Raw genomic sequence first — 72,089 nt, 5'->3', positions numbered from 1 at the left:
TGCACAACTGTAAAAACCCTGCTGTCATTGATAGAACCCCTACTGTCAGGGATAAAAACCCTGCACGTGGTGATAGAAACCTTACTGTCAGTGATAGAAACACTACTGTCAGTAATATAAACCCTGCTGTCAGTAATAGAACCCCTACTCTCAGTCATAAAAACCCTACTGTTAGTGATATAAACCACGACGTTTATGGAAATCCTACTGTCAGTTATTGAAACCCTACTGTCAGTGATAAAAACCCTACTATCCATTATAGAAATCCTACTGTCAATTATAGAAACCCCTGCTGTCAGTGAAACCCTGTTGTCACTGATAGAAACCCTGGCATCCTTTATGGAAATCCTACTGTCAGTTATTGAAACCCTATTGTCAGTGATAAAAACCCTACTGTCAGTGATAGAAACACTATTGTCAGTGATAGAAACCCTACTGTCAGACTGTCAGTGGTACAAACCCTTCTGTAAGTGATATAAGCCCTGCAATCAGTGTTAGAAACCCTGCTGTCAGTGATATAAGCCCTGCAGTCAGTGTTAGAAACCCTACTGTCAATGATAAAAAACCCTACTGTCAGTGATAAAAAACCCTGTTGTCAGTGATAAAAAAAAACTCTGCTGTCAGTCACTAATAAAACATTTTTATCACTGACAGCAGTAGTAGTAGAAACCCTAGTGCCATAAACTATCTCCCTTGGTCCAATTATGCAGTCAAATGGTTTTTCACACTGCTACAGTGCTGATGATACCCAGCTCGATGCATAATGGCCCAACTGTGTGGTGGGAAGGACAGGTAGATTTTCACTGGATGTGTCCTCTGTCACTCAGTCATTTTGCTTCACACAACATAATATAAAAAGATGAGGTCCTATATGACTGAGGATGCTGCTCAGCTCCTACAAGCAGTGGTAATCTCTGACCTTGACTACTGTAACACCCTTCTGCCATGGCTGCCAGCATGCTCATTAAAGCCTCTGCAAATGGTACTAAATGCAACAGCACATCTGGTCTTTAACCTGCCAATGACTCATATCACTCAACTTTTCATTACTCTCCACTGGCTCCTTGTTGTTGCTCGCATTTCAGTAAGTTCAAATCACAGCACCCACCTACCTGAAATCATTCAGGTGTATCAGCCTTCATCATCTTGTTCACTACTATCTGCAAATGGACAACTATTCCAACCAAGGCAGGAAATCTCAGTCCAATTTCTTCTCTTCTCTCTTCGCTCTCTACTTCTTCAGAGAGTTCTCACCTAATATTCTGTCTGTCTGTCTGTCTCTCTCTTTTCTCTCACACTCTCTGTCTCTCTCTCTTTCCTTCTCCAACTGTGAATGTGTTAACTGTAATTGTACTTTCCTTTGCAGCAGTTACAATTCCAACAATGCAGCTGGGCATGCAGAAATAAATCCTGGCAGTGAAAATGGCAACAGTAGGATGTTGTTTTTATGGTAAAGCTTTTTTCTCAGAAAAAGATCTTTGGTACCAACTTGCTCCATAGCCTTGATAGAATTTAAGCACCAAATAAATACAGTAGAAACCACTGATCTATGAGTGGTAACTGGTGAGTAACAGTGGTATACAGCAAAAGGTGTGAAGGGATACAGTAAGGTCTGACTGTTATATGGGGTACTTTGATCACTTCATTGAAGTTTTGTCCATCTCTGAACTCCTTGGTACATGTTTGTGCTCATATTGCGTGGAAGCTTCTATGTTTCTTGCTCCCTGGTGAGGGCCACATCATAACCAAAACAGTGTTTTTAAGGAAGCCTTAAACTTTTTCTTTAATCATGCCTTGAAACACCAATTTTGTCATACCAAAGCACTCCTGTTTAACTTCACTGTGTCACTGATTAAACACAGGTCATTTAAATGTTCTTGCTGATATAAATGTTGAAAGCATTTCTTACAGGATACAGTATGTAAAAGAAGCGGTTCATTTAAAAAAAAAAAAACTGAAATACCACCAGTGGGCTTTTACCATACTTGTAAGGCTGTTTCCAAAACTCAACCAATAAAGTGTCAGTTTGATGATTTGTTCTTTCCATCACTGATATTCACACCTGCCACGTGTCTTTATTGAACTACATTTCTAATGTTTAGAGAAGATGATACTTACTCAGGGGTGATAGATAAAAACTTAAGGTGAAAGAAACAGAGGATAAACAGAGAAAAAGACTGGATGAAACAAAGGAAGAAACAGACGGATTGATGGAGGTGGTGGGTGAAATAACAGTTAACCAGGCCGACATAGTGAAACTGGATTGATTATGTCTTATCAGCACCTAAACCTGACAACAGGACACACATGATTTCAGGCCACACACACACACACACACACCACACACACACACACACACACACCAAATGAAGCTGTCTGTCTTAATTATTTTCTCTCATTTGTATGCAATGATCCAGGTTCTTGATTCAGGAAGGATGAGGAAAAGATGTGTGGTGTGTGTGTGTTCTGTTATGTGTGTATGTGTTTGAGTGGTTGGTGAGGTGGGGTGGTGGTGGTGGCTTATGTTAGATTTGTCACATAATATTAATACCTTACAAACAAATGTATATATGAATAAAATTATGAAAAACAATTAAGATAATGTAAACATGTAAAATTTGAGCTTTTGCTACAACATTATTATGCATTTAAATAAATACTATTGTGTGCTCTTTTATTGTGACATATTTTCATCTACATTTGGTTTAAATTGTGGCTGAAAACTAATGTTGAAAAAAGTTGATTAGTTGATTGACAGAAAATACATCTGCAACAGTTGTGATACTAATAATCATTTACTGAACTACGTATCAATCAAAAAGTTCAGTCACTCTGGCTGCAGCTGCTTCACTGTGAGGCTCTGCTGTTTTTCTGTTGTTGATATCACACTAAACAGAATCTAATTTTTTTGGTCAGACAAAAAAAGACATTTGAGCACAGCTAATGTAAATACAGTATGTCCGTATTTTCTGATATTTTTCATCAAAAGAAAAAAAAAAAGCAAATTTAGTTGATAATAAGAATATTAATTAGTTGCAGCCCTACTGAAAACCCAATCAAAATGATTTAGGGGTAGGTGAAAACCGGTTCTTAAAGTTCCTCTGCAGACATGTTTTACATGTAAAAAATACTCTCCTACAATTACTTTTTGTTTAAAAACATTTTACGTGAATTAAAAATGGTAACTTGGGGCTGGCTTACTTCCTCAATGATAAATTCTGGATCAGGCCTTGTGCCCTGCCCACCACTGCTGCTTGCTCTAGGTTGAGAGGGGAAACAGTGTAACAATGTGGTTAGAGGAGGAAACATCAGCCACATTTTTAAGCCTCAGTCAGACCCAGACTCAGATGAGGAGTCTGTTGTGACCAAAATCAGCAACTAGCAGACATATCAGAACAATTAGCGTATTTAGGATCTTTTATTTGTTTATGTTGTTTGCCAGCTTGTAACTGGCAGTGGCTGACACAGTGTTAGTGGTTGTGCTAATGCAAACTCTAGCTCTCTGTACTGACAAGGTTTCAGGTTTATTTTGCCCCGCCCCCCATCCCCACAAGTTGACGGGATTGGTTCCTTAGGTATATGACGTTCCCTGGCTGTCTGATTTTGTTTTTATGAGACTTATGAGTCATTGGTTCAATTCAATTTCAATTTTATTTCTATAGTACCAAATCATACTGTACATTATCTTAAGGCACTTTACAGGGTAAGATCATGTCCTTACAATATTATAGAGAGAAACCCAACAGTTCCTACAATCAGCAGCGCTTGGCAACATTGGAGAGGAAAGACTCCTTTTTAACAAGAAGAAACCTCCAACAGAACCAGACTCAGGGTGGACGGCCATCCTACTTGGTTCACTGCAGTTTCAAGGTGGCAATACATAGTCCTGGCGTGGACTCTTTATTACACTCATGGTATGTCTTGTATTATATAAAAGACATGATATAGACATGTTAACAAGGTTAAACACTTTCACTTTTCATTCTAGGGGTTTTTTAAATCTTATTGAAATTTAAATTGAAATTATAAGTCATTCATTCATTATAAGTAACATCATAGGAACAGTTTGACGCTTTGGAACATATGCTTATTCATTTTGTTGCTGAGCTTCTGATCTTCAGAGGTGCTAGTCATAGGATTTTCTTACCTTAACAGAAAGCCAGATGAACTGTTTTCCTCTGTCTCCAGTCTTTTTGCTAAGATAAGCTTATTGTCTCCTGGTTGTGTTATGAATGATTTCCTAAAATCCCAGTTCATACTGTCTCACCTCAAACCTTCTCTCCAAACCTGATAGACACCTGCAGCAAACCTGAATCAGCTGGGACACATTTCCAGTCTTTACCAGCCTTTGCAAGCAAGTAGGTGTCATGTTTCAGCTTTGGACAGAAGAGGATTGTCTGGCCTTAATGAAGTATTGATGTTTTATGAGAGGTTGTGCACAGGAATCACTGCTTTTCTTTCTTACTGAGGGGCTACAGTATGATCTCATCTACAGACAAACACACACACACACACACACACACACACACACCACAGTGAGAGAGAGAGAGAGAGAGAGAGAGAGAGAGTAGCCTGATACATACAGTTCTTGTGTTTATGAGTTTGGATGATATCACTGGATATGCTGGACTGACTGACTGATGCTACAGCTGCAACATTTACACACACACATTCACACACACACATACAAACAAACCTCACGAACTCTTTGACTGGCCTGGTTCAGGCAGCAGATCTGCTTTCCCACGCTTCCAAACTGGAGCAGACTGTCCTGGAACAAGATACCGTGAAATATTGTAACACTGGACACACTATCGGAATATTGTGTCTCATGTCCAGACAGTCATGTTAGTCCACTGGACCCCTCATCTACCACTCAGACACACACACACACACACACACACACACACACACACACACACACACACACACACACAGGTCTCACAGATTGTTTTGTTGGATTTCTAATTGAGGAAAACAGAGGATCAGATATGCTGTACATGTAGCCATGTTAATCCAGCCAGCCTGATGGATTACATGTAAAAGTGGGGATGCATTCATAGCTCTTTATAGTGAGAGACCTGATCGATTTGCCATGCCTGCTGCCTTAATCCTGTTAACACTCAGTCCAGGCTCTGGCTTGCCGTCCTGTCACAATGTCTGTTAATTGAGTGGGACGGCTCAGCGTTATGGCATCACTCTGATGCCTTCAGGGAATGCAGGTGGTAAAGCTTACAATCCGCTACGTATTGTGTGGCGTTTTGTATCGTTCCCACTAAGCTATCAGTGTTTGAGCAGCAGTGTGTGTACACTGGTGTTACGTGATACATCCTCTGGGAATGAATTAATTTCCTCCTGAAGCCTGTGCGTTGTTGGCATCTGGCTTCATCTGAGAATTCTCAGCTGTCATTTTCTTCTCCTCTGCCTCCATCTTTTCCCACTGTTGCTGTATGTGCCAGGGCTCCACAGTACATTATGAACTGATTACAGCTCCACTGGCCTCATTACTGTCAGTGAGGGGCTCAAACAGGGTAATAGCTGCCTATTACTGGGCTATTAGAGAAGGTGATTTGCCCCTTTTTAGCCCCCTCTGCTTGGTAACTAGACAATCAATGAGCTGAGCTACAGTGAATTTGTGTTTTTGACAGTGAGATATAAAATAGAAAAAAATCTTAATTGTATGTGTATGACAACACAGTTACAGGCACATGTCTAAATGTGTACACATCTTGTACCCTCACACTTCAGCTGTCTCCACAAACCAGTAAAAACATTTATGTTAGCTGCACCCCATTAGCTCTGTGTCAGTCACAGATGCCAGTGTATGGATCCCAGAACACGCATCACATTTATGCTTGCTATTTGCAGCTGTTTAATAACCCGCTGTCAGGTTCAGGACACAAAGGTTGAACCCAAAAGCACGACCAGAGAGGCAGTTAACAATAAGGCAGTTTATTGATCTAAATCAATGAATCCTGACAACAGCGTTCCAGAAAAACTGGCAAGCCCAAAGGAAACAGGCGAGGAATCCAATGGGGGGAAAAACTGAGAGACGTGGTCAGGTGGGCAGGGTCGAAACACAGACAGGCAGAAGAAGGCAACGGTACCGACAGGGAACAGGCAGATCTCAGGATACGGGTAACAGAAACAGTCTCTCTCCGAATGGCAGTCAGGAAACCACTGGTAAGTAACTCACTGGGGAAGAAAACAAACTGGCAGTTTGTGAAAAGGGACACACAGGGCATAAATACTGTTGAGAATAACGAGACACAGGTTAAACACATTAGGGAGTAGGCAGGTAATCACACGGGAGGAAGTAAAGACACAAGAGGGAAACTACCAAAATAAAACAGGAAATGACAAGACAGACATAAAACACTAAGGCCTGGGGACCATTGTGACACCCGCTCTGTATAATCAGTACTGACGTGAAATGGAAACGTTATGCATAATTCAATGCAATTAGGTGAATAAAGTGAATGTTAGCTGAGTAACTTTGAACAACATCTATTTACTGATCATGCAGAATGTACAGTGGTGTGCTTGTTTTTAACAGTGATGAGACCGTCACTCTCACCTCAGTTTCCTGTCTAGAGCCCTTCAGGCTAACTCACTCATGTCTCTTCATTTCCTTGCAACTATGTCTTAAAACTGCAGGGATACACCACTGGTATTCTACTGGTGCTGACTTTATTAAGTGGATCAGGAACTGGCAACAAGCGCTGATCCACATTAAACAATATGTCACTGTCAGAGTTTTCGTCAGTTACATTCATTCAGTTATGGTGAGCTGATGACTCCATCTTTAGCACCACAGAAACCCCTGGCTCCAGGTTCTCTTACATAAAAATGATCCCAGTCAGTTCCACACTGTGAGGGATACAGAACAACTAGAAATGCTATTAGGTATTAGAATGACAGGTACATTAAAACCTTTCTCTCCCTCCTGCTTTTAAGCCTGGAGCTTGGAGGCGTGTTCAGCACTGAGCATGTAATTTACATCCTCAGCTCCAGTTTGGCAGTTTCACACAGTAGTTAATTTCCAGAGTGATGTTTTTACATGAGTCTTTTTTCTTATGGCAGCTTGTTGAAATGATATCACCACTCCACCACAGCTTTTCCTACATATGGTTTTAAGTTCCTTCAGGCAGAGAAGTTGAAAACAGCTCAGTGTCATGTTTTGCCATGGCAGACACTTTTTGTTAGTTTTATTTTGGAGTTTTTGCACTTCCTGTTTTATTTTGTATTGGTTTCCTTGTGTGTCTGTGTGTTGCTTCTTGTCTTGCCCTCGTCGGTCATCAGGTCTCTGTTCATGCTGGCTGACCCTTCTCAGACTCTGATCAGGAGGACTCTGACCTGGAGGACCCTGACGAGTCTCCTTTCAGGGGAACTCGCCTTGCTATTTTCAGGGGATCTCGTGGAGGCCATAGTAGGCGAGGTAATCATGGCTCCCGTCGCCATGGGGAGGCTCGGCCTCGGCCCCAGCCTCAGGTTCCTCGCTTCCAGCCAAAGCCAAAGTCCAAGGTCCCCCGCTTCCAGGCCAAGCACCAGCTACCCTGGTGTCCAGAGCCTCTACTCCCCTGTGGGCAGGAGCCTTCACCAACTTCCCTGGCTGACGCATCAGCTGTTCCAGCGTCGGGGGTTCCAGTTGGTGTTTCGTCAGCTCCTGCCCCACTTCCCGGGTCGACCATCCCGGCCGGCGCATCAGCTGTCTCAGCGTCAGGGGTCCCGGTCGATTCCTCCCTAGCTCCTGAATTGGGTGGGCTGGACAAAGTCTCCCCTGCTCCTCGTGTCCTGTCGGCGGCCCAGCTGACTTCTGACTATGGTTCCCGGTCAGTGGTCCGGCCGTTCCCGGCTCCTCGTTTCCTGTCGGTGGTCCGGCCAATTCCTGTCCCTCCTGCCCCGTGTTCTCCAGCGGCGTCGATGACTGTTCCTGACCCTCCTGTGGTGTCGGCGGCCGCTGCTTCGTGTTCTCCAGCGGCGTCGACGACGGCTACTGGTGTGACGTCACCACCTCTCCTGGTTCCCGATGTGACGTCACCGCTTCTCCTGATTCCTGATGTGACGTCACCACCTCTCCTGGCTCCAGCCATGACGTCACCCCCACTCGTGGTTCCTCCCAGGGCACCACCCCCATTGATCCTTGCCCTGACTCAGCCCACATGGCACTTGGTGTCATTGACTTCTGCCGGGGCGCCACCTCCGGTGGTCTCTGCCTCCGTGCCATCTCCGGTGGTCCCTGACTCTGTGCCGCATCCGATGGCCCCTGACTCTTTGCCGCCTCCCGTGGTCCCTGACTCTTTGCCGCCACCAGTGGCCCCTGACTCTGTGCCGACTCCGGTGGTCCCTGACTCTTTGCCGCCTCCGGTGGCCCCTGACTCTGTGCCGCCTCTGGTGGTCCCTGACTCTGTGCCGCCCCCGGTGGTCCCTGACTCTGTGCCGCCTCCAGTGGTCCGGCCGATCCCTGTTCCTCGTGTCCTGTCGGCGACCCAGCTGACTCCTGAAGAACCCCGAGAAACCCCGTCTTCGCCGCCAGCCTTCAGAACAGCTCCGTCCGTTTGCCCGACCTCCGGGTCGCCTCATTGAACTGCCCAGCCTGTCCATAAGGCCTCCGCCTCGACGCTGAGGCTAGATGCTGGCCCCTGGATCCCTCCTCCCGCCCGAGTTGTGTTTTGGTTGAGGGTCGTCTGGGATTCGACCCTTTTTGTTAGTTTTATTTTGGACTTTTGGCACTTCCTGTTTTATTTTGTATTGGTTTCCTTGTGTGTCTGTGTGTTGCTTCTTGTCATGGTCCTGTTTCTGTGTGGTGATTGTCTGCCCTGCCCTAATGTGTTTCACCTGTGTTCAATCACCCTTGCCTCCTTTGTCTATATAGTCCTTGTGCTCCCCTTTGTCTGGGTCGGTTCTTCTGTTTAGTTCTGGGTTTGTTCACGTCCTATTGTCTTCATCTCTGTCCATGTCACGTTCACGTCTGGATTTTTGATTAAATAAACCTGCCTGCACCGTCTCCCAAGAGTTCACTGCATTTGGGTCCTACTTACCGCAAACCTTGTGACACTCAGTGCTTCTGTTTCCTGAGGGGATCAGAAAACTGATTGCTGCTCACACATGTCAGAGGTCTGTATAATGCTGAATGTTTGGAGTCTTGAGTGACAGTAGGTAGTACCAAGACGTTATTTTGAACTTCACTTACCAATAAATGGCACCCTGTCACATCTCCACTGTTGCAATCTATATGTGTGAATCATGTTATAGGACTATTAACAGCCACAACTGTGCAGCCATGGAATATTTTGATACAGCCTGCTTTTTGAATGAGTCATGATGCATTTGAGTATAACAGAAGAAAAAAGAAATTAAAGAAATTAAGAAAAAAACAAGACCGTTAGTTACAACCACTTCCATGCTCCAAGTCTTCAATTCACATTTAAGAGAACCATCACTGATGACTGGACCTCAGAAAATATTCTGGGCATGGGATGGACGGAGAAACATGGGTAAGAGGAAGCATAATTAGCTAAATGGAAAGCTCTGGGGGTTTTTTTGTTTGTTTTTTTTAATCATGCATACTTACAGATCATTAAGAAAAAGATTTGGAGGGACAGCACCAAATCCAGCTGCTAATAGTTCACCAGTCAAACAGAGACAACCACCACCCCTCACCTGTCTCCTCTGAAGAGATAGGAGGATCTCACTCAGGCTTCACTCATGTTTTACTTTTCAATATTTTCTGGAAGTTCGATGAACATTGACAGTTGGATGGAAACCTGCCTTCAGACACACAGACTCAAGCTGTAGGGTCGACCAAAGGCTCATCTTGATGTATGCAGCTTTGAGGAGTTTAGACTTGATAACACTCACTCACACTTGCAGCTTCACTGTAAAACTTCCCTCACTTCATCAAATAGCGCTCCAGCTCCACAACCAACCCACACACACACACACACACACACACACCACTAAATATCCTCCTTTTCTTGACCTCATTCTCTCTGTCTTTGCTGCTTTTTCTTTTTACTTCTATGTTATCAGTGTAAGCCATTTGTCAGCATTTTGCACTGAAATGTTTTTCCTGAAATGTTTTTCCTGCTGGGCTTTTAGTGGGAGTGCAGTGTCTTGATAGCACTATGTGGTCAGTGGAAACAGATAAACTATAATCTAAACTCCTGGCCAGTCTTTTGTGATGTCACTATCTCTGAAAAGCACACACAGTTAAAACAATTACACAATACACAAAGACACAGGTTTGTGTTCAGTTTCAGTCTGTTCATCAGTCACTGACCAGTTTCTGATCGACATTTCGACTCCAAACAACAGCATATCAGCTGCAGCACAAATACCAAAGAGAAGTCTGGTCTTTTCTTTTTTCACAGCAGACTTTAAACTTTGACATTTGCACATCTGATAAGCTGAGCAGGTGGCTGCATCATTCACAGGAAGTTGTATTGTTCCTCTTGGGTTTCCAGTGGCATAGATTCTTTTTTCTTATAGTACACAGCTGAAGCAGATTGGAACAGACGATGGAGGCTGCACCTCAGGCTCATTAGTTTGTACAGGATGTGAACTGGAAACAGGACCAGGACAGAACAGATGGGTGGCAGCGATGGAAAAGGGATTCAAGTGCGGAGACACCAGCTCCAAAAGCCATTATTAAGACATGTGCAAATAGTGTGTGAGGACACACAAAGTCATGCCTGAAAAAACCTGAAAGATGTTGGAGGAATGTTATGGCTTAGTTGTAATTTCAGGACATGCTTGTGTCAGCTTAAATCAAATGTAAAAGCTGCAGTAGTGGGTCCCAACCTAAATCACTGACACCTTTAGATTCACCCTGCTGGCCTTTGAAGTTAGATATAACTGGTGAGAAGTATTACTCAGTAGACAGCGAGCACTAAATTGAAAATTAAGTGTGAAATACAAACTGTGTGTTAACAGCAGAGAGCGTTGTTTGGCAGTAAAGCAGCCAGCTTCTCTTACAGGTAAGACTGTGACCACTTTGTAGACAGTTAACCTGCAAGTGCTTGATGTCTTACACACATGCTAATAAATGCTGGTCATGGGAACTCAAGCATGTGCCATAAAAGGTGTTGAAGCACATCATAGGGAAATATACTACAACCCTCTCAAATTAATGCAAATGTAAAAGAAAAAGAATAAACAACGGATTAGGAGCAGCAGGCTCAACACTTTACTCTTTGTCATGATGCTCTGTATAATTGAGCCTCACTGCCCGCAGACTTCTTTATATTCTCATGTTTAGCTGATGTTTCTGTGCAGAGTGGTGAGCAGTGAGTGCAACACAAGAAGCTTTACTTACAAAAGACTCTAGACTCTCAGATGTACGGATGACACGAGAGGATGATTTATACACAGTAAGCTTGTATTTTTAGTCCAAAACTAGAGCCTGAAATGCATGGGGAGGCATATTTATCCATGTCACTCTCACCTCTCACCTGACTGGCTTCGCTCAGTAGGTTGACTGTCCCACAAGGGAAATTAAGACAATTGATCTGTTGTATGCAAATGTCAATGAGGCCTACATCACTTGGCAGATCAGATCAAAATCTGATTTTTCTTCAGCATTCCTACAAAACCTGTGTACTGAGACAGGCTGCAACCACCCGCTCATTCAGGAACTGGACCCAGGAGGCCTGTGAATCTCTTAAAGGACTGTTTTGAGTGCACAGATCAGGTATGTACTGTTGGAGTCACAGGGAAATGATAACAGCAAGGACCCTGACCTTGACAGAATGGTTGAATGTACCACGGACAAGATTAACTTCTATATGGACACTGTAATACCAGCAAGGACTGTACACTGCTTTCCAAACAACAAACCCTGGATCACCAGTAACATCAAGACCCTCCTCAACCAGAAAAAGGAGACCTTCAGGGATGGTGACAGGGAGAAGCTCAGGTGTGTGCAACATGAGCTGAAGAGGAGATTAAAGCAGGCGAAGGAGGACTCCAAATTAGAGTAGAGCGGAAGCTGCAGCACAACAATACCGAGCCTGTCCAGAGGATCTTCAACTTCAGTCTACAAACAGGGAGGGTCTTGTTCCGGTACCTAAAGTAGGGTGTTCGGCTGAGATAAATGACTAAAGACCGGTGGACTCCAAATCACACATCAGGAAGACCCTGGAGCGGCTGTTTCTCCGCCTTCTGAGGACACAGGTTGAACATGCACTAGATCCCCTACAGTTCACCTACAAAGAACATATTGGAGTGGATGATGCCGTCCTTACATGCTCCACCGGGCCCATTCTTGCTTGAATGAGCGAGGTGGTTATATGAGGATTATATTCTTTTATTTCTCAAGTGCATTTAACACCATCTAACCCCCCATTCTTTTAGACAATCTGGAAGGGATGGGGGTGGATCCATACTTCACATCCTGGATTGTGGATTACCTGTCAAGACAACCACAGTACGTCAGACTGTGTAACTGTGTCTCAGGGACAGTGATGAGCAGCACTGGGGCTCCACAGGGGACAGTTCTGGCTCCGTTCCTGTTACAGCAGACTTTAAATACAACTCTGAGTCCTGCCACATCCAGAAATATTCAGATGACACAGCTATTGTGCCGTGTATCAGGAACAGGCAGTAAGAGAAGGATCTGAGGATGAACTTCAGTGAATGGAGCGACAACAACTGCCTCCTTCTGAACATCTCCAAGACCAAGGAGATAGTCATCGACTCTCAGAGGTCTAGGCCCACCCTTCAGCCAGACGTCTGCAGTGAAATGCTGCACATGTTTTATCAATCACTCGTGACCAGTGTATTTTTTTATTCAGCATTCTGCTGGGGCAGCAACATGTCCAACATAAACACAACGAGACTGGACAAGCTGATCAAAAAGGCTAGGTCTGTGCTTGGCAGGAGTATGGACTCACTCAGGACTGTTGTTGAGAGATGCATGCAATCTAAGATGGAGGCCATCATAGACAATACCAACAACCCTCTCCACAACATTCTGGCAGGAATCAGGCTATATAACACCTCAGCCAAAGGAAGTGGAGTAATTTAATTAATATTGTTTATTATTTATTATTAACTGCTATTATTATCATTACCAATGAGCTACTTTACAAATTAATTACCCCTATCTTAACAAACTGTCAGGAAAGGCATGATAGTAACGGTGGAAATGTGTGTACGTCTAACAGAAGGCTTTATTTGTGGCAGTGGTATAGTGCAAAATATAATGACAGAAAATGGATCACATAGATTCATGCCTTACTAGTCTTATGCCTTTATTTTACAGGACAGTGTAGAGAGACAGAAAATGCAGAGACAGAGAGAAGGGGAATGACATGATGCAAGAAGTTTTCAAACTGGAGACTTGCTTCTCAGAAATGATATGCACCCTAACCACTGCCCTATCAGGACACTTTCAGCCACTCACATTATTTTGACTGAAAAACTTTCTGAAGCAGTTTGAGAAGTACGTGAAATGTTGCTCTATAACTGATTAATGTCACTATGTAATTATCACAAATAAGCAATGTTTTTTTAATGTATTTATACTTTCGGCGTTCATTGAACATGTTCATATTTTTTGTTAACACTGAACTGAATCAATTTACAAATGATGAATGTGAGTGACTGAAAGTGAGAGAGTGAACGCCGCTCACATTTTACGACAGTTTTACGGTACGCCGCATGACGTCTCCATAGACATGGCCCAGCATGGCTGGGTGGTGCTAGCGGTACAGATGGTACAGACGCATCTACTAGTGCTGAAGCCAGTTTGTTTGAGTATTTGAAGCAATTTTAGTAGTGTGCATGTTGTATAATACTTCTGTTGATGAGACGTTGAGTGATTTAGAGCCTCTGTTTTCCTATAAGCAGCTGGTTTGGAATCAGATGACTGCTGAATTTCATTGGAAAGCATCAGATGGAATTTAAAAGGTTAAAGGTCTTGAAGCACACATTCACAGTTTTTCAAGCCTTAAATCAACAGAAAGCTGAAGCATGTTGATGTGATGATTTGATGTTGTGGTTGTCTACACTGTCCTGTCATCTTTGATGTAACACCATCATGTTGGTTCTTTTATTTCTCCTTCAGTTTCATAGCGTCAGTTCCTGCTGCACATTACAGGCATCTGTAGATGTTTTCAGACTCAGATGAGTCATGAAAACCACACTGCCACAGCTGCTCTTAACCAATCATGAAATCCAGACAAGATGGCCAAATTGGCCTTAAGAGCTACAGTTTGTTTAGATCGGATAAAAACTTTGAGGGATTTTCCCCGAACAGGATAAATGACGTGGAGCTCTTAAAATTTCTGGTGTTCTAGAGAGAGCAACTGATTTTCTGACAGTTTAAAGTGGCTCTACAGTGATATGTGTGTCTTTAGTACTATCGCAAAGGGAAACACTAGGTTTGATAGGATTAAATAACGTGTCAAAACAGACATGTTTGGGTTTAGTGGGAGCAGGATTTCTAACTTGACATAGTTTGGTTGGCCCATGGGGGAGCTACAGGCGCTGCGTGCATCACTGGGATTTGACACTATAAGACAATGAAAGGCAGTGTCACAGCCACAGATAACATAACAAAAACGTACATATAATAGTTAATAGCAACATAGCTGAATTCTGGTCGATGTCAGTTTTGATTGCTGGGTGTGCCATGTGGTTGTAGTTGAACACATGTAGTATAAAATAATAAAACTTACAATGCAATAATGCCAAACAAACAACAAGTCATTCCTGACTGGTTTTCTACAACACTGCAGTGATTATAAACTTCAGCAGCAGTATGTGATCGGGCTGCAGCCCATATGTCTTTTTGGGCAGTTTTCCTCATAAGAAAGAAAGAAAAACACAAATGACGTGTGTTGTGAACTCAAATTGCTGCAGATTAATTAAAGCTGAATATGGCTTTTATGAACAACTGGTAATCAGTGGATGTCAGTGCCAAGTATGCTGGATTGTGTTGAACGTAAACATTCACCTTTTACTCTCAAGCGTTTAGAACCAATGCCTGGGAGAAGTAGACACCAGCGGACTTCCTTATTGAACTAGCATCTTTTAATAATATGGTGGCTCTGCCATCTGTTAAAGATTAGTCTGGGAATAGTCTAATGTTTTTATGACTAACATGTTTTTATCACATACAAGTTTCACAGTGGACTGATCCAACTAAAATGTATTGTGTGTGTGTGTGTTTCAAAGCGTCATATATCCATATAGGTTCTATGTGCCACAGACCTCCATTAAAATAAATATTGAAAAAAGATCAACATTGCACATGTTCCTTTAGTACAATGAGCATGGCCACTGTGGTGTTATTCTGAGTCAGTCTCACTTACACCAGTGTGCTGCTTTGAGTACTCACCAGAGTGAGATTAACAGAAAAATAATTGCTGACTATATGATAATCAAATGATTGTTCAATTTTTCAAGCAAAAAAAAAAAGCCAAATATTACTGTGAACTGAATCTCTTTGGATTTTAGACTGCTGGTCGGACAAAGCAAGACCCACATTTTCCCATTTCATAAACCCATTTTAGAGGTTCATTGTCTCAGAAACAGACACAGCAGGAAAGTTATTAAATACTGAGAGTAACACATTGCTGATTTAGGTCTTTCCATGGGATTGATGACAATAAAAATATTTTTCAATTCGGTTTTTAAAGTGGATTTATATATATATATATATATATATATATATATATACATATATATATGTCCATGTAGCCTATAAATGTCCTTGAGTAAAAGAGAAATAGAATAAATCCATTAGGATAAAAACATGTAAGGACTGATTGCCTCTGCAGGAACATATTGTTACATCAAGTCCTCGGTTGAACATCAGTTTAAGATTACAGTAATTGATATAAATTTGAGATGCTTGTTTCAGGTTGGCTGATTGTTGAAGTACAGAAGGACGCAGGTTGTAATAGTTGTGAAGAACAGGGCGATTAACTGACAAGACTGTGTCCTTCAGCACCATGCAGCATCCTTGACTGTCAGTGCTTGCAAAAAGTGGTTCAGTTTAACTATTCAGCTTTTCACTGTCAAATTCACGCCTGTTGACATATTCCCAGTGCTGCAGGTCGTTTTGCTTAATCTCTCTATCAATATGAGTCACAGAAAGAATTTGGGACACAGCTGTTTTTCCAGAGTGAGACAGTACAAGAGAAAAAAATTATCAGAGGGTTACACCCTCAACCCGCACAAGTAGGGTCAACAGAAAAGGTGCACTTGGACTGGCTTCCGTAGAAACCTGAATGACCATTATAAATAGCTCAAGTCTTTGCAGAGGGAGTGTGGGAATGAAATCAAAAGGCTGGAGACGGTCAATGATGAAAGTAGACAGAGGATGATAACATTGTCCAATATGATCATTCAGTTGTTAAATGCATAATCAGGAGGTGTCAGTCACTGAGTTTTTCTTTTGTAGTTTTACCACTGAATTTTATCTCTGATCTGTCATAATATGATCAAGGTCAAATATGAGAAAATAACATGAAAGTTCATACTTTCAGCTTTACACTATTTGACAAAGCAACTAATTTATGGTGAATGACTGGGGATAGATTCTGAATCAGTATCCTTTAGAATCCCTCACTGAATCTCTTTTATTTGGTGAAATGAAGACTTAGTTTAAAAAGTCCTATTTTTTTACTCAGAAACACATTTCAAACAAAATATGTTTTCAATCAAATCTAGCTTCTTCTATTCATGTTAATAACTCAATTGGTAATTTGAAAGACTTTCATTATCTCTTATATCTTTAGTTTTCAAATAAAAAGCTTAAAACAGAAGGCCCATAAGGCCAGAATGCATCCATCGGGCATTTATTTGAAACATCTAAGTTACCTAGTTTTTAACTTTTAAAAATTTGTTCATTTAGCATGCGACTAGAATACAACCTAAACTACATCAGTTCGTACATGGTATTTTTTTGTTCTCACCCAAAAAAGAGTCAATATTTGATAACAATACCTAGGATATACTTTATGCAATAACTATGAAAATCATCACATCCCTTCTACATCTTGCTGAAAACAGCTGGGAGCTATGGACTTTTTAGTTAATTTTTTCACTGGTGCCCTGTCCTCTAACCTCTTTAAAAGGTCTCCAAATGGAAAACTGTGCTCTTCACCCAGGCCCCCTGGAGTAATAGTTTGCAGGGGGAATTCAAGTTTGTTGGCAGTTAGACTTCTATGAAAAACCTTTTTGATATTTTTTATATCTCTTGACAAAAGGAGTGCAATAAGAGGAAAAGGAATAATAATGGAGGAACAGATAGACAATCAGACTTCACAGCGTCTTCAATGGTAGGGAGTCACCCCTGCTTCACCCCCGCTTGCTGTCTTCAATACGATGCTGGTAAATATGAATGACTTGTACTTATGTGCTTATGATTATTGCAAAATAAACTGAACATTTGAATAGTGCAGCCTCTAAATCAGGGGTCTCAAACTCAACTTAGATGGGGGCCGCTGGAAGTAGAGTCTGGGTGAGGCTGGGCCGCAAGTATTCAAAAAAAAAAAAAGTACAACAGATCCAATCTTCTCAATCTTTATTATTAACAGTTCTTCAACGTGAATGGGTTCTTCAGAACATGAACGGTTCTTCTGAACATGAATGGGTTCTTCAGAACATGAACGGTTATTCTGAACATGAATGGGTTCTTCAGAACATGAACGGTTCTTCAGAACATAGGCTTCTCTTGCCTACTCCTTGCTGCCAGAGACCTGGCAGCGCTTCTTCTCGCACAGCTGAGCCACATTTGGCTTGAGGGACGAAGCAGTTGAGACCCTCAGTATGGCTTGAAGATGCTCATGAGTGAGTTTGGACCTGTACTTTGACTTATTAAAGTTCATGGTGGAGAAGAGCTTTTCACACAGATATGTGCTCCCGAAAAGGCACATGGTCCGCTTGAACATCCTGGAAAGCTCAGGAAAGGTGGGGGGCAATTCTCTCAAAAATTGTCCAAGCTTGTCTGCTTTTCCACTCACCTCCCTGAACTTGGCTTTGAGTTCTGAATTGCACTGCAGGTCAATGAGCTCCATTTGAAGCACATGAGGGGCATCTTGCACATCAGAGGAGAAGGGGTCAGCAAAAATTTGAAAAGTGGCTCTGTGTGTCTTGAAGTCTGCAAACCTGTGATCAAATTGCTCCTGTAGCTTCACAATGGCATCAGCATACTTCTCACCACTAAATGGTGTGCCTGCATCCATGAGTGCCTTGCATGCTGGGAAATGGCAGAGGTTTGTCTGAGAGAGCTGGGCTTTCCATAACACAAGTTTTGTGGAGAATGATCTCACGTTGTCATAGGCAGCACTGACAAGCTGCCCCTGGCCTTGTAACTTCTTGTTCAGTACATTCAGCTCATGTGTGATGTCAACAAGGAAAGCTAAGTCCATGAGCCATTTGGGATCACTTAGCACAGGAATAGCCATCCCAGCCTTCTCCATGAAGGCTTTCACTTCTGCTCTCAACTCAAAAAACCTCTTCAAGACGTTTCCCCTGCTGAGCCAACGTACCTCAGTGAAGTAGAGCACATCCTCATATGCTGACTCTATTTCCTCCAAAAAGGCGCGGAACTCCCGGTGCTTTAATCCCCTGGATCTGATATGGTTGATGCATTTCACAACGACAGACATCACATTGTCAAACTTCAGGCATTTGCTGCAAAGGGCCTGCTGATGGATAATGCAGTGCAGAGCAATGGCCTCCTCCACACCCTCCTCTTCCAGCTTTTTTTGAACAAGTGCCACCACTCCATTTCTCCTCCCTGTCATTGATGGCGCTCCGTCGGTTGTTATGCCAGCAAACCTCTTCCATGGCAAACCCGCATCCACAATGGCATCACACAGCTGGCGGAATATCTCCTGACCGGTGGTCTGGCCATGCATTGGAATCACTATGAGCAACTCCTCCATCACTTCAAAACTGTCGTCAACACCACGGACATAGATTGCGAGCTGCGCAGTGTCAATGATGTCTGTGCTCTCGTCGAGAGCGACTGAGTATGCACAGAAACGTTTGGCTTTCTCACGCAGTTGATCATATATGTTACCTGACAGGTCAGAAATGCGCTCTGCCACTGTGTTGGCTGAAAGGCTGATGTTGCTAAACTGACCCTTCTTTTCCGGACAGACTATACTTGCAGCCTGTAACATGCACTTTTTAACAAACTCTCCTTCTTAGAATGGCTTTCCCGCCTTAGCAATCATCTCACTCACAAGGTAGCTAGCTTCGACCGCTGCATCATTATCTTTGCTTGCCTTCTTGAAGAAATCTTGTCGCTTCAGAAGACATGTTTTAAGATTGGCGACCCGTTTCTCTCTCTCATCTCCCTGGTATTTTGCATACTCATCAGCATGTCTCGTTGAGTAATGACGTCTGATGTTGTATTCCTTGTTCACCGTAACTTTCTCGGTGCATATAAGACACGTCGGGCTGCCTCTGTGCTCAACAAAAAAATATGCCGTCTCCCACTTTTGTTGAAATTGTCTGTGCTCGTCACCAACTTTTCTCTTCACGGCAGGTTTTGAGAAAGACATAACTGGGGCTTGCTGACAGGATATATTTTCCTTCCACTTGGTGTCACTCCGGAATCACGTTTCAACCAAGTTTCAACCGTCGCTAATTCACGCTGGACATTATGGTGCGTTCAAGTTGTGCTCGGAAGTCAGACTTTCTGAGCTCCGAGTTGGACATTTCAACTGGAAGTCTGAAATCCGAGTCGTTCCAATTTACAAGTTCCAACGTAACGGGAACGCACCATAACTTGACAACCAACGCGACACCGAAAGCTGTCATGAGCCTGCGCTATGGTAGCCCATAAGTGAAAAATAAAAGCCCAGGGCAAGCGCGGCTCGCCCAACGACTCGGCAAAAAGGTGCGCCACAAAATAACGTCCCGCAGGCCGCAAGTGGCCCGTGGGCCGCGAGTTTGAGACCCATGCTCTAAATGGTATAACAAGGTATTGACAAAGCTTAAAACATTTACACCTTCAGAACACCTTCTTAAAACTTTTTAAGTTCATCTATGGGTCACAGGCATCAGGAAGTCTGAATGTTTAATGAGCTGAATGTAGCAGGTCTTCAACCACGGTTAAAAAGCAAACCAAAAGCAACAAAAACCTGAAAAATAATTAACGTAAAACAGTAGTTACAGGGGCATCGTGTGGCGTAGTGGTCTAAGCAGGCGTCCCATGTTTAGAGGTTACAGTCCTCGCCGCAGTTGGCCCCAGTTCGAGTCCCGCATCGGACGGCCTTTGCTGCATGTCATTCCCCCTCTCTCTGCCTCCCCATTTCCTGTCTCTCTACTGTACTATCAAATAAAGGCATAAAAAAGCCCCAAAAAATATACTTAAAAAAAAAAAACAGTTATGAAAACTATTGGTTATAAATCACAGATTGTGAGTTTGTGAGGCATGTCTGTAGCTCAATCAATTGAGGAGTAATGAAGGTTTAAAGACAGCATGATATTTGGGGGTGTATGCTTTCCTGTGTGCTTCAGAGGAGTTGATCTTATTTTATTTTAACTTATACATTAATTGCTTACCAAGAAGGCATCCATCGCGCACCCTTCCAGCTTATAGTCTGCTCATCACAATGAAGTTTGTTGGGATAAATGGCCATATTGCAAGAATATTAGTCAGTTGCCTTTGTGTATCACATATTAACATGTTGATGGACTGAAAATTCTTTCTATTAACATAGACAAATGTGTTCTCTGATGGTGCCTTAATAGCAATGTGTGTGCAGATGTGTGTGCAATGGGTAACTTCTTGCCATGTCCCTCTCAGCCAGACCCAACTCAGCATAGGTCCAATAGGATTGCTCCAGGAAATTTTAAATGGCTGATAAAACATTTTTGATCACATGGTCCAACAGATTTGTAAAGCAATTCCTAATGTCTGTAGATTCACTGTATTGCCTCTAAGTATCAACAATTGACTAAAACCATTAGAAATGTGTGTATCCTACACATGAACCTGGCATTGAGAAATGCAAATTCTCATGTTCATTTCACTCTTGAAAGCGTGAAAGATGGCGTATGCAAGATTGTTGTGTGTAAACAATGTTTGTACATGAGCCTCCTGGAGAATGTGCCTGGGAGTCCACCACTGCAGACAAATCAACATGTTCTTCTTTAAATTCTCATGTCATTAAAGTATGTCATGTGTTTCATATTTGTTTTGAGTCTTACTGTCTGCTAACAGGCAAGGATCAACTGGGAGCTGTAAGTAGTGTGAACATACCAATGTACCAAACAACATCCCTGTCAGAGACTATGACAGAATTAACTGTGTGACATTAGTACAAACCATCAGACACTCATTTAAATCCACTTTGCCTAACATCATCTTTGCTGTGGCAGGGAAAATCCCTAAAGATTTCAGTGTGTTTGAGTGATTGTTTGAGTACCCTCCCCTCTGTGGTCCACCTACCTGTGTGTGTGTGTGCGTGTGTGTGTGTGTGTGTGTGTAAGACATGTATCATGAAGTGTGGCCTAAAGCAGACACAAATGCTGACTTGCTTTGACAGTCAGCAGAGCTTGCTAATTACCTGCTAGCAGCTCCAGTGGTTTCTCTGTTTTCTACCAAACCTCTCTCTCTCTCTCTCTCTCTCTCTATCTCCCCTCTCCCCCTCTCCCACCTCTCTCTGTTTGTGGTTGTGTCATGATAGACATGTGCTGGGATTCTGCCAGTTTCCCAAGACGATTACACCAGTGTGCGCTGTGCTCCATCATTGCTGTGGCTCAAATCCTGACTTACAGAGGAAAATTCATTATGGATGCTAACCGGTCCAATGCAATCCCTTTAGAGTCCCACAATCACATGTAGTCATGCTTGCACAGCTTGAGTGTAATCACGTCAGTCGGACTGAAAGACATACAGATAGGTAGGACAGGATGACTGACAATAAGCCCAGACACAAATGCAAACAGATGTTCTCTGGTGCAAAACAAATACAAGATTTGAATGATGAATGAGGAAACTTTCAGTAACTACATTTTTAGGTCCCAAAACTTAATCAAACACATATACACACACACACAGCATCTGTCACTCTCTCAGGTCAGCAGCTCAGTCATTTTTCCTAATACTTCACTTCTCTAAATGCAGCATTGGGGTTGGCAAGTAACGCAGGGCTAATTTTCTTTTCTAGCCATCAGAAACTTCAGTCAGTGAGCCCGCCAGAGAAGGATGAGCCCAGCTGTTGGACCTAATCACAGCCTGGGATCCGTGGTCTTCACCCAGAATCTCATCCATGACTGGAAATCTCTCCATGTCAGGTTTTGTTGGAAATCGTTGAAATGCCTGCAGCTGTCAACATTAAGAGTCCAAAAGGATCATTAGAAAACACAAAAGATGTCATCTGAGTGGCAAAGGAGTGCCAAGAAGTCTTGATCATCAAATTGGAGGTGTGTTACACACACCCCAATACTATGAGCAACAGAGAAAGCAACCAAAGAGCAAGCAAGAGAGTGTCAAGTTTTGCTCCCTACTCTCTCTCTAGCTCTTTCTTGGAGTGATGACGGTAGGATGAGAAATACATTTTATTGCTATGTTAAAACTAATCTCTCATCACAAACAAAGCATTGATTGTTTACATTTAATAATCAGAGCTTTCACAATATTCACTCAAATTCAGCTGTTTATGGCTTGCAGATCTCTCTCTCTCTCTCTCTCTCTCTCTCTCTCTCCCTCTCCTGTTGAATGTCCCTTCATGTCCCTGTTAGGCCAAAAAGTTCTATTTACAACCATGAAAAGCAATCACAACACTACAATCACTACAAAACCAAACCAAGTGACATGTTCTGTTCGTTCTGTTGATCTTTGCGCACCAATGTCATGGCACAGCCCTACTAGCAGAGCGGTTTAAATTGCCCAGAATACTTATACTTATACTTAATATAATCTACAATATCTACAGAATATAGAAATAAACATCAGTATGCAACATCTATGCAGCTACTGATAAGAAAATTATATTTGACTAATTTTCTGTTTATTGAACCTTAAACAATTGAAATTCAAAGTTATTCAGCAGCTGATTGTTTCACTCATGAATCCCCTCATTCATGTGGAGTGGTGTTTGTATCCACCTGATAAAGTCGAGTATTCCCTCTCTTTTTAGCTCTGTGTTTGGTCTCTACCAACTCCTGAGGGAAATATCTAGCTCGATAGGTGCTCAGTGCTCCACTATGTTCACCAGCCGGCTCTGTAACTGTGTCTGTCTGTTCTGTGCTATAGAGCAGATAGTGGACAGTGGCTTTTTACAGTTGTTTCTCTGAAACAGGTGCCTGCTATGATGACCAGGACAGTAGCTATTTACTGTAGAAAGAAAACAGTGAGCTAACAGATGCTAAACCTTCATGTAACTGAGTGGATTTTTGCTCATCGCTACAAGCAACATAATTCGCATACTATTAATGTGAATCACTGTTATATTCATCACATATTCATATATTCATAGCTTTAACTAGTCCCTACTGATGACCTCTTTCAATGCTGTATGTAGCAGTATGATATGCTGCTGTGGCTGATTGCAGGCAAGTGCAAGTCTGCCTCGCTCGCTGCTTTCTGCTTCACTTGCTGCTGCTGCTACTGCTTGCTACGGTGACTGTTTTCTGCAGGTTGCCGCTCGGCCCCCCGGTCCTCCGGCGCCTGGCTCCCTCTCTGGGCGGCGGGCTTTAGCGAGAGTTGCCCCGTCAGGACTGTGTGTGGGTGTGTTTGTTTGTGAGGACCCAGAGAGGGGATGAATGGTCATACTCACTGACTGGCTGTGCGTGGATGATTGAGCGGGTGCAGGGGGGGGGGTTGGATGGGATCAGGTACTATTATGTTTTCTCCGAATGTATGTAATTGTATTGTATTGTTTTGGATTAATTGGTTGGTCATTTATCATTTAGTTTTCATTTCAATTGAATGATTGTGTCCATTTGTTAATTTGGTAACTCTGGCCAGAGACCTTTTCCTTTGTTTACTTTTTGTTTGTCTGTTTTGTCTGTTTGCTAAGTTGCTATTAAGCTAATGGTTTAATGATTTTTGTTTCATTGAGTTCCAGTCCTAGACAGTTAATATCGTTTTGTTTTGCTTTTGGACAATTGTTAGTGTATACTTTTAAAAAGGGATTTGTGTTAGTGTATATTGTGCTGATTAATTGTGTTCTCCCTTCCCCCTGTAGTTGCTGAGAGCCGACGGTGGTGGCGGTGTCCTGGGTGGTGGTTTCCCTTCATGTGCTGTGATCCTGGATTTGGTTCTTTTTGCACGTCACCTTCTCTGTGTGTGTCACGTACGAGTGGGGTGCCTTTCTTTGTTTTGGACTTCCTCACCCCACATTGTCCCTCACTGTTGGTAAGCCTCAGCCACTGGAGTAGGGTGTTCAATAGTTCTGTTTTAAAATAATTGTTTTTTAACTTTGTGAGACCAACATTAAATAAACTTGTTAATTATTTTGTTACCTTGAACCACGTCTCCTGCCCTTCCTTGTATTGCTTACCTTCATGCCTCCCTATTACATTTATAATCATTTACAATTTCCTGGGTGCAATTCCCAGGGTGGCGTTGTCGGTTTTCTCCTCAAATTCCATAAGCTTAAAATCTGTACCATAACATTGTATGAACCCTCATACCGCCACATGTACATCTGCAGACATTTGTTAGCACACACTACCAAGAACCAGTTGAATGTCCAGTGGCTTCATTATTCATATCCAATTCATTGTGCTTTGGGGACTTTCCAGAGATCTGAACCCATGTGGCTCTACACAACTAGACCCACACACTGGGAATGTGACTTAATGTCTATTTTTGGTAAATCCCAGAACTGTAGTCTGTCAACCCTAGAAAAAGAGTGTGTTTACAGGATTTAAGGGAGAAAAGTGGGTGAATCTCTCCTATAAATTACGGTGGGTCTTTGCTGCTCAGTAATCTGCTCTGTAATTTTGGGACATCAGCACATGCGTCATTAAAGTTGTGTGAGTGTGTGTGTGTGTGTGTGTGTGTGTGTAGGGTCCCTGTCAGTGGAATAAGTTGCAAGCTGGGATGTGGATGTGAGAAAGGGCGAGATGAACTAAGAGGGAGCAGATGGAAGAGTATGACTTGAGCTTCTATCATATACCATTTGTTTTCTATTTATAAGTTTGCTATTCAGTTGACGTTGCACCAAGCCACTGCCATGCTTGATTGTGTGTTTTATTTAATTGTAGAACATCAAAATTTTTTATCGACAGGGTATGATTATGTTTTTATATACTGTAATGAACTGAATTGTGGTTCTTCACTGAAAAATCACTCATTTGCAACCATGAAGGCAGAACATTCAATTAAAAAGTCACCTGAATGACTAATTAACAAAAGAGATGATAAAACACAGCCCTGAGGTGAGCCTGTACAGGTGATCATTTCGTCCTCTCTGACAAAATGATCACTTGTACAGGCTCACCTCAGGGCTGTGTTTTATCATCTCTTTTATTTATTTTATATACCAACTCCTGCAACAGCACTTTCACTAACAGGCACTTTATTAAGTGTGCTGACGATACAGCATTGTTGAGCCTTTTACAGGATGAGGAGGAGGAGCACGGGCCAGTTCTAGACTACTTTCTAAACTTGTGTGAGTCCAATCTTCCAATCTTCTCCTGAATACATCCAAAACTAAGGAGATGTCCATAGACTTTAGAAAGACCCAAAACCAAAACCATCAACCTACTCTCATCAGAGGGGAGCCAATAGAAGCCGTTGCGGAATACAAGTACCTTGGTATTATTGTTGACCATAAGCTAAAATGGGACCCTTGGACTGATCACGTGAACACCAAAACACAGCAGAAAATGTATTTTTTGTCTTTTAACGTGCATAACAATATGCTGAAAATATTTTACTGTGCTTTTATTGAAAATGTTGTAACCTTTTGTATCATCAGCTGGTTTGGTAATGCTACTGAGGCACAGAAACAGTTGGTCAGAAAAACTGTACTGATGGCAAGTAAACTGCTCGGGATCACGCTGCCTACTATTGAACACATTTACAGGAAGAGAACTCTGAGAAAGGCAAACAGCATTGTGGGTGACCAGCAGCACCCCCTTGCTCCATCTTTCGAACTGTTGCCATCTGGGTGATGCTACCGTCTGCCCCCATTTACAAAATATAGGTCAAAGTTTTCATTTGTACCACGAGCAATTAAGCTCTTAAACAAAAAATGCAAGCAGGTGCGACCATCTTAGCCATTATGTTTTTAATAATGCTGCAAGGCGTGAAGAGGAAATGTTTCATGTTGTATGTCCTAAGCTGTCTTTATCGTATGTTGTTTTTTCTTTTTTTGAAACGCCTGTGATAATGCTGCAAACCAATTTCAATACAAATAAAATACTACTACTAGTTGCAATTACTTTATGATTATTTATTTTTAGAAAATCTACCCTGAGGTTGGATCTAATGAGCCCATTAAAAAGGTTCCCATTCAATTGTGTGTTCAAGTTCACCCAGTCTACTGATTTCTGTGTGTGTATGTGTGTGTGTGTGTGTGTGTGTGTGTGTGTGTGTGTGTGTGTGTGTGTGTGTGTGTGTGTGTGTGTGTGTGTGTGTGTGTGGGCTTGTGTCTTGTAAGCCAGATAATGAGTGAGCAGCATGCGCGCTCTGATTTCAATCCAAAGCCATCTGACTGGGCCGCCACACTGCAGTGGTTTTTGTTCATAAACATAATGCACATTGATTCCTTGATTTGTTTCCACAGCCAAATCAGTCAGGGTATCTGCCTGTCTCTAATTCACTCTATGATTGGTTATCTGTTTCCTATAATTTTGATCCAAGCTACATGCCCATGAGAGAGTAGAAGCAATAGCACTGCATTGATTTATATACATTCTCTTGCTGTAGATAATGAGTCTCCTTGCTATGTATTCTTTGTTCTTTCCTACAGTTGAAGTCAGAAGTTTACATAACAATAGGTTGGAGTCATTAATACTAATTTTTTAAACACTACACTTTTTCATGCTGTCAAACTATAGTTTTATCAAGTCAGTACAGGCATCTATTTCGTGCATGTCATAATAATTTTTTCAACAATTATTTCCCAGCAGATTGTTTCACTTTTAATTCACTACATCACAATTCCAGTGGGTCAGAATATTACATAAGTGCCCATGCCTTTAAACTGCATGGAAAATTCCAGTGAATTCAGTGGAGGTGTACCTGTGGAAGCATTTTGAGGCCAACCTTCAAACTGAATGTGTCTTTGTTTGACATCAAGGGAAAATCTAAAATAAATCAGCCAAGACCTCCACAGGTCTGGTTTATCCTTCTGAGCATTGTCCAAACTGTGGTCTGATGACACTAAAATTGAACTCCTTGGCCATAATGACCATCGAAGAGAGGAAAAAGGGTGAAGCTTGCAAGCCGAAGAACACCATCCCAACTGAGGAGCTTGTGGAAGCTACCTGAGACATTTGTATGTAAACTTCTGACACACTGGAAATGTGATGAAAGAAATAAAAGCTGAAATAAATCATTCTCTCGACATATTATAGTTAATTTGTCTCATCTTGCATCTTATATTCACATCCAGGTCATCGGAGGTTATTGGAAGTCTGGACTTGAAGCAATAAAGATCAAAGAGGAGTTCATGGGATTTAAAGATATAACCTAATATCAGTATGTTGCCATAGCCTGCTCTTTTTTTATGTCTGTCTCTATGAAGCTGGGCCAACACAGTTCATTTCTGTGAGACATGATTCTTTGAGGGCGGAAACTTTGGTGGTAAAGCTTTGAAAGTCAGTAATGAAGTTAGAAATAAGCAGTTTGATCACAGAGAACCAGGTTTTGGAGATTCTGGGTTGTATACAGTCACATGTGGACTTTGTGCAGTGGATATTTGAATATGTCATCTGTTTTGTTTTTTCTTTGTGCAGATGCAATGTTCTAAGTGAAACAATATGTATGAATGGTATCACAGAAAAGGAGGAGAAGGTGGATTTTAGTGGTAGATAGACCAAAGTTTCTTCTGTTTCCTTGTACGACACACACACATACACATGGGTATACATACAAACACATTCTGCCTTTGGCTCAGGAGGAAGCCAGATGTTGCAATATTCAAATGAACGCTTGAAATTTTTCTGCCAAGCCCTAATTTGCTGTTTACAGGATGACTTCATTGTAGCAGATCTCACTTCTCACAGTATATTATCCAGACTGAATCCATCCATCACTGCTGGAGTATCAGAAAAACTAAACCTCTGCATTCAGCTTTCAGAGACTGCATGAAGACCACCAGGGTGAAGTTAATCAGATCTCAAGTTCCAGCCCACCAGCTCATCATAAGAAATATTTCCTGAACTGTTTCCTGTCTTTTGTTGCCGCTGTTTTCTTGCATTTGTTTCATCGGTCAATCATTAAGGTCACTCTCTCAACAGACACTACTTTTTCAATGTGACAGACAACACAAAGAAGAAAATGAAATGGCATTTGATATTATTTGCTTTCCTTTTCAAACAGTCAGATCAAAATGTCACTAGAGGACGGTTCTGTATTTCAAGTATCAGAACAGACGATCAGACCTTAAAGAACATTGACTATGTTTAGACTTTACAGACCTCGATTGAGCCTCTTCAAGAAACTGGTCTTTCTCATATTCCCAGTAGAGAAAACAACAATTCTGGTTCTCCTGTCATACTGGAATAAGCCTACAGTCTGGGTAAACTGATCCAACAACAACACCAGCAGCTGAGACCATCCTGCTAAATGACCTGTGCTGTTTTCTATCTGATCATATGCACTCCCATTATATGTCTCATCTGACTGAAAGAAAAAAAAAACATTTCAGCTGCGTTGGTGTAACTCCACCATGTGGGATGCAATGAAAATAGCTCTGCATCAGGTAATTACAGCTGCAATCATTAGTGCTATGTCTAAGTTTATCTGCAGAGGTGGAGAAATATTCGTATCAGCAGAGATGGCAGATGAAAGGGCGACATTAGAGGCGTCACTGGCTTCAGTTGGAGATATGCCTCTGCTGCCGCTGCTGTTTCTGTCATTCGTCAAATAAAAGTAATTAATCTCAATGAGAATCTCTTCTTTCAGCCATAGCTGTGAAAAACTTAGTCCTGATGAGAGAAATGGCAGGTGAAAGAAAAAAAAACATCACCTTAAAATACTTTTTTTCCATCTTTGAATCTATTCTACTCTTTTACTTTTATAATCTATCTGCTTTTTATTTTTCCTGTAAAAACTCAACCAATGTAATCTTACTTTAGTGGTGACATGGCATATTTCAGTAGGTACTGTTCAAGAATAATATTACTTCAGGTCCAAATTCAGTGGCTGGTTCATATGAGTTTTATTCACTGCACAGTGGAGACAGACAATCACAGCAAGGTGGTACAATTCTGTCTGCAGGTCAATATTTAGAGCAAGGTTATATACATCAAGGGGTAGCTGAGAAGAATGGGTTTGTGGGCTGGGCTAATCAAGAGGCTTGAGTGACAACAAGGATGAATAGGAAAACCTAGACAGGCTAATTAACAATATATTCTAATTCAATCTGTCAGTAACCCCATTTGGCTAATCCCTTCAACATCTCTGCAAGTATGATACTGTATCTCTGTCTGTGTTGGGAGGCGTCTGGTAGAATGAATTCACATGTTAAGTTAAAGAAAGCTTCTCAAAGACCATCTTCTTCAAGGAGTAAATCAAAGAGTTTCCCACAATCAATGTAAATTAGTTTGCCACAACATGAAGCTAGAAAGACAGACTCTTCTGCAGTACACTTCCTCCTTTATGTGTATAAATGTCTTACTTATGCAGACAATGACTCATATTCAGAAACAGCAATTACAGAGCATTTGCTCATCATTGAAAGGGTTTGTTATTGTGCATCTAAACAGCAGAAAGGCCAGGACATGTCATTTAAATGACTTGGTACAGAGAATCACTGTTGTGCAAGACATATTGGATCCAGCAACAACTGTCCTGGCACAACACTTTGCACGGTTTATGGAAAAACTGCAATAACCAAAACACATCAAGCCAGAGAAAACACCAAAGAGGCTGGGAAAAGGCCAAACACCAGACTGCAAGGTGAAAATTCAGCATAATGGGGATCTGTGCATTCAGCCTGACAGTATCAGCAGCACTACATAATGTTCTAGCATTTTCCTGTTTCATATTTGGTCACTCTGGACCAATTCAGCTTCATTTCATATGATGAATAATCCCTCAGAGTTTCAGTAGAGCAATTTTGATACTGTTTATGTCAGCATTTACTGCAGTAGCCATTTAATGTACGTACAATCTGTAAGTACCTCTGTGTAGTAGTGGTGGAGTCTGCCATTCCCGTGCTGGATTCACAGAAAACAATGCATGTCACTGCTACTGCTTCACATTAAAAGCATTCAGCTGGTGAAACACAGAGTGGCTTTTATTTTGAAGCAGCCATAGGAAAAGCAATGTGTTTGTCACAGTGGTTTCTACTAATTTTCTGCATTTTTGGCAGCTAATGGGTAGATATTACAGAGTAATTGTTTAAGGCACAACAGTAACACGTCATCATCTATAAGATGTTTATTTACACATCCAACAGTTACAGAGCAACACGATCATTCATATGGAGTGGTGTTTTTGTCCACCTGATGAATCTAAGTCTAGTATTCCTTTTCTTTTAGCTCTATTTTTGCTCTTCATCAACTCCTGTAGGAAATATCTGAATCTTTTGCTGCTAAACACGCTCCACTGTTCACAGGCTAGTTGCCAACTTAGCTTACAGTGGGATTTTAGAGATGGGAATAGCAGGAAACATCTTTAAGGTAACTGTCAGTTTGTTAAATCAGCTGACAGTTCTTCACAGGATGCTGTTCAGCTGCAAAAGTGTTGCTGCATGACATTCTCAAAGTCACCAAAGTGTTGCAGAAACCATCATTTCAACATGAGGAAACTCACATTTTCTGTCCTCAGCATTTGAAAGGTTTGCTGAGTCTGTGCAGCCTCTTGTTTGCTCTTACAAGGTGCAGAGGAGCAGGGGGTCACAGCCAAGTCATTTCCGCTATTTGGACTAAACCCTGTGAAAACGTCCCAGGAGGCCAGAGGACTCATTAGGTGCGGTGACACCTCTGCCGCAGGAGGTGTCACCAGGAAACCAGCTGACAGGTCCTTAAATATAACACACACTTCCTGTGACCTCCCATCCGGACGAGCTGCTGGGGCGTGATCGCTGCTCTGCCTCCAGGGCCAATATGTCTTCAGTCATCATTTAAAATGGAGAGTGCACAAAAATGCGGCACATATGCACACACACACACACAGGTGTATGAGCGCCACAAGTACACATTCATATCAACATGCAGCCATATACAAACCAAGCTGACCCTTAAAAATAAGACACAAATTTAATCATTAACAACACATGTGGCAGGTAGAGGTCACTGAATACCCAGGAGTCCTCTAACATGATGTGTTTACTGATCCTCCCTCATGTCATAACCCAAGCACCACACAACTACCACACAGGCCTGCAATGCTGTCAACAACAGAACAAGAGAGACTGTCTTGTCTGTGTATCCCTGTTAGATTTCATTCCACTGCTTCTCCTGTGTAAAGACAGAAGCAAACAATAGAGCAAATGTTTCACTTTTCAGTTCACTGTCAGGGGAGCGAGTGGTTCCGCTTTGCATGCCATTGTTGTTCCCTGAATGATACTGTGCTCCACAGCAACACTGGCTCAGAAAATCAGTTTCACTCAACACCTGATTTGTGTTTGTGGCTGCTGCAGGGGAAGCAGAGGTACGATGTGCTGCCAAAGTACCTTGTTGCAAACCAAGCAGACAAGGAGACAAAGGTTTGTTACACTTCTGGCATAAAGTAAGCTATTTTTTCATTTTGCTAAAATTAATCCATCAAAAAAAATCTAAAAATTGTGCACACAAAATGTATTATTTAATACAGACAACACCAAGTCTAGTACAATATTTACTGTTTTAATGGTGACATGGGCAACTTCTTATATTTATGTTTGTCACATTCTGACTTGTGGCACAGAGCTGTGTTAGCAGCAGCAGCAGCAGCAGCAGCAGCAGGATTAGCCCCACACTCACTTTACCAGGTATATGTTAAGCATTAATAATCAACATAACCCCTGATGTGGCTGAGTAGTGAGACGCTGCCGGTGCTGGCTCTCTGTATCTGCAGCGCAGCCTGAGGCAAGTCTGCTGACAGATGACTCCACACAGTGTAATAATAAACATAGGACACAGGAGGAAACATGAGACCCCGCTTGGCTTCCAGTCCTTATAGGTAATCCATCATCACTGTGCTGACCGACTACAATACAGTGACAAGAGTCTGAGAGCGTCTGGCCCAGTCACAGATGTGTTATGCCACCCCCACCAACCCCTAACACTGAGCATTGTTTCCCACTGTCTCCTCTGGCTTGTCAGTGACCAGAAAGGATAAACAGAGCACTGAGCTTGGCACAAAGTTTGTCCTCCTCCCCAATGAAGTGCACCGTCCTGAGCCCAAACATCATTCATCATGCTCCAGCCTCTGTGTTGGTGTGTGAACGTCTGTCTGTATCTGCTTCTCTGTTTTTATTTCTGTCCTACAGACTGCAGGCACCCAAACAAAGCTTGAATGACTTTAACAGAGAAGACAAAACAAATAGGCCACTCTGACCTGTTTTTGTTTTTTGGCTTTTGCTTGTTTTGGCACCAAACTCATACGTCTAATTTCCTGTCTATTAGATGGCTATCGGAAATCTTAGTTGTATCTGATTTTCATGTGGAGTTATACTGTGCAGGGTAAGTTTCCATTGTTGATTTATGCAGCAGTATGCCACAACTTCCCAGTTAATTCACATAGGAATTTGCCTTACTCCAGCTGTGCCATAATATTTACATGATAAATCGTTAGCTTGTGTTTAGTCTGTGCTCAGATGTATATCCCAATGTAATGTTTTCCCCCATCACGAATATGACTTATGAATATCCACAGCAAAAGTCATTTATGGATGTGTGTGACCTTGTGATCGGGGTCAAAGCTGAGAATTTTTCATGCTTCAAAACTGTAAAATGATCCAGGAAGTTTTAATAAATCAGAGTGAAATAATTAAAAGATCATTGTCTGATCAAAGTCGTGGTTGGATGTAATGTGTCTTGCATGAGGGCAAGGAGCAGGAGGAAATTATGTTTGGAGATAACTGAGAAACTCAAACCTGGCTTTGGATGTGTGATATCTTCCATATGGTGCTGTGCTGTTTTACAGCTGTAACATAACGAAAGAGGCTGATCCTATCCAGACATAGCTGTGCGGAGTATAATATATGAGGGTCAGTATGGCTGCTTTGTTTCTTATGTTTGCTGAGGCATAATGTCGAAATGGCTAAAACTGTCTGTGTTTTATTACACTCACAAATGCATTTATAATTTTCCTCTGATTCTTAACATAACAAATGACATCAATGGTCAGGTCACATAAAGATTTAATGCAACACATCTCCATTCAAGCTGGATCTCCTGGAAGTTCATGTACACTGTTTTCAAAAACAGATACGATGTGTTTTACATCGGAAACATTAAAGGCATGAGTTTTCATAAAACAAAGAATTACACGTGGTGGATGATGAGTGCACTTCCCTTACAGTTTGACAACTTGGCTTTGATTCATGTACACAAGTAATGCATTTTAGGGTCCATTCCAATTTTATACTAAAGGCTCCTATAGTTCATACTTGACAAATAGTTCAGCTGCAGAGCACACAGACTGGCTGTGGTTGGCTATGAGTAAAATACTGTTGTCAGTACTGGTCTGTGATTGGCTTGCAAGTTGTTTGTTGACACTGAGCATTAGGACAGCTAAAATAAAGCTGCAACATTGCAACTACAGAACTCAATCACAATGTTCCAACTGAAAAACACAGTCACAATGTTCCTATGTAAAGAAAGATGTCATTCCACAACAGTCTGACTAAAGAAAATTGTCACCATGTTCCCAAGTAAAGAACACTGTGACCCTGCAATGATCCTACCAAAGAACGCAGTTACAATGTTCCTACTAAAGAACCTGGTCACCCTGCAGTGTTCCTACTAAAGAACCTGTTCACCCTGCAGTGTTCCTACTGAAGAACACAGTCACAACGTTCCAACAAAAGAACCCAGTCACCCTGCAACAGTCTGACTAAAAAACACAGTCACAATGTTCCTAAGTAAAGAACACTGTCACAATGTTCCCAATTAAAGAACACAGGAACAGTCTGACTAAAGAACACAGTCACAATGTTCCTACTAAATAACATGGTGACCCTGCAGTGTTCCTACTCAAGAACACAGTCACAGCATTCCAACAAAAGAACATGCCCACCATGCAGTGTTCCAAACCAAACACAGACAAAGTATATGTTATTATCGTCCAGTCAGGACCTGGATGATTCATTCCAGACTAAAATGAGCTAAACCAAAGGATGATCCATCACTTCATGTTCAGCCAAAACTCTCACAGTTGCCTTTAATAGGTTTGCACTTATTAAGATTAAGACTACCTTTTATTGAAAATAGAAGGTTCAAGTATTTCTTTACTGATGGAAACTGGTATTACACACTGTAGGCTACTTCTCATATGGTATTAATTAGGTATTAATGTATGAAAAACAGATACCAACCCAGCCTATTTAGAGTCTGTCATGTTTCATATTTCTGTCTGTCTGCTTGTCTTGAACACTGTCTGCTGCTACTTGTTTGTTGATTTAAATTCAAGACAAGATTTTTAGGAGTATAGTTCACCTCAGATGACCGACCGTCTCATAGAGAGAAGATAAGAAGCTATCACAACACAAGGTAACATAAGGAGAAGTGGGTTGCATTAAGGATATGAGCCTCTGCTTAGCTGTGTGTGTGTGTGTGTGTGTGTGTGTGTGTGTGTGTATGTGTGTGTGTGTGTGTGTGTGTGTGTGTGTGTGTGTGAGATGTGTTTTTGTGTGTGTGTGTGCTCTCTGTAGTGCACATAGATAACGCCCCCCTATCTCTACTCCATTTAGCACCGCCATGTCTCGGTCTGGGTTACACTGACTACTGCCTCAGGGGAAATAAGGATACAGCTCTCAGGTTCCCAGCAGGCCCAACATATGGGAGCTGCTTTTCATGCAGTAGAGATGAATTCATCCCAAAGTCATCTCCTCACAGAGATTAATTTGGCAGACATAGCGAGGCAGGTGGAATATGTTGAGTAGCATCTGTGTGTGTGTATGTGACTGATGTGGATGCTTCACTTTTGTGTATCTCAAGTCTGTACCACTGAAGGCCCGGGTGATGGAAAACAAAATAAGATGTCAGCCTTTTGCTATTTATTGACATCCCTGTGTTATTATTAGTTTCAGAAATGAAGTAAGGGAAACTCATAATGTGAGAGCGCAGACCTGTGAATCAAAGCTGACTGTCATTACATCTTTACTATAGCAACAAAACCACCAAGAGAAATATTTTCGGATCATATCAGTACACCAAAGTGCAATGTTAGTGGCATTAATGAGCCTTTTATCACTGACTTTATACACATTTCAGGGAAATTCAACTGACAATTTATAGTTTTCACAATCGACTACACTATCTAACTGAACTATATGTTTCTTTGACATAAAAACCTGGAATTATGTTTTGAATGAATGCACTGAGTGTTCACTCATGAAGGGAATAGTTTATTTATTCAGTACCATGATCATCTCTGTACTCAAAATATGAAGTTACAGCCAGCAGCTAGTTAGCTTAGCTTAACATAAAGACTGGAAACAGGGAGGCTGTAGCTTTATCTTTAGCACACAAAATATCAAGGGATTCTTATTTTTTTGTAGTTTGAGCATACATGATGGAAACATGTTTACATGTTCAGTCATGATTGTTTTCTCTGAACTCAAAAGCATGACTATGGCAAGGGTTACTTTCAGGAATCAAAGTTGGAGGCTGATCCAAGGGAGTAGACTGGGGATGGGGTCAAGAACTGACCTCAGGACATTCATAAAGAAACTAACTGCACTAGTAAAGGCTGGAACGCTTGAACGAAGACATACTGGCACCAAGGGAAGAGAGAACATGGATTAAATACACTAGTAGAGGGGACACAATGAAACACAGGTGCAATACATGTGTGGGACAGACAATCAAAGTGGCGGGAAACACATGAGGGGAGGGAGTGAATATGAAATAAAAGGGAGAGTCAGTGATAGCAAAATGAAAAAGCAAGTTTATAAAAATGACAAGACATAACCATTGACTGTATATAACAATGGACATAGCCTCAGTGATGTCATGCATAGGTTTCTGAAGAGTGCTTTTGAAGATCAGAATGGGCTGCGCTGCCATCTCGGTAATGTCTGACTCCACCTGACTCCCAGTTCATCCAAAAATGGGCAAAGAGGTGGGGCATGTGTGGAGCTGAGACTTCAGAGCAAGCACTCACCCTCATACCCACATTGCACTGTGCTCTTCATTAGAACATCATAGTCTACATACTCTTATCAAATAAATGTAGATGGACCCAAAAATCAAACAGCATTTTGGGTAATATTCATGATTTTCAAGGCTGGCATCATAAAGTTAATTATGTGTGTGGCTTACCTTTAGAATAGTTGCAGGTAGCAAGTGTTGGTGCTGAACCTCCTAAGAACAGTCCCCTTCCACTCAGTTGTGCATTTTCAGGTTATGTCCCTCTCAAATATATGAGCTGAACCAACTGGACCTTTCTTTTGTGGAGCTTTGCGCGTTTCTCAGAGTGGAGAATGAAAAGCACCAAATGTTAAGGCATGTTTGAAAGCAGCTGGTACACTCAGCACTGTGATCAGATGTGTGTGGTACTTCCAGAGATTGTACTGTGTGGTCCATTCCTCCTTGATTGGCTATGATTGTTTTTGTTAGCTGAACTGTTTAGCAAGTTCATACTCTGTTTCAATTATTATTGTGACAGGTATATAATAGCAACATAGAAAAGAGAAGAGAAATATATCACTTTCTGGATTAAAATTGCACTGGCCAACTGTAAGTTTTGTTTGCAGAATCTGTGATCCGTCACATCAAGTACTGTATCAATAGTGCTATAGTACAGTCTATGAAGTTTTGTTTTTTCATCATCATCCCTGTGTTCTGTAGTTCCCACAGCAACATACCCATCCATATTCGCGTTTGCCTTTCGTTTCCGTTTGGTGATCTCAGGTCTCAGTAATGCGCTGCCAGCTGTGACATCCTACACTTTATTAAACTCCTCTGTACACAAGCTGTTGAACTAGCCGCGATACTTAAACCTGTCATCAAGTCAGTATCCCCTCTCTGTAGGAGCTCATTCAGTGGGTGCAGCCAGGCAAGAACTGTGTGCACTCACATGTCCTACCATTAAGTGTAGCTGGTGGTTAAGACGATGTATATAAGGTACCTCACGAGCTAGTTTGTCTTGCTGTAGCTTCTGGATGCCACCGTGCATCCCAGACATAAGCAACCCCATCATAAGCAGTGCCTGGTTTAGAATCTTTGATGTGTTGATGTGAGAGGAAAAGTCCACCCCCTCTGATATGTTATCCAAAGCATCTATCTTTCCTCGTGAAGGCATCTGGTTTTCCACCAGAAATCTGACAACATCAATGAGAGAGGAAACTAGTATTGAAATCTCCCTTCCAGTACTGAAACAGTGTATAGCATGAATTATTTTACTTTGTAAATTATTTTACTTTTTTGTTACTTGTTATTCGTTTGTAGCTCTTGTTTTTATTTGTTCATCATGTAACTATACCTATTTGTTACTATAACTGAGACAAATATCTACAAGGCAAGTTATGTTTTGTAATTAAAAAAGCTAGTGTTATAGAGTGTACTCTTGTTTCGGGTGCAGAATAGCCCAGGGCTAACTCTGAGTCTGTAAAGTGAAATCTTGATCTTTTCTATTAATTCTAATGGTGAATAAATCTAATGCAGACTTTGTAGCTGTTAAATCAATAATTCTGCCAAAACACTTGACTGATTTACACCTCTCAATAGAAAACTAAGTAAATAACACACAAAGATGGTGAGGGGGTCAAGTGAACTGTAGTGTGTCTGTTAGGCCTAAATTCAGAACTAAGAGCAGGCTTAGAAGCTAATAATAACAACAGATAAAGTGGTTCAGCCTTCAGGCCATTGGCTCAGCTGCAAAATAAAACCATATGGTAACAAACACAATCCGCCTTCATCATCCAAAACAACAAATACAGACATTTGGTGCGGTGGCTTCTTCCAGACAGAAGTCAGTCGCTTCACTGCCTTTCTGCTTTTGGGTAGAATGAAGGCAAAAGTTAATGAATTTGGGGTTTGGCCTAAGGCAAATGAGATTAATCTGCCCATGGTGTTTGAGTATGGTAAGAGTAGACTTTTAAACAGCAATATAAATAGTAAAATAAAAATGTCCAACACATCTAAGTCTTGTAAAAGAAAAAATATGGTAGTGGAAATTAAGGTCTTCAACTTTCCAAGTGCCAACAACTCCCCTCAGTCATTTGACATGTTTTTGGATTATCACACTGACACAGTCTGACTAATGACATGTAACAAAGGGAGCCCATGAATAATGCAATACCAGTGTGGAACTTATTCTGAATATAATATAGATAAATAATAATAAATTGTTATATATTATTATATTATATTATATTATATTGTATGTATATTGTATTTTAATAATAAAATACAATAGACATCATTTTAAATTATCAAATATTCTGTCTCCAGTGGTTACTTGGTAAACAATTAAACATTGCTTTTCAATTTAATTTCCTTTCTCTGCTGTGTTTGTTTTATTCCTGACTAATGACTACTGTAAGGAGAATAGTATGTAAAATGCAATTTTCACAGGAAGGATAATTGGAGATGCAAATGGGAAAACAGATACACTGAAAGATGATTATTACGGAATGTTAAACTATGATGTAGTTGTGTTTTCTTCTGTGCAGAAAACCAGGGACCTTAAAACCTCATCAATGACACGAGGACTCTTCAGACTGGCTGCCAAAATGCTGGTCTATGGTTTGTGGCAGAGGTTAATAACGACTGTGGTTGCTATTTGAAGGGTTTCCAATGGTGATGAGAATCTGTGTGTGTGAAAGGAAGACAGAAGGAGACAGAGACAGACAACATGGAACTGGCCCTGGTTCACTGTTCAACTGCTGGTTTTTCTTTCCACAGGGTTGCTTTCGGAACAGTAAACGAAAGTAGCAAACTGGAGGAATATTACAGGATCAATCTTCCAAGTTTGTGTGCAGCACCACTGCATTACCTACTGTATGTCTGAGGAAGTTTTCACTATTTTAACTGCTCATGTTACGAGCTGCCAGTTTCATTGGTACATTAGTAATTCATCAAAAGTTAAATCCCTTCACTGTGAATTTGTCATTAATATGGCACATTTTTGTGAAAAAAACCTACATACTGATCATGATGGGTTTTTAAAAGCAAAAATAAAATGAAGTAATGAATGATTCCACAGTGCCTTTCCATGTATATTAAATAACAGTCACATAATTGTGTAAGGCCCTGCTCCCACTGCTGAGGCTCATGTTAATTCTCGGTATGAGACCTTTTCAGCTTTAGGTGGCTGTTGTCATTGTTCGCCCTATTAGGACAGGATTAGTTCTACAGTGGGTAGTGTGGTAATGTAGTCATTATCAGACATTACCACACAACTTGCCTTGTTTTCTTTTTTCCCCTCTAACTTTGTGTCTATCACTAAGAAATTGGTGTCAGAAGCAGTTTCTCTGGTGTTACAGCCATGCTATGTCTTGTTTATATACTTTATGATAAAATTGGTGGAAGTATCATGTAAATGGGCTGCACGCTGGTGCAGTGGTTGGCGCTGTTCCGGGTTCGAGTCCCAGCTCAGCCGTGGGATCTTTCTGTGTGGAGTTTGCATGTTCTCCCCGTGCCTGTGTGGGTTCTCTCTGGGTACTCCGGCTTCCTTCCAAAGACATGCTAATGGGATACTCTAAATTGACCGTAGGTGTGGCTGTGTTGTGAATGGTTGTCTGTCTCTATGTGTTTGCCCTGCGATGGACTGGCGACCTGTCCAGGGCGTACCCCGCCTCTCGCCCGAAAAGATGCTGGGATGGGCTCCAGCCCCCCCGCATTCTTGGTGCTGACATTACTTCCTGCTTATTTGTACTGACAACTAATTCTGTCTGAATAAGATACTTCTCTCCCTGAATGCATCCTGTGAGATCAGAGTTTAATGAAATACTGCAAAAATCCATGAACTCCAAAATTCAGTATAGTCAGTTGAAACAAAGGATCCAATTACCAAAAGTATTAAAAGAAATGTACAGGTGCAACGATGAAGAATCAGAGATATTTGGCTAAAGAGCCTTTCAGCAGAATGGTAGTAATTAGTAAAATTACAAAAAAAACATTGATGATTCAGTGTCGAACTGTTCTCTTAATGTGTTGGATGTCCCAGCCAGAGGAAAAGTTTAATTTCACTGTGCATTCATTCACCAGAAATGATTCCAATTAGAGAATGACTAAGACCAACTGCCACTCTCAATTATCCATCAAACAGCTTTAAGAGCAGAAGTGTAGCTGTGTGGGCTAGGTTCAGACTCCTCTGGGTTCCTGTTGGCTGCTAACATCAAACCACCATGAGTTTACTTTATGGCAAAATTACTCCAAATGTTCTGTGCTGAGAGTAAGTTGACAGACATGCAACTTTCCCGGTGGAAATTGACACAAATAAAAACCGTGTAAGTACATAAAAGTAAAATTCTGCTAAGACTTATTGACCTTCAGTAACAGACCATTTGTAATACTAATTTTCTTCAAAAGGCCTGTTTTCTATTATATCCTCTCTTTCATTTCTTTGCCCTTTTGTCTCTTCTTCTCATCCTCCTCCTGTCGAAGCTTGCCTCCTGCCGCTCTCTCCTCCTTCATGCCACTGCTCATGAGCATGACATTCCTCTTCATTTTCTCAATGGTCTGCCTGTCCTTTTGAGGATATGTCACTTTCTTACATTGGATCTCTGTCTGCCTCTCTGCACCTCACACTTTCAGCCTCTCAGTCCTCTGTGTCACCTTACCTCTGCTGGCCTCTTCTCAGCTCATCTATCCGTTACCTAACCACCAATCTGCGTGACAAATAACGACATGGGATGCTCTAAGGTGCACACACACAGAAGAGAAGGGTGAACTGCGTTAATAAACCCTCTTGTCGCTGTGCAACTTTCGCTTTTACTTAAACACAGATAGAGATTCTCTGCTAACATGTTAAACTGAGGTATAAAGGATATGCTGTTTGGTGAGTACATTAAAGTACCCCCTAGTATTAAAAGTGAAAGACAGAGTGAGATTTGAACCCCCTCTGAACCTGCTCTGGCTGTAACAGTGGTTATTCAGAGAAATGTAATATTAGTCAGAGGATAGTTCAATCCCAATTCTTTATTTTAAAACACTAAAAACAGTCACATTTACCCTCAGACATCCAGGGCAACACTCACTTTGAGGCCAGTGTTAAAAATCAGATATCTCAAATCTTCAGTCATTTCAGTCATTTTTGTTTTATCAGACTCTGGTTACTGGGGAAACATACCACCATGGTTTTACTGTATCCAACAGGTTCAAATAACATATAACTAATTGTCAATATGATCACTACAAACAAATTCTCTATAACGATCTGTCCCTGTCAGTGTTCCTTGTTTGTCTGGGTTGAGGTGATATGTGCCACTGGGGTCACTTGCTTTATACATTTTACAGCAGGTTTTTGTGATTTAAGATCTCTATGAGTTTTGATTTCAAAGTTCAGATTTTCCACAACACACCCAGCCTAACATGCTAAACTGACATACAGTGAAAACACTGTATGGCGGTTATTATTTCAGATATACTGAGGGGCCATACAGCAGCCGCAGAGGAGCAAAACAGCATAAATAGAAAACCATAGTTTCATTCTGTCTTATTCAACTCTTTGAACCAGGCACCCATTTAATGGCACCACACCGCAACAGTTTTTAAAGGGAATTTCAGGACAGTTTCCATTAATCTCCACCATATGCTGCACAACTGTCACAGACAAAAAGCCACCTCGCAAACCAATTACATGTCGGCGCAACACATGGGCGCAGCGACTCGAGTAGATGGATGACAAAACGAAACAACAGAAAGGAAACAAATTACAATGTGTCAGTGACAGCGTCAAAAACACCCAAAGGAACGACGGTGGAGCCACCTCACACAGCTCGGCTCGCCTCGCCTCCAGAGACTAGCTCCTCCCCCCAAACCTCTCCCAACTGCTCCTCTCTGACTGATGAGTCAAGTTAGTCATTCACTGGCAAAAACAAACACATTTATTGTAGAGCTGCAGCAGCGTCATCTTTAACTGCTTCAATTTTCTCCTTAGGGTAAAGAGTATTAAACAATGGGTACTCAGGTTCTGCTTCCCATAGACAACCAGTGTAGAACTGATCATTTCTACAAAGAAGTTGTAATCAAAAACAGTATCATATCCATTATATTGTAGGTGGAAATATTTGACCACCATAAAAAAGCAGCCTACCTACAGGCACACTGGAGTAACCTGTGGCTGACGTGTACACATAGAAAATACATTAAAGACCTTCTCCAATGAAAATTAAGTTTTTAACCTCGTTAACATGTCAATATGTTGTTTTTATACAATACAAGACATATCATGAGTGAAAATAAGCAGTCCTGGGTTTCATACATCATTTGTCCCAACGAACCAGTCCCATCAACTTGTGGGGATGGGGGGCAGGCCTCAGTACAGAGAGCAAGAGTTTGCATCAGCACAACCACTAGCACTGTGTCAGCCACTGCCAGCTGCAAGCTATAAAACAAAAAATAAACAAATAAAAGATGTTAACAATGCTAACTGTTCTGTTATGTCTGCTAGTCGACGATTTTTGTCACAACAGACTCCTTATCTGAGTCTGGGTCTGACTGAGGCTCAAACATGTGGCTATGTCTCTCTGATGTTTCCTCTAACATACTATTTTGATACATTCGGCTAAATATTTGAATGTGCTCCATAATTTAATATTATGTCTGCATTTAGGGTTTGTTAACCAAAGGATGTAACTGCAGCTGCAGGGTTTTCTTTTGTGACAATAGGGGGCAGAGTGAGATATGGGTTCGCCACAGAGACTAGCGAGGGCGCATGTCCTGCTGGTTTTCCTCATAACTGCAGAAGACTCAGCTAAATGGAGCCACATCTCCATGTGTTATCGTCTTTTCCCTGTATTTCAGGTTAGAAGAGTGTCAGAACCTCACAGAAACTACTGTAACTTATGAGTAAATGTTCATTGACAGATGTGGTTCAAATACAAGTGTAAAAAAATGAACAGTGAGGTAGTTTGTTTGGAAAACCAGGCGCTTGCCGAGAGTGGCATTGCTGGCAGCACTCTTTGTTAACAAACAGCTAATGGTTAGATTTTGGTTTGTGGCCACACGTCCCCAGTATTATGCTTAAAAGTATATATGAACAGGCTCCATGATTTATTTTGTCATGTTTAAAGAGGATTGTGTTAAGAACTGTTTAAACAGTTTAAAATTCATAAGTTAAAATATATGAATATATATTATACTATAATTCATGATTTCAAAAACTATAACGTAGTGTCTATTTACAAATTACTGTGATATGCAAGTCGGAGTGGTGCTTTATAGTATCAGTTTGTCAACTCATTAAAGATGCAATTGTTACCTAAACTTTATTTGGGAGTGATGAATATAGCCATATTATAGGAACACAGAGAAAAAGTGTGTTTGTTTGTTTTTGGTTCAGTCTTTTATTTTATATGTGTATGAGCATGGAAAAATGTTGAGAGACAATAAATATGCACTGACAGTAAATACTGAAAAATGTTTAACGGACAGTGCAAACAGTTTACAGTGATGTAATGTAAATAGATATAACTGCAGAAGACTCAGCTAAATCGAGCCACGTCTCCATGTGTCATCCTCTTTTCCCTGTATTTCAGGATATTTATAGCTGTTTACAGGTGCCGCAGTCCAGTACCTGTTACATTTACATAATTAAACTCGAACTGATATGAGATATAATGATACTGCAGCTATTATGCATAATTAATTTTTTTTAAAAGAAGAAAAAAGAAATTGGACAAGATAAATATCAAAAAACATGATGCAGGATTTTTCTTATCTTCTTCTTCTTTTAACAAGCCCACACAGTGCTGGTTGTGTTACACGGCAAATTAAGCTCTGTCCTGTTACAACAGGACCCATGGTGTTGTGGAGTTTGAATTTGACTCAGTAATTCATTCACAAATTGGAAGCTACTTTTCATTCGTGTTATTTTAACACCTGCTGAGTCACTGACATCCTCTGAACATTTAGTGCTACATTTAGCAGCTGCCCCCACTGAACAAAGGAGGGGTGTAGCTACAGTTAGCTGTCTGACTGTAATGGATCCACAAATGTCAAACCTCACAGTAATGTGCAGTCCTATAAACTCAGCACTTTTGACATGACCATTTAATCAGAAAACAAATGTACACAGTCATTGTAACACAGGAGATCACATCCTTTATACCAGGGTCGGCAAGTAACTTTGAACTTGGGCCAATTTTTTTCCAGCGCATGAAGTGGCAGGCCAGAACAAGATTAAAGGCTATAAGAAATTGGTTGTTAAAAATGCAATTCACATATAAGGGTGGGCAATCGGGCAAAAAAAAAAAAAAATCATATCCCAATCTTTTTGGGTAATTGCAATCCATGAACTTAAACATTATCTGCATTCTTTTTCCGTTCTGATTTTATTGTGAAAGTTCTGACCGGAAGTTGTGTTTCGTATCTTTGACACCTTTGTCATATCTTTGATACCTTTTTGGGATGTTTGTTTGCTCAACGCTACACTTCACCCATGCTGTCTTCTGTTTACAAATTGTGTCACAACCAATTATAATTTTTTCTTAGTTCATATGGAGTATTTGTTTGGACAGCAGTGTTTTTTATGTATGAGGTGCCATGTGTAAGTGGTTTGATTTGAAAGTTCAGTCGCTTATTACCTAGCCCGGCTTACTCGCCTCGGGTTGTCTTGCCTACAGGCAGGTCTCTCCACCCACAGGCAGACTGTAACTCCACCTTCTTGGACTACAGCTGGTGACCAGGCTCTGTGCGCTGACTAAAGTGCAACCTGTGGCCTGATGTGACTGTTTGTGTCCGTCATTCACTCTCAACATGGTTAAAGTATAATAAGCATGTGGGGGTAAATTCTGTTTTTGGATATTACAACTAAATGTAGGACTGTCAGTCCAATTTTGTAAGATTCAAAACAAATCAAATTATCAAAATAATCTGGCAGGCCAGATATTATTGCCAGCGGGCCAGTTTTGGCCCGTGGGCTGCCAGTTGCAGACCACTGCTTTAATACATAATCACAAAACAGCCAAGTGGTAAAATTCACACCAGCCTCCCACTTGAAATTCAGAGACAGAGATGGTGAATTTCTGACAGAGATGATATCTCTCACTTGGTGAATTGAACTACAGACACATCATCAGACTGTTGGCAGGATGGCTGCAAATAAAATCCAACTAATATTATCCATTCAGCTCATTGTATAGCAGCTGTACACTATTTGTTTGGATCTGGTTTCACTTGGGGACTGCTACAACAAAAGAACCTAACTTAAGTTGTTAATTTATTTTTTTTTCTCCTTTTCTCCTACTACGTTTGGAGCCTATTTTTCAGGGGAGACCTGCTCAGGATGGCAGCACAGAGATTGACAATGGAATTATTCACCATAGAGTTTTCATTACCCTTGAATTCAGTTTATTTGATGTTATCTCTTGTTACTGCATGGTTTGCCCGAGGGTTAACACCTTGGAACAATACACAAAAATACACAAAACACAATAACAACTGCTTTCTCCTTGTCTTTCTGCTTACACAGCATCAAAGCAACATAAGCAACAGGCAACAACATCAGCCAGCTATAGGGTGCAAACAAATACAGCGTAAAATACTACGTATAACTTTCACCAAGTAAGAACTCAGGTCAAAACAAACACCAAGCAGATATATATTGAATCAATTTGACATTTAACACTTTTTTGTGTCTCTGGTTTTTGAATGTTTTTGTAAGAACCAAACAGCTCCTACAGACAGTTTGCATTTCAGTGGCAGATTGACTGATGTGCATGCCAAGAGCTCCAGCACAGATTCACTCTCATAAAGATTTTATTAGAAAGCTATGCATTATCTTGTCCTATTACCGTCTGCAGTCTAGTGAATGGCCCATTTTTATGGTCCCTTTTAGCCTGCTGCTCTGACATGACATCAGTTACCCTGTCACCCTCATGCACTTCTCTGTCGCCAAGACTGATCCCTTTCTCCTTTCTCTTTAATTCTTTATTCCTCCCCCACTTGTGTTTGAACCCAGACACACACACACTAACACACACACACACACACACTAACACACACACACACACGCACACACACTTCTCTCCATCAGTCTGTGCTTCAGATGTGATATCCAGAGTGGTGGACTAGCTACAAATTATTCAGCATGTAATTAGCCAGAAGGGAAATCATATTAGAGAATCTTAACTTAGACCTTAGGGAAACTTTAAGCACTTCATCAAATAATGGGCCAGGCATCCAAATAATATCCCTGACCCATTTCTGCTCTCCCATGGGCGGGAGCGACTCAACTGCTATTAAGAAATTAGAAAGAATTCATGTTTGATCCTCCAGCCAGCCAGGTTCAGTTACACCAACATGCAAATATGACATAATGAAGGCTGCAAGAGTAGCTGACTGTAAGCAGCCACAGCTGTGAGAGGATAATACTCACACTGTCGTCTGGATTCTTCATCTACCCGTCTTTTGATTGTGCATGTACCTCAGACAAAGCCACATGTATCATATGCGGTATTTGTTTTTACTGATGAGCCCTGACCACTTCCTTCTGTCCCCTGTCCCTCAGGAACAGGATTCTGTTAGACTACATTACATCCTGCTGAGGACGGGGCCTGTTGGTCAGTCTGTCTGGTTGTCTGTCTGCCTGTTTCACTGTCTGCTCCAGTGACCACTGCCATAGCGATGCTTGTAGATATTCAGAGGATGATCCCTGATGATTTTGGTGACCCATTTGGGTCCATGTCAGGATACTGACATTTTAAGCTTTCCTCTTGCACGCTCTCATGCTCTCTCATATTTACCTTAAGGAGCCTTTTTCACAGAGTGTCTTATCTACTAAATTACTTCTCTTTATCTCCTCATCTATCTGTGCAGACATGATCCTCTGCAGTTTAAATTCTCCATTGGCTTCACATCTCAGGATATATCCTGACCCTGTAAAAATCAAAGAGGGTCCCTTATCCACACTTTTTGGACTTGCCCCCCACTCTGTGAGTACTTGGGAGATGTATTTGAAACTCTCAGAGTTGACTGTTTGAGTTCAACCTCAACTAATCTTCAAATATATAAAGTAAACGCCATTACCTTTGCATCTCTGACAACCAATTCTTCCTAAGAGGAAGGATGACACACCACCCAGCTGCACTCATGGGTAATGAAGTTTTTACAGTCAGAGGAAGTTAGATTCACTCTGAGAGGATCCGCTGATACATCATCACCCATGTCCAGAACTGCAAACTGGATTTAACATTTTGAGAATGATCCTGTTATTTTTCTGAAAGTGAATCTGAAGTTTGATGACGCATTATTTATGCTGTTGTCTGCTGGGGCATTAGCATGTCAGACATGAACACAAGGAGACTGGACAAGCTGGTCAGAAAGGCTGGGTCTATGCATGGTAGGAGTCTTGACTTACTCAGGACTGTTGTTGAGAGACGCATGCCATGAATGATGGAGGCCATCTTGGACAATACCAACCACCCTCTACACCAAATTCTGGCTGGCCAGAGAAGCAGCTTCAGCTGCAGCCAACATCTCATCTAGCTGCACTGCAGATATATGTATCTATCTATTACTACAGTTTGTATCTGTTTGTTTTCTTCCTCTGTTTTTCATTAGCAAAAATAGCTGTTATTTTGTTTCTCAAACTTTCCATTCGTTTTCGTGTTCTGCATTAATTAATTAATTAATTAATTAATTTTATGATTGATTTATTCTGCTTTGTTTTCCTGTGCTAGTGGGTGGGCTCTTCTGCTGTTAGTGTTGTTGAGATGTTGTATCATTTGTCTTTACTGGACTGCTAAATGACACATTGTTTGTGTGTGTGTTTTATGATAAAAATAAATAAATAAATAAATAAATAAAAATCTGAGATATATTCACAAACATGCTGAGAGCAACTTAGGGAATCCCTGTTGGTTTAGGTGATGTGAACATAGAGTAATTTGTTGCAGATGATCTGTTTCAGTATCAATAAGTCATAAGGAGTGTGACTAAATATATAGATAAATCACTATGTTTTATTAACAAATATTTGACATTTTAAAACAAAGTAAAATATTGATTTGTCAGCTGTAATTAATCAAACACCATCTGCACGTTGATAGTGTGATGTTTGTTTCTAGTGGAATGAACAAATCTTCATACTGCGATGTTAGATTTCTACATGCAGTTCCATTTGACTTATTTGTTTTACCATTTATTCACTTATTCACTGCAGCTAGTGATTACTGAATATACACTTAATGAAGCGTGGACACACACTGTGATCTAAAGATAGGACATTTGATCATATTATTCATTACTGATGTGTTCTAAAACGCTAATGTGAGCAGCTGCCTGATTGAAAGTAGGGTTCAGTGACTCTGGACCTCCTCCAACTTCCCTCAGCCTGGTTTTAATCTGAAAGCTAGGGCTGAAACATCTCTTGTTTTCAGGAGTTTTTTCTGCCAGTTTTAGCCTGAGGCTATCTTGAGACTAGAGCCCCAGGTGATCTAGGTCTTGTTCTTTTTCAGCCTTCCCTCCTCTTCCCGTAACGTTTTTCTTCATAGTACATCAATGATAGGTAAGGAAAAATTTTAAACTTGGAAAGTTTAATTGCAGTTGGTGTCCAGATCTCTGGCTCCTCGCCAGGGGTGGCTGTCCAACAACCTGTCATTGTGCTTTAAGATTTGTGAGTTCCATCCCTCACTGCTACACTGACCAGTGAATGTAGGCTACACCCATTTTGGGTTTATCCTGTAATCCACATTGATTCCCTACACCAGTCAGCGCAGCATTGCTCTGAGCGATTTCCCAGGCCAGTGACCAATAATACAAGATATATGGTGCATGGAAATGCTAATTCAGCTAATGTTTCAGCTCAATCACTAGAAAATCATTTGATTTTAACTGCCTCACGAGAGCCATTGAACACAGAGTGTAGGTATTACAGCATTTCCCTTGGTCAGTGAGGACTGTACAGTGAGCTGATGTGATGCTTAGCTAGATGCTTTGAAGAGTACAGGATATGGTGAATTGGTTGACGGTAATTAGGTGAATAATGACTGGAGGGGATAAGGGAATTGAAACAGGATATAGCTCACTGTTTTAGTTTGTTACAAAGTTAAGAAAATCCCAGCATTGATCAGGGTGGGGTGAGGAGGAAGACGAAGGAGCTTACTGTGAAAACATTAGCCACCTGTTCCAGATCCACAGAGGGGTTTCAGAGCCCCCTCCCTTTACTTCTTCATATTTCTTTATACAACAGCTCCTTCTGTCCCATGAAAGAGTACTGTGCTGCGTCTGACTGTGGACATACACTCCCTCCTCTCTGGATGAAACTGTGGTTTTGTAGCAAACCAACATTTCACGTCTGGTGACAAATAAAAGTCCCAGGGATGGCTCCTGGCAGGGAAATGAATGTTCCTTTTTATATGCTGTCCTATCAGTCTGAATAGCATGCTATTAAATAGTTGTCTCTTACACTTCACACTTTATTGCCAACTGTTCTTTTCAGCCTTTGCTGCATCACTCAGCACCTCCTCAAAGGCAACTCTGATATTTTAAGATGCCTTTTGGACGCATCAATGGGAAAACATTTTCACTTCTCGCCAGTTGTTTTTGTACTCTCTCTTTTGTCCGTTAAAAAATAATGAAATAAAAGGTATATTCCTCTTCCTCTGACTTCTGTTGTTTACCCGGAGACGAAGGCTGCCTTTATTTCACTCATAAATCTCGTTGTCAGCCTTTGACTGGTAGATTGAGCAGACAAAATGGGCTGCTACTCTGAGCCTAGAAGGAGTTTGTTCCACAACATTACACCGATGTTTGTAGGATGCCTCCATCCTGAAAGAAAGTGCTCCTGTATCAGCAGGGAGACAGAAAGGAGGAAATATATCCAAGAATGCAAGGCCATGCTCTGCACGACTGCAGGACATGCAACGTCATTTTTGCAATGTAACTGAGGTCACTTCTGCTCCTTGGTGGAGATACTTTTGTCTTCATGCAGTCTGCATACTTAGGAAAATAATTTACATCTGTATTATAAAAAAAGATTTATTTGTTGGGAAATGCATGTCATCATGTGGAAACACTGGAAGCCCAGTGTTGATACAAATCCATTCCAAGACAGAGCAAACAGACTTTTATCACTGTCTGCAACGTCTTTGAGATTAATGGACCTCCTGTTAGTATCATTTGGTCATAGCTTATGTTGTCTGTGTATGTGCTGATTCATTCTGCCCACCTCCATCATGTCAAGATGGAAAGCTGTCCCTGACAGCTTTGAGGATTGAGGTGCATCGCAGGAACGAATGGGCTATTAAATACGCGGCAGCTGGTGTTCTGGTGGCAATGATACAAAGCGCCCAGCAATATTAGACTCTGTCTTGCATGGTTGCCTTGAAAAACAATTCTTCCAAAATGCATTCTTGTAATATAAGACATCTGGCTATATGAGCATGTTCTGATGACCATCCTGTGACGATCCCAACAGATGGAACAGTGGGGAGAGGGAAGGATGGACACAGAGGAAAAGAGGCAGAGGGAAAAGCATGATGGAGCCTGAATCAGAGAAGATGCGAAGGAGTATGTGGATGAGGGAAGCCATAGAGGAGATATGAGCAATAGAGGCAAAGCTAAATGAGGAATGGAGGAGTGTTTTGCTTTCACACTAAATGATCCATCTACTGATGTGTGTTGCGGCTGCAGGGAAAGAGTTTATTTTGCCCGTGGGATGTCTTCATCCTCAAAGTATAAGCTCACAGCTGGCCCCACATTCAGCTGGTGATAGCCTCAAATTTGGAGAAGACGACCTGCAGTCAAAAAGATGCTTTTTTAAGTCCCTGAGACATTTGAGATTATGCTGGTGAGGAAATGAACGATACTTTCCCTCCACAAAAAACATCTGAGAAGGTGCCTTGGAGCAAAACAAGGTCCTACAGCAAAAATGGATGAAAGAAACTTAGAATTACTGCCTTGCGGTTGTATGCCTCCGCCAACCCATCAAGTAGCAGGAAATATGGTCACAATCTCCCGTTCTGTCTGTTAAAGTGTTAAATAATGGCCAGAAGTGTTTTTGCAGAACATTATCATGTCACCTTTGACTACCAAAATCTAATTAGTTCAATCTTGAGTCCAACTAAAAGTTTGTACCAAATTTGAGGAAATTCCCTCAGTTTCTAAGATATTGCGTTCACAAAAATGGGTCAGACGCACGAATTATATAATGCCTCCAGCAATGGCTGTCGTTGGCAAGGAGGCATAACAAAGGGGTGTGTTTGTGTCTGTCAACACTGTAGGCTGTAACACCTGTAGAATCGTCTACCAACATGCTTTCAAAGCTCTTCAGCCTGCGGCTTGGTGTTGTGTTGTGTTTCCGCTCTCCTACTACGTCAAATGACACCCATCACCCGCCAAGTATTTTTTTTTAAGTGTCTGCTTCCTAAACGGTTTCCAACAAAGCCTTCTCAGATGGGTCTGTGTGACAAACACCTACCACCTCAGGTTAAGTCCATTTAGTATTACAGTTTTTCTCAATTGCTTTGATACAGTTCTCACATGAGAAATATCATTCTCACCTCTCTTAATGCAGTTCTCAAAACAGTTTGTCACTTCCTCACACAAATTAGCATTTCTCATTGTATTTGTACAAGCTTCATTTGAGTCCACACATAATTCACTACTAAACACATCTCATTGTGTTGATCATTTCTCATCTGACTTTGACAACTCATGAAAACAGTTTGTACCTTCATCAGATACAATAACAGATCTCTCACTTACTTTGATACTGATCTGCATTGCATCAGTGATTCCAATATCACTTTAAATTTTCTTCAATTATGTATGAAAGAGCAAGGCCAGTCACACACACAGACACACACAGACACACACACACACACACACACACACGTGCGCGCACACATATACTTTATGTGGTGTGAATTTACTGTACTATAATTGATGCTCTAAGTTTGATTGCATATTTCTCATTGTCTTCCGATGCATAGGTCTATGTTTATCATTTTGCTTTCCTCAGTTACAGCAGTTATATTCTGTGAATTTACAGATACAGTTTACAGATAAAACTGCTTTCACACATTTTCAAAACTAGGTCTTATTTTTTTCAAAACTCTTCACACAAATCCATAAATTGCACACAAATGCAAAGTGCCACAAATCTGCTGCAAAATGAAACACTGCATTGAAAATACCATACAGTAATAACATCTAAAAATCAAGTATTTGCATCAAATGCCAGTATAGTTATATTTTGTATACACCATGTTCTAAATTTAAAGCTCTTCAGGCTTACATATGTACATACATTTCCATACAGTGTTCTAAAGTGACAGGACAGTGATATGTTGAGAGGTGGAAATGTACACAGTACAATAAACACCAATGCAATGTTGAAACAGAATAAAGTTATTTTTCCAACATGTTACTGTTGTACCTGTAGTATTGTGTTGTGTCTGGACATTTTTTACTCTATATTTTTTTTTTGCAGTTTTCTTTCTCAGATTTTCATCAAAACATCAAAACATTTGGCGTCTAAGTCTTGAAGCTCTGCTGAAAAGGTTTAATTCAGTGGTGACAATGTTGAAGTGATTGACTGACTGCAAGTTTCGCCACATTTTGGTTTTGATTGTTTTAGAGGCTTTTTGCAAAGGTGATTTAGTGTTTTGAGAAATACATTAAGAGTTGTGAGAATGAAGTTTCTGATGAGTGAATTGCACCAAAGCGATTGAGAAAAACTGCAACATAAAAGTGATGTCATGAAATTACAAAATGAGCACAAGCAGAGAGAGAATAAACTTGCACCCAACAAAATTACCATAATTCTCAAAGCAGAACACAACATGAAATATTTTCTCCAAGTTCATCCTACATCTGCCTCTTTCTATTCCTCTGTCTATTTTTAAGTTGTCCTCATGTCACCTCATCATGACTTATTAATGACAGGACTGTCAACACCTGGTCATTTCAGCCATGATGAAGGTCACTTAAATCTACTTGGTTAGCCAGCTGCATCTCAACAGAATAAGGTCTCCCCTTCTCATTTTCTTTTTCATGAGTGACAAAAGCTAAATAAATGGATTCATGGAAAGAGCACTTCCTCTAACTATCCAGATGTATCCAAAGTGAAGAAAAGCAAAACAGTCTCTCAGCAGCTCCTCTCTCTTTCCGCTGGACGTCTGAAATGTGGCCCCCTTCTCTGCTTTGATATGGGCTCAGAGTACGGGGGAGGCCCCTCAGTTAACCAGACCTAGCTCTTGGGACTGTGGGGCCAGAGAGAGACAGATGTGTCATTGAGGATAGCCAACCATGACCTACAGGCAGGCCAGGCAGCCTGGGAGGCTCTGACAAACAGCTACCACATCTTTGTATGAGAGCTCTCACAGCCACCTGTTTCTATGCTCCTATAATAACCCTGCTCAGACAAGTTCCATTTTCAGCTGAAGCTTTGAAAATGTATTTCAGTCTTCACCCTCTTACTGAATTTGTTTAGATTTTGAAATGAGGCACACCATTTTTTTATGTGAACAAATGGCTTAAATGTGTTAAAGGGTCTGATATCCTGTTTTGACTATGAGCAATGACATCCTACATATACCTACGTACAACAGTTTCTGTAATTTTATATAAACAGGGCTCAGACATACTTCTGTGCACTAATCAAAACTTTTAAATTTAACAGCACTTTTGATGACAATTGGTGAGTTATTTGCTCCTGTCAGCCACTGTTGATTAAATCTGATCAAACCACACCCACACAGTCCTGATTAAGTGGATTAGCTAGATTTTTGACTGGGGTGGTCTCAATTTGATTCAGAATCAATTCTCATTTAAAACTATTCTTAGTTCAATAAACAAGAAAGAGGGCTACTATATTTTGACTCTTCAGTTCACTGTGCAATGTGTTAATCAGTGTCACAGTCTGACTAACAGACAAAACAGAGAAAGGTGTGTGAGTATGAAACTCATATTTAGGTTAACTGCATTAACTTGGAAGTAGAAAGATAACAAAATGAAAGTGTGATTTAATGACCAACATCACCAGTTAAAGAAAAGTGTATCCTCCTCTGCGTCATTGTTAATATTAAATTAATATTAAAAAACACATTTAAAACATTCGAGAAGAACACAGGAGTTGATGCACTCTCAGGCACAGGTGATGCGACCGTCTAGCATCAAATATTTATGAAATAATAATTTAACTCATTATTCCTTTAATGGTTCAGAATTCCCTCTTGTACATCGCTAACCTTTGCAAATAACATAAAATACACTGCTTTTGTGGTATATGTCTATATGAATGTTGTGTTCCTTTGCTACTAAAGATCAAAGCCACTTCCACTCTATCATCTCAGCTTTATGTAGCTTAATAGTAGTTGGGCAGCCTGAGAGCAAAAACAACTGGAATGAAGAAAATTATATTTCTTAGCAAAGTCAGTTCTGTGCACTGTTTTGAGGGGCTGATTGCAGCAGTAATCCCCTAAAATCAAACTCCTCAAACTAAAACTACTGAACCAAGACACAATGACAAATAGTAATTTGTTGTTGAGAGGAATTAAATAATAATATCATACTTTTTGTATCACCCAATAGCAGTGCATCCCTGTAAGAGTAATGCAGCCCTCTTTGATTCTTCACTCCTCAGGATTAATGTGTAGCTCTTTTTCTGGCCTACAGAGGATGAGCTTTCAAACAGCCTCCACTATTTTTACATTGAACTTTGCTGTCAGGCACTAGTTATTTGATTTGCAGGACAGTTTGGCAAACTGACTTGTATTTGGATGGGTGATTCAGTAACTGGGGCTTTATATGGGGTCATTTGGCAGCCTGTGTCTGCTCTCCAACTGTGTATCTGCAACAGAGATCAATAGGACTCATTCTATTTCATTGACTTTCAATCACGTTTCTCTGAGTTTCCCTGCTCCCCACCAGCCAGCAACCACTGACTCATTACAGGGCCGGGTAAAGGTAACCAGGCCTCTGCAGCCAATGCATTATGGGCTGAATGCCCATGGGCAAAACAATCTCATCCTGTTCATGGCTCTGTAATGACAGGGCACTGGTGTTTATGCAGTAAATCTGCCTACCTCATTTTCAGCAGTAACTTTTCTTGTCAGACAATATTGACTCACTGAAATCATTTCAGATGTCTGACTCTGGTCAAGAGGTTGAAATTCTATTTATACCGTGTAAGTGCCAAATGATCTAACTGCAGAGACACTTTTGACTCAATACTGGAATAACTTTAAAAAATTTACACTTCCTATACAGTGACAAAAATGTACAAAATACAATAATGTATTATGTTAGCTCTCAGATAATGCCTCTTCATTACAACTGCAGTAGGTGCTTTTTATCAGTCTAAACAACAAATAGGGGCTGCAGTAGAACAGTGTTGCGATTCACCCCACAGTGTGTACCCTAAATAAATGCTGATGTCTGTATAGTCATTGAAAGGAAATACTTTAGATTACAGTTAGTGACAAATTGAAACTAAACAGCAAAACAGCAGAAAGCAGGCACATCGTCCCCAAAAAACTGATCTCATCAACAATGTCTGAGACTGTAGTGAAGACTTTTATATCTTTCTACCAAAGTTTGCAGTTTCCTATCAGAGGTGTAATATTTTTGGGTGATGCACAAAGAAGATATTTAAACCTTTTTTCCAGTTGTCCATACACCTATACCCCCATTAGACATGAAGCCAACTACTATCATTTTCCTGTAAGTAGGAACATGGTGCAAACCTGCTACTGGGAGCCAGCGTTAACACACATCCCATCTGTTCCATTAGTTCAGCAAAAAAGGTCTGAGGTCCATCTGAGCAACCACAAAAAGAAAAACAGATTCATCTCCTTTGGAAAATATTATTAGGCCCACATGGCTGTGTGTACACGGGGTCTGCCTGCTGCCAAGCACATAAACACAGATGAGTTTTTCTGTCTCTTTGGCTTCATGTGGTAGGTCAACTGGGACTATTTCCTCCTCTATTCTCTCCTGTTCACTCCACATTGTCTGCACTGCAAAAAGTATCTAACTTCTGTTAATCTACCACTGAGAAGAGCTGTTTATTTTTCAAAACAACAAAGTTTGAATGAATCTGAAGCAATATGTAATTTGTTCATATTCATTCAGTGCAGCTTATGTAGCCTGATCCTAAGCTAACCTGCAGAGTAAATATTGTGTTCATTTCATGGTGCCTCTGCTAATGGTACTGTAAGGCATTTGAGTTATACAACAGAATCACATTTATCCACTACATGAAAATGTCTTAGGTACGTACATTTTGCAAATACAGTACCAGTCTGTGTCCAAACTTTACACTGGTACTATATATTTACAATTACATTTACTCATGTGGCACACATTTCTATCCAAAGTAAGTACTGGCCAAAGGACTAAATCTGGTCAATAAGACAAAGTGCAGGAGATCAGGTGAAGAAGTGGACAGGAAGCGCGAGTTTTGGTATAAAGTGTTACAAGAGGAGGTACTCTCGGAAGAGATGAGTCTTCAAGAGATTCTTGAGGATAGAGAGGGACGCCCCTGCTCTGCATTTGGTGATATGTTCTACTAAGGGTGGGCGATAAGGTCAAAAGTGTCACAGCCTGCTCTGCTTCTCAGTGTTTTTCCACTCACCCTGCCTCTATCTCACTCTCCACTCTGCCACACCTCCTCATCAGCCTCACTGTCCTCACCTGTTGCCCCAGCTGCACTCCATCTCCAATAAAGCCACTATATATGCATCCCCGGTTCACTCGCTCTTTGCCAGATTGTTCTGTGTACCCATGCAAGACTTTCCAGCATTCTTCTCTGGACTGACTTCCTGGTATCGACTCCGCTTGTCCCTGACCCGGTAAATGCCTGAGCCTTCTGTCCCCGACCATGAGTTCTGCCTGTGCACTTCCTGGTTCCCGTCTGCCTGTCCCTGTGGCTGTTTGGCATTCACCATCTCCGAAGTCGCAGCGGTTGTCTTGTGAGTACTTCAATGCTGGTTTCCTGATCCTTCGTCTGACTCTGATTACCCGCCTGCCTGCTCCTTTCTGATTCGTCTGCCCCGCTGACTACTCCCCTGGTTCCAATCCTCCTGCACCCTCGACTACATCTCCAGCCTGCCCCCCAACAGTGCCTTCACCCTATTCACATACTCAGTTGTAAGTGTACTGACTATTTGCCTGCTGAGAGAATAGAAAGTTATTACCAACTATTCACCTGTTTGGTTGTGCTGCAATTGGGTCCTGCCACACCCCGTTACTAAAAGTTCATGTGACATGTCTTTTTGGGTAGAATTGCAATCCATGATCTGAGCAAGATTCCTAACAGATTTAGTTGAACTCATGTGATTACATGATTAGTTGTGCATATGGTTGCCTGGAGACAAAGCCTGTTACCTCAACTTAAGGCAAAAGGGCCAACTCTGCATCCTCTGACACTCTGATTTTATTCTGAAAGTATAAGATCCTGAGATCGCCCTGACCCAATGTTCCACCATAGGGGAACTTAGAACCAGAGAACAGTCTGAACTGAGACTGTGCATTCTTATGTTTTTGAGAAAAGGTTTCACTGTGCAGGAAGGTGGCCTGCCAGAATGGCATTGCTGTAGTCGAGGCAAGAGAGAACCATGGCCTGGACCAAGAGTTGGGTGGCGTACTGAATCAAGTAAGGCCTGATTTTTCTTATGTTGTTTTAAATTGTGTCGATTTTAAATTGATATTGTGATGGAGAATATGATTGGCTGAGATGACTAAGAGCTCAGTCTTAGGTGGTGTTCTTTCATCCACGTGGATATGTCTGAGACAAGCCAAGATCTGTGGCGAGACCATGGGGTCACCTTGTGGGAATGATAGATGTAGCTGGGTAAATTTAGTACTGTCTAAACATTATGCAATGATAATGGCAGTAATGATGGCAGTTTTTGATATTAGTGAGTAGCCTGTGAGATGGAGCAAAGATAGTTTTAACAGAGGTGCTTTAAATACTGGGATTGTATCACATCTGATCAGTAAAGTTTTTAGTCCATTTCAAGTGCTCTGATGAAATGTTCCAAAATTTGATTGACAGTTTATCACTCACAGTGATAGATTACCTTTGCTATTTGGAAAAAGGTGAGTTGTTTCCTACGTTTTTTGGAGAGAGGGAGCAGCTGAGGTACCAGGACCAGCTGAGAGTGAGGAGGAGGAAGACAGAGTTTTGACATATGGACGAGACAGTAATTGTGTGCGTTCACAGCTCGGCACACAGGCTTGTGCATGTTTCGCTCATGAAGTTGATGGAGATTGAGCCATTAAAGGCATTATCACCATTCTGCTCAGGGGGACAATTGATGCAGACGCAAACAGAGACAAAACCCCACATCTCAACTCGTCTCTTTGCCATTTATCATTGTTAGGACGACAGCTGCAGCACTCCCAGTATCCCCACAAAATCCCCCAAGTGTGTGTGTGTTTCTAAGAATCACTCTGTACATCTCACAAAGGAAGGCAATTTACAATGATGTGAGGGAGATAAAGCTCGGGGAAAGAGAGGCAAACACAAAATGCTGTTGGAAGGAAGCAAATTTTATCTTGGCAGAGAACGTGTGGCCAGAGGGTCGATGGTGTTTGTATTCCAGATGCTTGCTGGAAAATGGGCTGTGGTCTGGATTTCTATGTGAACATAAGAGTAGACAGTGGAGGGACCTGGGGCGCCCCAATGCATGCCTGACTCTCTGTATATTTGTGTGTAAATGTATATTCTTCAACATTTAGGAATCTCCAGACATCTATCCAAACAACTACATTGTTATTGTTTATGCAAGCACAAACTCTTGATTTCCTGTGTGTGCATGCATGTCTGTATGTGTGTCCAGAGCCCTGAGGGGCTTGTCCAGGCCACAGTGTTGAGCACTGAGTCAGTGCATTAGTGTCATGGCAGATGTATCCTCTGGCGTGTCCCCTGGCTCTCACTGCTAGCCCATAGAGATGCATTCAGCAGCAGCCAGCGGCACTTTGCGTGATGAGCCTTGGCAATGGCCTCAATGAGGACTGATGGCACCATTCTGAGAGAAGGAGGGAAGTAGGCAGAGAGAGGGAGAGAAAGGTATGAGGAGAGAAAATGTGGAAGAAGGATTTCTGAAAGGAGGCAATATACATGTAAGGGTGGTGTTGAGTGTAATGGTAGGGAGCGATTTGAAAAGAGAGATTAATAATGATGCCTACTTAGCAGTGTGTGCAGTTCTATGAACAAACTGCTGGCCATTAGTGATAAAGAGTCACATTCTCTGACTACAGCCAGCTCAGACACTTATCATTACCCCAGTGAATGTATGACACACAGAGAAAAAAATAAGTCCATTTCACAGCCGCATTGAATCAATGACTGGAGTCTCACTGGCAGCTGAGTCCATGGCACGTGTCAACCGGTGGCATGCTTTTAAAACTTTAACTAAGGCCTGGTGCTGCTGCTGACGGGAGGGGGGCCAAAGCAGCGGGTGCCATCTCATTAGCACTCCAGATCCATATTGCTGGGACTTATAAATAATTAGCAGTAAGGCACTATAGGGAGCCAGGCAAGCTGCCATCTCAGAAGTTAATCAACAAAAGGGTGACTTATCGATATGGAGATTACTGACATGTCACGTGGTTCAGTCAACACATGTTGGTTAGCAAACAGTCTACTTCACAGCTGATCTGATGCCCCCCTCAGGTCAGTCAACAATCAGCCAGCATGAGGCTGTGATGGTCACAGGGAACTGGCATATGACCTTAACCTTCAATTGTTTGACTAAATGATGTGAGCTATCCTCCCAAAACTGGTTTTCACCTGCATTTTTACCACACATTGGATCATTGGATTATTCAGTGATTTTGACTGAAGTTCATTTTAATTGGACCACCTCTTGAATATCCATTTTGGCAACGCAGTACTTAATGACTGTAGTTCTACACACAAAACAGAAGAGAACAGAGTTGTAGCCTAAAAAAATGCATTGAGTCGCAGTTACATATATGACACGAGCTGCCTGTAAACAGCTGTGTTGATAAACAGACATGTCAGGTGAACAACTGAGAAACGGCTAAAACATCTAGTGTGGACAATGTTACACAAAATGCAAAACACAGGGTTACTGGGGTTGTGATTTCTTTCCTAGTTCATCCCACTAGTGAAGTATCTGAAGGTTCAGACAGAGGACACCAAACTCATGCCCTCAAAATACTTAAATGTTCAACTCTGACCTATATCTATCATGTCAGTAATAGCACTAACAAATCAACCTCAGTGGCATTAGCAGCCTTCTGTACCCTGTACAGTAATTACAGACTGTTACCTGTTAAGCCCTTTAAACCTTTCAATCAGTTAAATGAAAACATTGAGCACACTTGTTCCCATCTGTATTTTATGGACTGTCCAACAAATATGTCAGTGCAAATATAGTATTTTTTATTATTACCAGTATTATTTTAATTGTGCTGCAGTTTTTGTAGTTGTAGTATGGCAGGTAAGGAACTTCTGTTTTCCCAAGCTAAACACAAGTAAATCAAACATCCAACAATACATTAACCCTGGTAAACAGTTGACTTCCATCTTGTTTTTTTGTTTCCTCTTGTACATTTATGTTATGGGTGTTTCCCACACCAATTTAAAGGGGACATATTAACTCTGCGCTTATCTAGATATTGCCTACAGTCACTGTATCTGTAAACATGATATAAACGTAAAACAGACATCTAAGGCATGACTTTCAATACTAACTTTCACAGCACTAACAAACAAGCCCAGACACCTATGCCAATCGCTGCAAAGCCTATGTTTAAGTCTGAATTTTACCGGCTTGACTTTACAGACAGTTTAAACGCCTTTCAAGTGTGATAAAGTTAGCAGGGTGGCTCTAATCAACGTCACACAGCGATACCAAGCAGAGGAATTGCATACAATCTGTACCCGGCAATTCCCGGCTGTATGGACGAGGCAAAACGTTAGCGCCACATTAGCTGCCATGCTAACAACACATGCAACAGGCTCTCGTGTACATACAGTAAAGCAACATAAAATTGTAAAACTTACAGCTCCCAAGTTCAAAGTTGGGTCACGGACAGTCGGTGCTGATCCAAGCTTTATCTTCAGAATGTAGCGAATCCCGCATTGCACTGGCCCTCCTTGACAGAGCAGACCGACGTGAAATGGTTAGCCTGCTACAACTCCTAAAGTGTCCATCAAAAATAAAATAAAACAAATCCACTGGGTCTTCAGATCCTCAGACGTAGGGGGTAAAAAGACTTCTTTGTTGGTTTGTACAGTCAACAACCGAGCAACTAGCGTGCTTCGCTCGTACCTTCGACATAGTTTTACCGGAGCCGGTGATGCGAGGGAGTAAACGACAGCGGCTGCAAGGCGGACTCAGAGGGCAGAACACACACCTAGCTCGGGGAGTGTCACCCACCTGGGGGGAGGTGTTATTTCCCTTCATGATGACATCAAGGGAAAATCTCCAATTGGCCTGTGTTAGCACACATTTTCAGAAAGGTGGAGCAAGCAAAAGACGGAGAGGATAGACTTTTCTCATGTTTGGGGGGGTTTGTAGACAGGCCGGGGACACATATTACTGATAGAAAACCATGGAAAAGTGCATTTTGCATAATATGTCCCCTTTAAAGGTGTTAATTTCCAGTGTTGCTATTTGCTTAATAGGTCTTCTATCAACAGAGGACAACTAATTTAATCATATTACTAAAGTTTGATAATGAGTTCTTCTGCTGGGAGTCACTCAGTCAGAAAGCCTCCCAGTCAGGAGCTGATCACCCGCCGACCTGCTGCATCTACCTCCACTGAACTTGATTAACTCAGCACTGATTTACAGCAGTGGAGCAACATTGCACAACTTCTCCATGATGTGAGATGATGTGCTTAAAATGGAAAGGAAGGAGGGAATGACTTGTAGAATTCAAGAGAAGTTGTGCATTAAGAGCAAATAACCAAAATGAGTATATTTGACCCATGTTTGTTTCTGCATAATGTACATCTCTGCACAAATGATGTGATGCATCATGTCAACATGGAGCTGAAAGAAGAATGTGAGAGGAACTACCGCTGCATTGTCTGCAATTCTTACCAGCTCATACCTTGTCTTTTTTTCATCTTTACATGAGATGTATGGCTCCCAGTCCCCACCAATCAGTTTTTCCTGTGTTGCATTGACTGTACTGTATAGTGAATTCAGTCAATTTCCTGCTATAGAAATTCTCATCCCAACAGGTTTCTGAGGAGTGGTTTTGAAGCTCAGATTGGGCTGTGAGACCAACACCGTTTTTTGTACATGTTTATTTCTGCTGTTTAACATTGGAGTATCACTATAGTGATTGACTCACTTTTGTAGCCAGCCTCAAGTGGCCATTCAAAAAACTAAAGTTTTTGGCACTGGATTGGCTTCATATTTCATTCATCAAGTGGAGGTTGCCGCTTGGTGTTATTAGAGCATTGTGTGTCTTTATTGCTCATTCACATTTTAAAAAATGACTGCATTGGAGCACACTGATGAATAACCTTTTTATATACAAGGTAAGTGCATAAGGTGCAGTGTTGCTGTAATACAATCATCTAATTTTCTTAATCTAAAAGAAAAGCAACTAGGGGAAACATTGCTGTTTGAAGAAGGATAAATTAATACAGGTTACAGGGCATCGGAGCTGTATGACACGCAGTGGTGTCTCTGTTCTGTTCAGCTTCTTCTTACTTCCTCTGACACCAAACCAGTGCCACCTCCCAGCAATCAGACACACTATCATTATGTTCCCATTAGCTCTTGCTAACGCTGCTGCTCCAAACATTATCATGCCTAGATGCTAATGTTATGATGATGATTACCACTATGTGTTCCTGGAACTGGAAAAAAAACCACACACACACACACACACACACACACACACACACACACCGGTGCTGGAGATCTCATTCCATTTACTTCCCTGCTGTGAAACAAATCAAAAACTAGTTACTGCCATTGCTGAATGCCATGTCTGCCACCTCACCATTACATTTATACCAACTGTTGATATGAGCTGGCTGGGAAAGTGTCGGCTGGGGCCCACTTCTAAGCTGGAGTCAATTAGTGGGTAGGACGACCTCTTCAGATCTCCAATTATTATCCCCTTGCTAAAAACTCTCTGGTTGATGCTCATCCCCCCTAACAGCATCTTAGCCTGCTGCTAAGTAGAACTAATTCACATTTATGAACAAGTGTAATGTGTGTGTGTACATGTTGAGACCTTCAGCTGAGCTGAAACAGTTTGTTGTCACCGATTGCTTTTCACCTGTTGAGATGTTTTCTTGACAGGTTTCAATATTGTAAACCATATAGACAATATAATTGCAATGCTACCTGCTCCTGCTGCTGCAGCCTGGATAATAACTCAGCAATGATGTTAGTGATTGATCACTTGCCAAACACAATTTTCTTACATTTTTTTCTAATGGAGACATGTAGAAAAAGACTGAGGTCAGAACGTCAATAGATTAATTTCCTCTCTGAGACCCGCTGCTGCTCTAATGGACATATCTGTTTTATCATCATGCACCTAATACTGTGTTAATTGGTCAATCAGTTGAATCCTTTGTTTTCATACCTCAAAACTGTTTCCATTTTGAGTCATGAACCCACAAGCAACTGAATGTTTGCTCACATTTAAACACACACACACGCATACACACGCACAGACAGAAACATTACCACATCCTACAAAGCTACATGCAGCTTTAGCCTCAGTGTTTTGGTACATGTATCCATCAAGTCTATTATTTGAAAGAGAACCCTTGATTTCACTTATCAAAGTGTCTGTTTCCAGGTGTTGGGGAGTACCCTTGTATATATTTTAAAAGTAGTCTAGTATATATATTTTTTTGGGGGTTTTTTATGCCTTTATTTATAGCACAGTAGAGAGAGACAGGAAATGGGGAGGCAGGGAGAAGGGGAATGACATGCAGTAAAGGGCCGTTCAATGCGGGATTCGAACCGGGGCCAACTGCAGCGAGGACTGTAGCCTCTACATATGGGGCGCCTGCTCAACCCACTGCGCCACTCGACGCCCCGATATTTTAAAAGTAGTCTAAACCCAGATTTTTAGAGAAATTAAAAACTGGGGTTGTAGGGTAAGAAAGTGAACTAATCAGACTAACAATTATTTTAATTATCGATATGACAACATTTTTTTTTCCCATTAATAATTTGATGTATACAATGATTATTGTTTATTGTCATATAACAGTGTTTCTCAAATGTTTAGGCTTGTTAAATGGAGCAGTGTCTACTTTCCAACCACATCACAGGTCAGAAGTCTATAAGTCAAAACCTTTTATTTTGTCTCATTTGAATATATCTGAAGCCCAAGAAAAACTATCCTGATTTTCACCAAGAAAAAAGCAAAGCATTACACTACTACAGTATAATGGTATATAAGTGCAATGCTAAATGTGTGGAATACATTCTAAAGCACTGGTTTAAAAAATCCTCACTGTAAAACAAGTCAGATGGAAACACTGAAAAGTCAGCAGGAGGCAGCATTTTCAGCTAGTTCAGTCAGTTGCAAAATCAACACTTGCTGTCTACAAATGACAAGCTGCTCTTGTCTGAAAAATGATTAAGGACAATTATAGTAACTGCTGCTATTATCAACGTAAGCTGTGCAGCTGTTTAAGCGGCTGTTATTGATGGTTACGGTCAACAGGAAGCAGAACTGTGTAAAGTAACAGAATTGTTACTATACTATAACAGAACTGTTACTATACACCACAACACAGACCAGTACTTGTATGTTAATCAATAATTGCTATTCTCTTACATCACTAATCTCTCGTTCAGTATGTCGCCTGTGACCCCTCTATCCCTCCATCCTATCATATCTTGTTCTTTTCCCGCTCTGGTCTCACACTAGCCTGTTTAAACAGAGATGCCACATTCCTCATTATGCTGGCTTTGCTTGTTTACACTGAACCAAACAACGCCAGCATAAGGCCACCCTTTGTATGATTTTTACATACCATGATGTCGTTCTGGAATGCAACAATGCCTCTGTTAAGTTCAACAATAGACAGTAACTTGACAATCAAACAATTGACAGAGCCAAAGAACTAGTGAAAACTCAAGGTTCTTTTTTTTTTTATGTAACAAGGGTGTACAATGTAACCAAGTAACCAAACTGTGGGGGAGACTGGACAAGGTGGCTGTGCCAAAGAATTGAAATTAATATAACAAAACAAAGCCTAACAAATACTCTACACCTGAAACACAAGAAAACAAAACAAATCTGCCTGGCATGTAACAGTCCCCCCATTCAGTGTTCATATCTTTCATACAGAACAGTGAGGTGATATAACAGTGCAGCATTCCCACCTTGAGCAGGCCTCATAAATGGTACTACTGACAGATCTGCACTACTGAGTGAGCTCTGATTTTGTTAGCAGTAATTGGAGAAGTATGACATAAGTAAGATACAGCGGGACTGGATTTGTAATACAAATGCTAATTAGAATCACACAGGTACAGGGTGCACGTCTCACTCCAGGCTTCAAAGCTGTCTCTTCTTATTCTTCTCCAAACAGTCGTTGAATACAAGCTCGATGGTGTGAGTTTTTTCTTGAGGAATGTTCAGCAGGCCAAAGTTCACCTGCTGTCCCCAGGCAACACATTCGATATTATTCTGTCATTCTTTCTATTGTCAGTGAATCTGTGCTCAGATCAGTCACCCACACATGACCATAACAGGCGAAGTTTACTTTACTATGCAGTTCAATTTCCAAATGTAGTTTATGTGAAGTTGTTGTAGGGAGATGCTTCTTGTTTTCCTTCTTTTTCTTCAACTCATTAAATCCTCCCTCAGACTTCAGGCTTTGCAGTGAAGCACAAATTGCATGCCACAGCCTGTGAACAACATGGAAAACACACAATTAAAAAAACCTCTCCCAAACCGGCCCCGTCCCTCTCTGCATTCTCCTCTTCACCTTCAGCTTTCTAATAACAGTCTTAAGTTGACATTCAGTTTTTCCCAGGGCCAAACTCTTCTGCTGGTGCTGTCTGCTTTCTAATTGTAACAATAATTGTGGTTCCGGCTAATCTCGGCCAAGCTGCAACCCTGGCCCGCTGTGAGCGGATTTGAGATAATGAAATAATTGCCCCAAATGCTTTTTTCCAAAGCAGCTGCTGAAACCTGGACCCCTCAGACGAAGAGGCGTCAGCATTCATTCAGTCTCTATCAGTGGCATTTTCTACTTTAATTGAAATTTAGATTGTTGTTGACCCCCTGGGTGAGGTTTGGTGGACCGAGGAGAGGAGAGGATAGCATGCAACTCTAATGGGCTGGGCTGGCCAGAGAATGCCATCTATCCATCACTGTATGTGTGTGAGCATGTTCTTAGAAAAAAAGGAAGTCTGCATCATCTATCTTCTCCAGCTCTGCATGTATATGTGTTTGTGAGGATTAGAGGTGAACACACACACACAAACACACACAGAGGACATGTATTCCATTTGTCTGAGTAGCCGGCTGGATATCGCCATGCATCATTTATCATGCGGGAGGCTGGTCCCAGCTATGATGCAAGTAAATCCAAAGATAATTTCTGACTCATTTGTCAGTGCGGATGTCTTACATGACTGTTAGGATAGTGTGTGTATATATGGTCTTCTGCACTCTTCCTTTAACAGGACCTGGGGGATATCAGTATGAACGAGCACCGTTAGCTGTCCTGCTATTAAACGATTACCCCATCTGCCTCCATTTCATTTCAGCCTCTCCATCATTGCACTGTATATCCGCCTCACTAACAAATGAGAGTGGAAAATGTCTGGAGCAATAAATGTACAGATGTTTCGATACCATTTTTGCCTGACCAATACGGAGTCCGGTGCCTGAACTTGTATGTCAGGCAAAACCACATACATCGATATAGTATACTGTTCACACTAGAAAAGTAAAAGAAACACACATAATTTGCAGGGTTTTACCTGTTTGTCTTGATACCCTTAAGAGAAGCAACATAATGTTAATGTCAATTTTCAACAGGAACACAGTTTCAACGAACTGCCCCATGATGACACTGCGTGGATCATGGGAGACACCATGTTTACATTATACAGATTTACAGATATCTCTTAGGGGAATCACTGAAACATAAGAACAGGATTCCTCAGAACTGGGCCCATTACAGCACAATTTGTTTAACATGGAAACCACTCCAATGGTCAGGCTGGATCAATATTTCCAGAGAAAGGAGTAAATGAGACGTCGTCCTCCACTCTCTCACTGAAATGCACACTGATGTATTTAGCATTCATGCCCATTTTACCAGAAAGGTAGACATAAAAGTCATGATGCAACAGAGTGACTCATTATGAATCCACTTCAGGTCCAAAGTGACCACAGAACCTCAGGAATCCCTGATTCTGAATTATTCAGGCCTCAGGGAGAGTGAACATACTGAACACGACAGGTATACAGATGAGATCTAGAATATTAACAGATGCTTATATGTTGACTTTATCTTCATTAGCTGATGAATGAATCCATCTCCTCATTTCTTTTACTGGAAGTTTTATGGCTGGGAGTGGGGGGAAAGCAAATTATTACCAAAGAGCCAATTGCAGAGTTTGAAATAAAGGACAAATCAGGCTCATCCGATGAGTTCTGTGCTGAATGGTATTTAGATTCTGGTTCTTACACTATTCATCACACTTAGCCCATCCAGTTTCCTTAATTGCTTTTGACGCAATGCACAGATCTTCAAAGATAAGATCCATAGTCAGTGTTAGAATTAGTATCATTTTTAATTAGCCTCTTTCAGAGACACAGGCACTTTTTGTGACAGCGCATAGCTTAAGTGAGCACTCCAGTGAAGGAACAACCTGATTCAGATAAAGGCAACTTTTTTATTATGTTCAACAATATAGCAGCAGTAACATGAAGTGGTGAGGCCAAAGCAAATATATTGTAGATGCTCCATAATTATAATGATTAGTGATGGTTATTATGAAGGTCCATCACTTCCAAGAATAAAAAGAACCTTCAATGCATAGTATGGAACTTCTGCTGCCCGGGATCTCTTAATCAAAACAATAACAAAAGATGGCGTTTGGTGACATTGTGAAGTGGCGTAGGATCATGGGCATTGTTGTCTTCGCCACCACTGCTGTCATTGCTGTTCTCCTGGTTTGGATTCCTTCAGTGCAAATCATTCAGGAAGTTTACTTCAGTTTCAACTCTGGGTTTTCAGGGTTATGACAGTAGTTCACTTGTTGCCAGGGTAAATCGCCATGGTAACTTATGCTTAAGTTACAACAAGTTAACCTGCATGCAACAACTGCAAGCCATAAACAGCTGTTTGTGCTTATGTCCCCCTGCTGATTTTGATTTTGAGTGAATACTGTGAATGCTGTGATTACCAAACATAAATAATTAATGGTTTCTTAGTGATGATAGTTTTGCTTAATGTTGACATAGCCATAAAATGTATTTATCATCCCAGTGTCATCACTCAGGGTAATGGGTTAGGGTTAGGGTTAGAAAGAGGTCACTCTTCTGATTATGGATATGATCACACAGCACTACTCACAAGACAGCACCAGCTTTTTTTTTTTTTTTTTTTAGTACTCATTTCTTAATTGAAGAAGGTTTAAAAAGCATTTTCAATGCATTGATGATTGTTGGTACAGCATATAACAGGGAGTGTGATTGTAGTACTCATCCTCTTTTTTCTTAGTCCCAATAAGATCAATAGAGGCGGGATTTTACCACACCAGACAGGACCCCAGGTGCAGGCTGTACAAAGATGCTCCTGAGACAGTCCAGCACATAATTGCAGGGTGTAAGATTTAGGCAGGAACAGCATACATAGGACACCATAACCAAGTGGCTGGCATATGGCACAGGAACATCTGCTGGAAGTCTCATGGTCAGAATAGAAGACACCTCCTAAGGTGGTTGAGAATGACCAAGCTACGATCCTGTGGGACTTACAAACTGGTGAAGGCTAACCAACTGGACATCGTGTTGATTGACAACAGAAGAAAGCAGTGGTGATAGATGTAGCAATCCTGAGCGACAGCAACATCAGGGAGAAGGAAGGAGAAGCTTGAAAAATACCAAGGGCTGAAAGAGGAGCTAGAAAAGATGCAACAGTGGTGCCAGTGGTCATCGGAGCACTTGGGGGTGTGACCAACAAACTGTGTTAGTGGCTCAAGCAGATTCCAGGTACAACATCTGCGGTCTCTGTTCAGAGGAGCGCAATCATAGGAACAGCTAAGATACTGCACAACACCTTCAAACTCCCAGGGCTCTGGTGTAGGACCCAAGCTTGAGGAAGACACACATATTACATTATATTGCAATTACAGGGCAGTTTTTAATTTTCATCTTTAATATTTCGGACATAGTCTAAAAATATTCCTGCAAAAAATTACATAACTTAGAGCAAGAGCAAAACATGTGATTAGCACCAGCTTTTTGCGTCCATACAGTGACAAGTCGTACCAGTGTACTTTGATGTGTACATGGTTGGCAGGTCTGTAAGAGACCTGCACTTTTGGCTACCATACGAAATGTCTAAAACAAGAGTATAAGCGCTGTATAATGTTTACACAATCACTCTCCTAACACACACAGTCAAACATGAAGAGTCACATTTTCAACATACTGCCCTATGTACTGAATCGTTCATGGAAGGCACCATTTTTATATTAGACGGATTTATAGATGAGGGGAATCACTGAAACGTTACAACACGAAGCCAAGCAGAGCACTCATCAGAACTGGGCTCAGTAAGAATCAATTCCCTCTTTGCTGCTGGCTTCAGGAAACTGTGTTTCACAATTTTCTTTATTTTCTGACATTTACAAACCAAACTGTTGATCCAGTCATGAAAATTCTAATCATCAAATCAATCAATAATGAAAATATTTGTTAGTTACGGCCCTGGTTGTGTCTTAGCTGTGCTGTGGTAATGTATTGATTTCTGTTGTAGGTGGTAAATTGGCTTTTCTAGTCTTATCGACCACTCAAAGCACTTAACACTACAAGTCACATTCACCCATTCACATGGCTCCTTTTCTATATACAGTATACAATGCTTCTCTATCACACACGCTCACACATTGATGTTTGAGGTTCAGTATCTTGCCCAAGTACACGTTGACAGCTGGAGCTGTCAGGAATCAGACCGCTGACATTCTGATTTACGGAAGACCTGCTCTACTTCCTGAGCCACAGCCACACTTTTTCTTTTCAAGTTATGACTGACTTTGGTTTCATGACCCTTTTCTTACAAAATCCACATTGGATCACTTCAAAAATGACCTTGTGCTAAAGATGTTTTGCTTGTAAGGAAACTGACATTTTGGGGTTGAAGTCATTAACCAGCAATTCTTTGTACTTCAGTGTAAATTAATGGTGACCCTTGGTTGCCCTGCTGATAGTGGATTTATAATAAAAACCTGGTACTTTTCTAAACCTTTATGCTTATTCTAACTTAAATATCATCTTGACCAATTTAGATTTGAGTTTGAATACACTGTTTGTAATCCATTTTTTGACATCAGTGAAGCCTTGAGGAAATTAGATGGCTGCATAATTGTCTCATACATTTGGCAGGTCAAAGTGTCTGTGTGCTGTGCGATTAGAGGAGAGATTAAATCACATTAGAATCTGAGATGCTCTGAGTAATCAAACAAGTCAGGGCCGAGGCTTTGGCTTGCAGTCCCAGTGTGTCCATTGATAAATACATCTTATTTATTGATAAACCCAGAGTCTCAGAGTTAAAAATTAAACTGTACAGAGCATTTCAGATTGAGTGCAAATTTATGTTTCATATTTTGGATAGGCTCTTCCCAAGTATTTTAATCCAAACGTTTCAGCCTGCATTCCTGAGATGTTTGGAAATGAGATTCTGCTGCGTGTATAATCCACTTCTTATAATGACTTCCCTGTAAAAGGGATAGATAGTCTGAGCCCACAGGGGTTTGCTAAGTAACTCTGTCAGAGAGCCACGCTACTCACCACTAACGCAGCTGCTTACTATAAATACACACTCTCTACAGCTCTGCTCCACACTGTGAATAGACATGTCTCTGTCCTGCTGTACAGGTGACAACACTGAGCTGCAGCTGGCTTACAGTAGAAGCTGAGTGAATGACTGTTTTCAGATACTTTAACGTTTCCCTACAAAGGGCCATCTGTGGTGCACTGTCAGTTTTCATCACGCCTGCCACTGAACCATTAATAATGAAAATTCCATTATGAAGTCTTAAATCCTGTGTAAGTGCTGCACAAGTTTAGATTTGATGAGAAAGGGTTAATATTTGTCTGGTTTTCTACTGTCAATGAAGTCAAGTTGAGTCCATTCTGATCATATAAGATAATGGGCTCTAACATGTTCAGTTAACAAGAGCCACCAGAAATCGACTGCTTGTTAACAACCCCTAACCTAACCCTTTTATCCAGAGCTAAATTATAGCAGTGCATTTCAGCCTACCCGGTAAATTAGGTTCAATGCAGCTGACATGCTACACTTCACACATCTGCACTGACCTGTCCAAACAACTTACAATCCAAATAACCCAGCTTCTATCATAAATAAATTTATGATTTGTAAATAAAATGATTTAGAGGATGACACTGATATTCAATTGGAGGAGGCCACTGTCAGCTGTCAGGCACAGTGATTAGAGGCCCATGGTGAGGAAGAGGACAAGGGCAAAGATGAAGAAGTTAAA

General features: G+C 41.2%; 1 protein-coding gene across 1 annotated transcript; it reads right to left on the bottom strand.

Moving 5' to 3' along the window:
• Positions 1–17,690: 17,690 nt before the first annotated feature.
• LOC147817128 (general transcription factor II-I repeat domain-containing protein 2A-like) lies at positions 17,691–57,311 on the bottom strand. Its single transcript, XM_087171751.1, has 2 exons — positions 57,146–57,311; positions 17,691–18,985 (listed from the first exon to the last, which is right to left on the bottom strand). The coding sequence occupies exons 1-2, from the start codon at positions 57,309–57,311 to the stop codon at positions 17,691–17,693; spliced, it is 1,461 nt and encodes a 486-aa protein (XP_087027877.1).
• Positions 57,312–72,089: the final 14,778 nt, after the last annotated feature.

Source organism: Seriola lalandi, unplaced genomic scaffold (assembly GCF_002814215.2).
Source record: "Seriola lalandi dorsalis isolate HSWRI2012SDOR001 ecotype SW California unplaced genomic scaffold, Sedor1 jcf7180002054972, whole genome shotgun sequence".
NCBI lineage: Eukaryota > Metazoa > Chordata > Actinopteri > Carangiformes > Carangidae > Seriola > Seriola lalandi.
The sequence above is the reverse complement of the archived record's forward strand: the minus strand, read 5'-3'. Positions and strand labels throughout refer to the sequence as shown.

Bases quoted from the DNA above. Each gene is read 5' to 3' on its own strand.
- LOC147817128 (XM_087171751.1), bottom strand. From the start codon at position 57,311: ATGGTGAATGCCAAACAGCCACAGGGACAGGCAGACGGGAACCAGGAA. The intron at 18,986-57,145 runs GTACACAGAACA...GTGCATACTCAG, and splicing joins TGCTGGAAAGTCTTGCATGG to TCGCTCTCGACGAGAGCACA.